Source organism: Neoarius graeffei, chromosome 13 (assembly GCF_027579695.1).
Source record: "Neoarius graeffei isolate fNeoGra1 chromosome 13, fNeoGra1.pri, whole genome shotgun sequence".
Lineage (NCBI taxonomy): Eukaryota > Metazoa > Chordata > Actinopteri > Siluriformes > Ariidae > Neoarius > Neoarius graeffei.
This window is the reverse complement of record NC_083581.1, coordinates 4,451,527-4,523,615: the sequence shown is the minus strand read 5'-3', so window position 1 is coordinate 4,523,615 and position 72,089 is coordinate 4,451,527. Positions and strand designations below refer to the sequence as shown.

Sequence of the window (72,089 nt, the reverse complement as noted above, 5' to 3'; positions counted from 1 at the left end):
AGAGAGAGAGGGGTACACAGAGAGAGAGGGGTACACAGAGAGAGAGGGGTACACAGAGAGAGAGGGGTACACAGAGAGAGAGGGGTACACACAGAGAGAGGGGTACACAGAGAGAGAGGGGTACACACAGAGAGGGGTACACACACAGAGAGGGGTACACACACAGAGAGAGAGAGAGAGAGAGAGAGAGAGAGAGAGAGGGGTACACAGAGAGAGAGAGGGGTACACAGAGAGAGAGAGGGGTACACAGAGAGAGAGAGAGGGGTACACAGAGAGAGGGGTACACAGAGAGAGAGAGAGGGGTACACAGAGAGAGAGAGAGGGGTACACACAGAGAGAGAGGGGTACACAGAGAGAGAGAGGGGTACACAGAGAGAGGGAGGGGTACACACAGAGAGAGAGAGGGGTACACACAGAGAGAGAGAGAGGGGTACACACAGAGAGAGAGAGAGGGGTACACACAGAGAGAGAGAGAGGGGTACACACAGAGAGAGAGAGGGGTACACAGAGAGAGAGAGAGGGGTACACAGAGAGAGAGGGGTACACACAGAGAGAGAGAGAGGGGTACACACAGAGAGAGAGAGGGGTACACAGAGAGAGAGGGGTACACAGAGAGAGAGGGGTACACAGAGAGAGAGGGGTACACAGAGAGAGAGGGGTACACACAGAGAGAGGGGTACACAGAGAGAGAGGGGTACACACAGAGAGGGGTACACACAGAGAGGGGTACACACACAGAGAGAGAGAGAGAGAGAGAGAGAGAGAGAGAGAAGGAATCAGGACAGACAGAAGGCCGTCTCGTGGCTGTTGAATGTTGTTTCTTTAATCGCTACCCAGAATGTTGGACTTGATCAGCTCGAGGGTGCCCTCCACAATTATTGGCACCCCTTGTAAATATTAGTTTAAAAAAGGGGGGGGGGGCCTTTAAAAAAAAATCACCTTTTGAAATCGCTTCATCTCTCACTGAAAAAATGATAAAAATCCAACCTTTAATTGAAATAAATTTGTTCAGAGAAAAACAAATCCCTCATCAAGGAATAATTATTTTCTATTAATTTAAATGATCTTCTCTGGGCTGCTCCTGTTCGTTCGGGGTCGCCACAGCGGATCTGTTCCACATCTTTGATTTGGTGTAGGTTTTACACCGGATGCCCTTCCTGACGCAGCCCTCCCTGATCTATCTGTGCTTGGGACTGGCACTCGGTATGCACTGTGTCCTGTCCAACCCCTCTGGCTGGGGGTTTATCATTCATTCATTTCAGCTATACTAATCTTTAAAAGGGGTGCCGATAATTATGGAGGGCACTGTAAAATAAACTTTACATCTGATGAAAGCACAAGTTTAAATTCCGAAGTTAAATCTGGTGTGTGTGATAAATCCTCATTGTTTAAAGGAAAGACGTTCCGTGAGTGTAAAGTGTGTGTGTGTGTGTGTGTGTGTGTGTGGTCTCTTCACTCAGCTGGAAGAAGGGAAGATAATGGAGAGGAGGAAGAAGATCGCGCTGGAGCTCTCGGACCTGGTGGTGTACTGCCGTCCCGTTCCGTTCGACGAGGACAGTAAGAGCTCCGACACACGCTCTTAAAGAAACTCTTCGCTTCTCAAGGAGGGGGTGTGGTCTGAAGCTTGGGAGGCGGGGTTAGAGGTTAAGTGATTTGGATTAGGGCTGGGCGGGATGACGATGTCATAAATGATGTCATAAATGTCACAACACACAGCTGAGAGCGCGCCAGTATCCTTTTGTTATTTTTACTTTAATCACAAATTCAGTCATCAGACTGGAAGCAGCTGATTTCATGGAAACAAAAAACATATTTTTAGTTGAAAAGTCTTTTTTACACGTTACTTACAAAACTCTTTTAGATGAAAAATAACACAGAGAAAAGTTTTAACTCTGACAGTGAGCAAGAGACAGGGACACAGAGAGAGAGAGAGACAGAGACATTGTGAGGGAGAGGGAGAGAGAGACAGACAGTGAGGGAGAGGGAGAGAGAGAGTGAGGGAGAGAGCAAGAAAGAGACAGTGAGGGAGGGAGAGAGAGACAGATAGACAGTGAGGGTGAGAGAGAGAGACAGGCAGACAGTGGGAGTGAGAGAGAGAGTGAACGAGAGACAGCAAGAGAGTGAGAGAGAGACAGATGGACAGTGGGAGTGAGAGAGACAGTGAGGGTGAAGGAGAGAGACAGTGTGAGAGAGAGAGATGGTGAGGGAGAGAGACAGTGAGACAGAAACAGTGTGAGAGAGGGAGTGAGAGAGAGAGACAGACAGTGAGAGAGAGAGAGTGGGAATGAGAGAGAGACAGACAGATGGTGGGAGAGAGAGACAGACAGGGAGTAAGAGAGAGGGAGAGAGACAGACAGAGAGAGAGAGGGAGTGTGAGAGACGGTGTTCCAGCTAGTTTATTTTACCAGGGTGCCACGCCCTTCCCTCCAGAATGTGTGCCACGCCCTACTAATAATTTTCCAGAGCTTTCCAGGCGCCTGGCTCATGCGCTCCGCCACAAAAAGAAAGGCGGCCCTAACGCGTGTCACCGACTCGGTGTTGACCAATCACAGCGTGATATTCGGGTGGGGTCATAGACCTGCTCTGTCCACCATTTTGTCTTCTTCCAATATGGAGTCAGTGCAGTAAGGTGTGACTGAAAAGCAGTGATGCGTACAAAGGCGTGAAAGAGAAAAGAATCGGTTAAAGCAGCAAGAACCGAGCGTCTGTCTGTTAGAACAGCAAGAACCGAGCGTCTGTCTGTTAGAACATCAGGAGATCTCGGAGCTGGAGACTAAATAAATTCAGTCTGAGGTTTGGACTGCTGGATAAAGACTCGAGATACAGATGTATCGAAAATTTAGTCATGAACATTAACGGATTAGACTTCATCTAATCTAACATCAATGTCCCGGAACAATCTTAATGATCAATTATCACTATTATTGTTGTTATTATTATTATTATTATTAGGGGCGGCACGGTGGTGTAGTGGTTAGTGCTGTCGCCTCACAGCAAGAAGGTCCGGGTTCGAGCCCCGTGGCCGGCGAGAGCCTTTCTGTGTGGAGTTTGCATGTTCTCCCCGTGTCCGCGTGGGTTTCCTCCGGGTGCTCCGGTTTCCCCCACAGTCCAAAGACATGCAGGTTAGGTTAACTGGTGACTCTAAATTGAGCGTAGGTGTGAATGTGAGTGTGAATGGTTGTCTGTGTCTATGTGTCAGCCCTGTGATGACCTGGCGACTTGTCCAGGGTGTACCCCGCCTTTCGCCCGTAGTCAGCTGGGATAGGCTCCAGCTCGCCTGCGACCCTGTAGAACAGGATAAAGCGGCTACAGATAATGAGATGAGATGAGATTATTATTGTTGTTATTATTATTAACTAGTGTTATACTGTCGTTAATGAGTGATAGAGGGATGTAAGTGCTGAAAGAGTTTAGTGAAAAGCATGCTGGGAAACGGATCCAGAACGTCCTCGCGGAGCGTGTGACAGCTCGAGGCGCTCCAAGTGTGAACGCACGTGAATGTGATCTTATAGATCCTTTGTCTATAGTGATGCAACAATCATTGGTGCCCCGTCCTCTTGGAAAGTGAGCGAGAGAGAGATATTTAAAAAAAAAAAGAATTAAAAAAAAAAAAAAAAATATATATATATATATATATATATATATATATATATAAATTTAAAAAATCTGATTGTAAGCGTCATTTGTTAAAAGGTGTTTTCCTTATTAATATTTTCCCTTTAATAAATTTAAATATTTAAAAATTGATATTAAACAATATAATCAAATCCAGCTTTTTTTTTCATTTTCCCCTCCCCTTTTTTTTTGGCAAGTAAACCTTTATGCGTTGAAACTTATCGTATCGTAGAAATGTCTATTAAAATGTAGCACCGTGATGCTTTTTGTCGTGTCGCTCTCTAACAAATAATTCCCGTTTGATTTAGGTTGGACGCCGCTCGCCGCGTCCCTGCAAGGTTCACTATCTTGTGAGCTCCGTTAGCTTTAAAAGATGACCCGGAAGATCGGGCTTCCTGTGTTTGTGAAGTATGCTGTTGGTGAGAACCGAGACTTGTTGAGTTCGCGGTTTAGTAAACAAACTAACATTGTGTCCCAGATGTCGTATATTTACTCGTGCATTGTTCGAGCAGGTTCCTGATTACAGTCGGTGTGCGAGTTTTATAAACCTCTCGTATCACTTTCTGAAAGCCGTGGACCACTTTTCTGGATTTCCTTCATTAATGAATATTCTCTTGAATGTAAGCGGAACGTTTTAAACAGAAGCATTGCCGTGTAGAAAATTGATGAAGACTGTGATTGATTTTCGCTCTCATGTGCCATCTAGTGGACGTTGTTTTTAATCCTCCAGATGGACTTTCCGGCGAGTGTGTGATCAGTGCACGTGCACACAGTGTCCAACGTCAAACCCTATTCGAGTGTTTTGGGCTTCCTGGAAACGCTTTATAACAGTTTATGGCTGTAAGACTCATTTCTCGCCAAAATATGAAGGTAAAAGAATGTCATGGGTCCGAGTCAAGTGCGCCGTTATCTTAATTATCTCACAATGAATCATGGGACATGCAGTCCGAGCTCATCAGGACGTCGGTAAGGAATACGCCGCTCTGTTGTTCAGGAGGATCAAGAACGCTTTCTGAATTTATTAATTTAAAAAAAAAACTTGTGTTCTTTCGTGTTGGAAAGCAATGTGAAAGATGATGTTAAAAGTGAGGACACAAACAAGTCCATGCATATTGAGAAAAAACTCCGAGAGTACATTTGGATGGATGTTACTGTGTATTTTTGGTGATGATGGTGTGTGTGTTGTACAGAAATCGGGACGGAGAGAGCGTGTTTCAGGGACATGTCCTCATTCCCGGAGACCAAAGCTGAGAAATATGTGAACCGGGTCAAAGGGAAGAAGTTCCTGCAGTACAATCGTCTTCAGCTGTCGCGTATCTATCCGCGCGGTCAGCGCCTGGACTCGTCCAACTACGACCCGTTACCCATGTGGCTTTGCGGCAGCCAGCTGGTGGCGCTCAACTTTCAGACAGCAGGCGAGTATCTCCAGGATTCTGATGCGAAATCGGAGACGGTCACAGAAAATAAGATTAATAATTAACGTTGTGCGTTGTGATTGGCCGGAAGGTGCTGATGAATTTCTCTGTGTAGATAAGCCCATGCAGATGAACCAGGCGCTGTTTATGCTGAACGGGAAGAGCGGCTACGTCCTGCAGCCGTCCATCATGAGAGACGACAACTTCGACCCTTTCGACAGACACACGCTGAGAGGAGTCGAGCTCGTCACACTCGTCATCGAGGTACATACTGAAATAACACGCCTCCTGAAGAGACCCAGTGGGCGTGGTCACGATGAACTCGTTTTTCATTGGATGATAAATTCTCAGGTCATTAGCCGGAAAAAGAAATGATTTCCGGAACGAACGAACATCAGGGTCTGCGATGTGCTGAAACTTTGTGTTGCGTCGTTTTAAAAATAAAACTTTTTTCCCCACCCATGTTTTCTCACCTGAAGTTAACAGAAGTCACTTTTTTTATTTAATTTTTCTTTGTTTTGCATTTTTTAAATTAATTTTGCATAATTAAATTCTTTTTGTGTATTTTTATCATCTTCCTGACCTACCTTTTCTATTTACACTCAATATCAGTTTTGCAATTTGTAATATCATTTAAATTAGAGCCCTGCACTCCCGCGGGAGTCCCGCGGGACCCGACGCAAAGCAGTGCGGCGCGGGACAAATTTTGAAAGCTCATTGCGGGTGGGAGGGGGAGTGCACAATGCGGGCGGGAGAGGTGATAAGCTGCAGTCCCGCTAACTAAAAACGTGTTTAAAATAAAATTTATAAATTATTAATTTATGTCTATCATATATAATTTGTGCTGGATATTTTATTTGGCATTAATAAAAACATTTTAAGATGCCTAAATTTGCGGATGTGGTCTAATCTCGCGTACGTTTCCGATTCCTTTCCGCTCTTCCGTGTTTGAGATCTCCGATCATGGCAGAAGAGCAGAGCTCCTCTAGTGAAGCTCACAGTGCTTCAGAAGTAAGTGCTGCTTTAAAAAGAGGTACATTTACCGTTAAGTCAAGAGTATTAGTCCTAAGTATTAAAAAGTATTTAAAAAAGTATTAACTAGTATTAAAAAGGACTGTGTATCGCACAGATTGTTCAATTTAAAGCTAGAAATAGACAGTGTATAATCTGAGGAGCTGGTTGTGGTTGCGCAGCACTTCATATGAGAGGAGAATGAAATCGCGGTTGGAATCATAACGCCACAGACTCGGAAGTGGGAGTGCGAGTGCGCAAAGCGAGAGTTGTCAATCAAAGCGAGAGCTGTCAATCATGAGCGCATGCAGCGCTCAACTTGGAATGTGTCAGCAGAATGTCAGAGTCTAAACAATAAACTTACAATAAATGAAGGATCGGTCAGTGGAGAGCTCAGCTAAGCTCAGCATGTTTAATTCCCCAAGCCAATGACAGGAACTTTCGTGAGAAACAATGCGAACGTCTGCATCATGCGGGATTTGCGGGCGGGAGCGGGACAAAATATGGCAGGCGTGGGTGGGAGCGGGACTGAAAATCATAATTCTTTGCGGGAGCGGGCGGGAGCGGGACTGCACAATGCGGGAGCGGGACTGAAAATTCTGTCCCGCGCAGACCTCTAATTTAAATCTTAGTCCTGAATCTTATACATTTTGCTCTGGTGTTTTTCAGTTTACGCTCAATATAAACTTCATAATAGAAAGACGTTTTAATATACAATTTCTTCCATATGTACGTAATAGTTAATCATCTCGCGTTCCGTTCGTGTTCTGTATCTACAGTATAAATCCGCTCTTTATTTGGAATGTTGTCTGTGTTTGGTGATAAAGTGCCGCGCGGTGAAATCAGATTAATGAGAGAAAAAATAACTGCAGCGCAATAAACACTCACTCGGAGAGACACAAAGACTTGAGAAGGAAATAAATGGGTTTAAGAATCAGTTGTGACGGAGAACGGGGTTAAAATATTGCGCGGATTGTTCCGTGGTTTCAGGAAAAACGAGAATAAAGCGCCTGAGTGCCTTAAAACTGCATCGGTGCAATTTAAATATGTAGATATTAATGATATTATTAAATATGTATGTTAATTTTCAGAGCCAGAGTCAAGTCTTGGGATTTTCGAAGGGAAGTTAAGTGTGTGTGTGTGTGTGTGTGTGTGTGTGTGTGGTAGGTGTTGGGTGCACGGCACTTACCGAAGCATGGGCGGGGCATCGTATGTCCGCTGATTGAGATCGAGGTTTGCGGAGCTGAATATGACTGCATCAAGCAGAAGACCGACTCTGAGGGTGAGGAGTTTAACTTCCTGTCGTGTGTGTGTTAGGTTATGAATTGTTCCTCATGAACATGTTCCTCTCTCTCTCTCTCTCTCTCTCTCTCTTTCTGTGTGCGCAGCGGATAACGGTCTGAACCCCACGTGGCCCCGAAAGCCGTTCCGCTTCACCGTGTGTAACCCCACGTTCTCCTTCCTGCGCTTCGTCGTGTACGAGATCGACATGTTCAACGACCAGAACTTTCTCGCTCAGGCCACCTTCCCCATCAACTGCCTCAAAACAGGTGGGAATCACTCACAACTTCCTGTGCGGCACGCCGCCAAAACGTCAGTCTGTCCATCTTGCTTTCGTTCTTTTTTATTTTTGTTGAAATAAAATATCCGTCGTCTTTTATCTCTCATTTTCTTCTTTATTTTATTTTACAGAGCACCAGTGAGCGAGAACAAACTCGTGTATTTAAGAATTTATATATATATATATATATATATATAAATTAAAAAAAAAACTTTTTTAATGTTATAAATTTTTTATAATGTGTAGCTTTTGATGGCAGCAGCGATATTTGTCTTTCTGAAAGTTTTTGTCTGTTTTCAGAATTTTGTAGAATTATGTAAAGCTTTATTATTTATTTATTTCATAGCCTCTTTTTTTATATTATTCGTCAAGCGCTTTAGAGTGCTACATATAAATGCGCTTTATAAATAATAAAGTTAAAACTCCAGGATTATTGTTAGTTATTACACGGCTTTGTTGATTCTGATTGGTCGATTATGACATTCTACGGTGCGTTATTTCTGAATAGTGGATGGTTGCTATGGATACGGTTCGGATCATATCAACCCAGAGACAGAAGTCCGGTAAATTTTGTTGCTTTAGTAGTCAAATGAATAACGTCAGCTCATTGGCGACACCCAGTGGTGAAAAATCGTTATTTCGTCATGATCGATGCTTCTAATAATAATAATTTTCATGTTCAGATTAACGTTTAACGTTAAACAGGCTGCAGAGTTTATGGTGATACGGATGCAGGTCCAACTGTAGAATTTTTTTTTTCCCCTGCAGAAGCTAAAAAATAAAATCCAATTTTAAATCAAAAATTTTTTTTGTCAGATTATTGATTTATTTTACAAGTAGCCGTTTAATAAGGGAGATGATGTACAGCGAGATGGTCATTATCGTGAAATATAAACCCCTTCAGGGTGATTCAAGACCTGTTGAGACTTTTCGAAGTCATAGTTTAAATTATAAATGTTTGTAGAGCACTTTAAAAAAAACTACAAAGTGTAATGAAATGAAATGAAATAAGAGGCTCAGTTAACAGAAAAAAAAAAGAAAAAGTGACCTCTATGTGGGACACTGAAGCCAATGGTACAACTAAAGGTCTGGATTTTCAGTCCATCTGTGAAGAATTAAAAAAAAAAATGTATTGAGTTTATCGAGAGCCTTTGTAACACTCAGGGTTGCAGCACACACACATTAAAGGAGAACTGAAGGCAAATTTTTTATGATCAAAATTCTATTTCTCATTTTATTAAATATCGGAATGCATGTTTGATCGCTATTTTGTCGCTGCTATAGCAAGTTCTGAGTGTTTGAAATATGCTCTGTAATATATCAGTCCATATGTCAAAGCAACGGGCGTAAACGAGATTCGTTGAGACCTGTGCGAGACATCGTAGGACGGAAGTAAAACGTACAGCGGAAATCAAAGTGACCGACGTCTGCCAATGTTGTCAAAAGACGCGCGCGCCCTCTTTCGAATGCTGATGTAATCAAGCCGGAAGTTTTGTTTGTTTTGATAGCAATCAGGAAAGTTTGAAAAAAGTAAGCAGTAATCGTCATTTAAACTCATTTTTGTGCAATACTTCGTTTGGAAAACAGTTTTCAAAATGGCGGCACTGACACCTGGCTGACGCTTCACGTTTCAAAGTCTCGCACAAGTCTCGTGAAGATTACGCGGATAAGCGACGCCTGCCGTGGACCAAACGAACCGAATTCAACACGGCTAAAAACCGAATAGGCCGATAAGTATCATATTTAATCGCCAATACGAGTCACGATATAAGGTTACTAAAACCCAAAACGTGATTGAATAACATGTTAATTAAGAAATAAAGCAAGTTTAAAAATGACCTCAGTTCTGCTTTAAAGAAAAGAAGAAAAAAAGTGTTCAAACTTCTCCAGAGCCCTCATCATACAACAGTGTTTTCATATTTATTTATTAATTAATTATAAGTTACAGGTCATTCTTAAATTAATGCAGCGTGTGTGTGTGCAGGTTACAGGGCCGTGCCACTGAAGAACAGCTATAATGAGGATCTGGAGTTGGCATCTCTGCTCGTCCACGTCGATATCAGCAGAGGCAGAGTGAGTGTGTGTACACACACACACACACACACACACACACGGGATGTATGCACAACACCTGTCTCTCATTGTGCATGTCTGTCTTGCTGTCTATGTCTCTGTCCATCTCTGTCTGGTGGTCTTTCTGTATGTTGATCTGTGTGTCATCGAGAGTGAGACAGATGTAGTGAGACCGACAAATGTGCTTTGAGAATAAGAAAGATGCATCGAGAGTGAGACAGGAAGATGCATAGAGAGAGAGAGATGTAGTGAGACAGGAAAATTCATAGAGAGTGAGACAGGAAGATGCATAGAAAATGAGACAGACATGTAGAGAGAGAGAGAGAGACAGATGTAGACAGTGAGGCAGACGGATACACGAGTATGACCGATTATATCCACAGGCAGTGAGACAGGTGGATATGTGGGGAGTGAGACCAGTCGAGATACAGAGAGACGTGTAAAGAGTGAGAGAGATGGATGTATAGCTAGACCGATACCTAGTGTGATTCACTGATGGATAAATACAGACATGTGGATAACGAGAGACAGACTGTCTATCAATCTGTCTATTCTTTCCATTCTATCATTTTTTCCCTCCTTTTCTTTCTCTGTTTCCTTCTGCCTCCATTTCTCTCACTCACTCTTTATAAACTTTTGTTCACGTTGATTCATTTTTGTCTAGGTGCTGTCTGTCTTTATTCATGTCTCCCCTCCTCTCCCTTTCCAGCATGAGAACGGCGAGATGACGAGTCCGTTCCTCGGAACGATGGGTGTGATGACGGCAGGGAGGGACCGTTTAGGGGACAGTGTGTCCTCTCTGTCCTCCATGTCCCCTCTCCCCTCGTCCCCGGCTCAGGCTCTCGGGTATCGGGGCCGTGAGGGATCGCTCGAGTCTCGATATCAGTCACCGCTGGACGACTTCAGAGTGTCACAGGAAGCTCTACTGGACCACATGGATCCACAGAACAGGTCCAGGTGTGTGTGTGTGTTCAGGTCACAGCCCGGTTCCTGTTCTCACTTACGTTACAGCAGCTATAAACGCTCGTCCCTTAGCAGACTCTCGAACTTAATCAGGGAGGATAAAAAAAAATCACAGCTTGCCGGGTAAACTCCTCCGTCCTGCTTTTCCAGAAAACGTTATGTGGTGCCTCCACCGTACGCGTCCCATACTATAGAAACGGAGGACAAGCGCGTTAATATAAACCCGCGCTACTGTTCCAGAAAATGAACCAACACCTTTTCACCTGACCGATCAGAATCCAGAACTCGGACTGCGTAACATAAGTGAGAACTTGATCCGTGGAAGTTCGGCAACGCTAAACAGATAAACAGTGTGATTTTTGTCGTTCTTGAATTAATTAAGAGGAATTGTTGGAGGAATGAAACACTTCAAGACATGCTGTTGTCGGAAAATAATCAACTTCAGGGTGAGAACAGGAGCTCCGCTTTCATCACACCGTCCTCATGTTGATTATTTTCCAATAACAGCATGACACGCAGCATGACAATGATGACGATGATTCTCTTTCCTACAGGTTGATGCGACGAGCCCGAGTAGGTGGAGACAATCGTGTGTAGCGCCTCCTCCACCCTACACACACACACACACACACACACACCCCTACACACACCCCTACACACACACACACTGCCACCCAGGGTCTGGCTCAAGTGCTGATGATGTCATGGACTGCTGTGAAACCTGTTTCTATGGAAACGTTGTCGCCAGTGCTTTTGGCCTACATTTCAGGCAGAACTCCCACCTCTTTATCTGTCTCACTCTCTATCTGTCTCTCTCTCCCTCTTTCTGGAGACGGTGTGAGATGAAGACGGTGGGAGGGACACGTCGGGGGTCATGCGGCGTAACGAGACGCCGTCTGAGCGACGTGTGCGTGCGCGGGACGTTCAGTAGCATGAAGGACTGAAGAAACGTCAACACCTGGGATGGGATTGGGTTTAAAACTACTTTTTTTTTTTTTCCTCTTCCGTTCTCTCTCTCTCTCTCTCTCTGGCATATAGAAATCTATAGGTCTATATATAAATATATAATATTTATTCCGGCTCTGCTGTGTACCAGAGAACAGCTGCAGCTGATCTGCTCTCAAAGAGCGTCCCTCTCTCCCCATGTTTGTATTATTTAAACACAAACTTTTAACTTCCATAATGTGATTTTCTTTCTCTCTTTTTTTTAATTAGTGTACGTGTCTAACACAAGGGCTTGGCTTTCTCCCCCTTTTTCGTGCTCTCTTCCTCCCACAGAATGAAGCGTCCACGTTTCCCCCAGCACGCCATCATCATGTTATTCTTTGTTTCTTTTTTTTTTCCCTTCTTCCCCCAGTCGAGCGGAAATCCATGCAGCCGTAAAACCGAGAGCTCAGGAAGAAGCCCCGGCCTGTTTTTGTTGGATTCTGGCAGGCTTCAGAAAAATGGGACCAGGCAGAGGCTTTGTGAAATATAAATATATATATATTTTTCTTGATTTCTCAAAGTATCATCCTTGTTTTTATTTTTATGTCACACTATTATTGTTGGATCATTTTTTTGTTCTTTTTAAACCAAGAAAGAGGGACCAGGACTCTAAACAGGAAAACGGTGCCATGTTGTTTGTTTGTTTTTTTTAAATGTAAACCTTGTTCACAATCCGCTCGCTGGTTTTGTTTCTTTGTTTGATGAAGAAAAAGTTGAATCATCTCAGCTTGCTGTTGTTTTACTTTTTAAAGACTCCATATGTATTTTTAATCGCTTTATTCTTCTCGTGAGTCCGTTTCTACTTTTGAATCGATCGCTCGCTTCTCGATGCGATAGAAATAGTCTGATACGGGGGTTAAAATCCGATTCGTTGACGTTTTATACCGCTTTGAGCTTTCTGGCCCATAAATTAGCCCCGCCCCGTTTTCTTTTCCTTTCCCGCCTTCCAAACCAGCTTACAAGGTATTTTCGTTTCTTTTCAAGGGATTTATTCATAATCAATCAATCATTTCAAGTGACTCGCAGGCACTAGAAGGCTGAAAAAAACCCCTTCCAAACCGCTTCTTTAAGCCACCAGCCTGTTAACATGTCCGCATAATTTATTGATGACAGTATTAGTGTTAAAATGTAAATACAGACTCGGGGCATCCTTCAGTTTTAGACAGCAATAGTTGAGCGGTTAAGGTTCTCGTGAAAGGTTACCTAGGGAAAAATGTACTCATCGCTGCTTTAAGCATTTTTTTTTTTAAACGCAAGGACCAAATCGTGTACACTGTAGAGCATCTGTGAGGTCGTTTAACAGAACACAAGCGTACAGATGTTTTTTCCAACAGTATGAGGAATGATGTGTCGTCCTAGATGTAACGTGGCACTATTCCTTTTTAATGAAAAAGGGGGCGGAGCTGTTGTTACGTAGGTTTACGTATTTCCGAGTGGTCAGGAATCAGGATGTGCAGAACGATGTAAAGCTTCACATTCTTTCCATCCATGTTTTGAGTTCTGGATTCTGTCTCACCGAGCTCTTGCGTAATCCCAAATTCCAGATGAAACAGGAACCAGAAACGTGCGCTTCCTGCCCCGAGTGCTTATTCCTCCTGAACGAGGGAGAAAAAGGCGACTCATCGATGCCGCTGTTGCCATGTTTTTGATGAAACTCTGCGCTGTGTAAATCTCTTTCTCTCTCTTTTTCCCCTGCCGTCTGCTTCAACGTGCCTCCGTGTGCGTTGTGCGAGAGCGTGTGTACATATACATATTTATACATTATTGACAGATGGACATGTATGTATGCTTCATTTTGTTACGATGCTCTTATTTACAAACCGAAGCCTTTTTTCTGTAATGTGCCTATGCTATATTGGGAAGGGAGGGGTATACATCTTAATTTTGCCTTTCATATGGAGCATATTCAAAGCCTGATGAAATAATTAAATAAAAGTATTCAACAAGACGAGCTTTTTAGATGTATTTATTCTGCAAATATCTGTAAAAATTATACAACAAACCTAAAGAGTATCCATAATGCTGAACCACTTTTTAAACAATTTTTTTCCTTTTCTTCTCCTCTCATTACTGCTGTCAGGAAAAATGTACACAAAGGAGGAAATGTGACGCCGAATACTTGCTTGAACTAAGGAATACGGGTAAACGTCTCCTGGGCATGGTGTCCTTCAGGATTTTTTCTCCTTCTTTTAAAAAGAGCTCACAGAGAGCTGTGCAGTATCAATCACTTTTTCTTTGCGCGTACCTCAAAACCTTCTGCGTATCGTTAGCGAACATCCAGACAATCCATCATGTGTACAGTGTGTGTGCGTGCGTGCATCCTTCTCACCCTAAAAAAAAAAAAGGGGGGGGGGGGGTGTAATAATAAAAAGAATGTCCCGTGATGCTTTTGTTGGGTTAAAAAACAAACAATGACGTCGAGTGCTGGATTCTTCACAAAACTCCAGTAAAAGGCCTCCTATGGTGGACATCCTACAGCGAGACGTGTGTGTTTTGCTCTCCTACACTGAAACACACTCGCTCGCCGTTCCACAAACGGCCGAGTCACTCGTCACACTGCAAAATGATCACACGAGAGTTTCAGTAAATGAGCTACATTTTTCTTCTTCTTACTAATTATTCCAGACATGACATTTAAAAAGTTAGTTTTTTTAAATCTTTGCTACTTGACCATATGCATTGTAAAATGTGCTCCATAAATAAACCATTATTATTAGAGGTAGAGCGATATGATACATTTCACATCACGATCCTTGAAAGGTATTTCTTTCTACGATACACGATAAGCAGCATAACGGACATTACTTTTACTCACAGACTGACAACAGTTGCATCCAAAACATTATTTATAAAAATGGCAGTTCATCAAGTTGCTGAATAAATTAAAAGTTATTCAACCCTGAAAAACATTTCTATTTGTAATTGTTTTGTCAGCCTGCACTGTTTGACATGAGCTGCTTTACTTTTGTCACATTTTTGCTGCAAAATTGAAATATAATTGGCACCCCTTTGGAAAAAAAAAAAAATAATAATCATCCACCTTTTCTTGAAGTTGTTTCATCTCACACTGAAAAAATTTGAAAAGTCCAATCTTTAATTGAAAAATTTATTCAGAGGAAAATAAATCCATCATTAGAAATTCTTTAACCCAAAAAAAAAAAAAAAAAGATTAGCACCCCTGGAAATGATGAACACGATGTACCTGAAGCATGTTTCCATTTAAATTGTACATGTGTGAGTTGATTGGAGTGTGGAGGAACTTTCAAACCAGAATCCATGACTTCCTGGGGAACAAATATGAGGCGACACAGAGACCAAATTCCCTCAACATGGGAAAGATAAGAGAGACGTGTGTTGACCTTCAAAAAAAGTCAAGGAACGGGTATATATTTAAAAAAAAAAAAAAGCTACTTGCCTGAAAATGTCCTGTTAGGACAATAATAAAAAGGTGGACACCAACGGGACCGGTTACACACTCGCCTGGAAGAGGAGTCATGTTTATTTTGCCCTCACATACAGTGAGGAGGGTAAGAGAGGGAAAAAAAATAGATATATGAGGTTTCCAAAACCACCATCAGACTCCACCTCCATGCCAACAGGTTATCTAGAAGGCTCGAGAAAAACCTTTTCGGTCACTTAACTACAAACGTAAGCGCCTGAAGTTTGTGAAACGCTCCAACAACTTTAACTGGAACCATGTTCTCTGGTCTGATGGAACAGAAATGGAGCTTTTCCCCCCCAAATAAACACTCGCAGTGGGTTTGGAGTAAAAAGAAGGATGGCTATACTGAAAAGAACCCGATCCCAACTGTAAAAAAAAATATTGTGGCGGTTCTGTGATGTTTTTCCTCCAAAAGGCCCTGGAAACCTTGTTAGGGTCCACGGCATCATGGGCTCCATGAAACACCCGGACATTTTTGATCAGAATCTGGAAACTAAAACCGGGTCGTCGTTGGATCTTCCAGCTGCCCTGGCCATCTCAGTCCCCTGGGCTGAAAACCTGTGGGCACAAGAGAGGGTCGAGGACCCTGGATGATCTGGAGAGATTGTGTAAAGACGAATGGGCTCAATGCCCTGCTCTGAATCCCCAACCTTTAGAAAATGTTACAAGAGAGACTCAGTGCAAAGGGGGTTGTATAAAAAGTATTAAATGCAGGGGTGCCAATAAATAGTGGCAGGTGTTTTTGATGAAAAATGTTTTTCTCTGAATGAATACATTTCAATTAAAGGTTGGATTCCTCTTACTTTTTCAGTGCGAGATGAAGCGACTTCACCAAAATGTGGATTTTTTTTTCCCTCACCTTTATAAAGGGTGCCAATAATTGTAGAGGGCACTGTAATTTAATTAAGTTCTAATTCTATTTAAAATGCACAGAAAAAGGTAAATAAATACATTAAACCTCAACAATAACCGATAGACGTTATCGCATCTGGATGCTTTGAGCATTTACACAAGACACTTCGTTTTTCATGAAAATCCCGTAAATTCAGGGAAAAAAGTGAATAAAAAAAAAATTTAAGTTTGTACTTGTGCTCCTGAGTGTCAAAATTTCTGCATAAGAAATCAATCTGTACGGATTGCTGCACTTGGATTTAACAGTTATTCCACAAAATCGAGTCGTACATGAGCCGATGAGGTGCGTAGCACCGAGGTTGAGTGGAATAACTTTCGTTCTATCTACAGTCACTGGATTTTGAGAAAAACAGAGCATTTTTATTTTTTCAAAATTCAATAAATAACTTTACACAAACATCCAACAAAATCATTTCTGCTTAGGATGTAAACAAACTGGCGAAATGACAGGAGCGATTTGTGAAAAATGCGATTTTTTTTTTTTTGGGGGGGGATGCGTTCTTACCATCAAATACTTTTATTCCATATTTTGTTCATTTTATTTTGTATTTCGTCCTCGGTTGGTTCAATAACACGCTCCGCCATTTTGTTTTTCTCTATTCATGGTATACGAGCTGATATCCTCGTAGTAGAGTAGCCAATCAGAGCGCACGATTGCTCATATCCAGTGAATGTGGATAGAATTAATCTGGAATATACCATGTGGTTTAAACTGTTTACTTTTTATTACGTTTATCCAGACACCATTTATCCAGACGCCTTATTGAAGAGCTTTGGAATCTCGATCAGGCCATTATTAAAAAACGTTCTGTTTCTGGTCCACCGGCCGGGTGAGTGCCGTTTGTGCGGTTGAATTTTTTTTTTTAATACCAGTTTTTTGACATTTTTTTTCGGGTTCATAAATCTAAAATCGAACTTGACATTTCCGCATTCCCAGGGCTTTCCACCAAGGCTCATACTAGCCAGCCATGACAAATAAGTAGCCAGCCGGGGGGGTAAACACAAAATAAACTCCTGTGCACGCAGTTCCCAGGATTAAATGTATTTTCCACAGACCATTTATTTATTCACTTTACTCAAATACAAAGTAAAATGGCAGGAAATCTTCTTTCTTTTCTTGCGTATTGCATCATGAGGCGTTCCTGGCTTGTAAATCTCTTATTTTCGGTGCATGACACATTCACGCAGCTGAGCATGCTATGAATTAACAGCGACAACGGTCTGCAGTGGGGCGACACAATTACACACTCAGCCAACATTTCTCCATTTGTGTATGAAAATACACTCCAACCACTCAGTTTGGCTTCATTTACAACCAACGGTGTCTTTTGATGCCAGCACGTAATTGAACGAGAGAAGACTGGTTTACCGGAGACAAAATAAGCGTCATCTCTGCTTCTGTTCCCTCCGACACACTACTGCCTCCGCCGAGTGCGCGCGCACTCTGAACTGAATCGGCTCTGCGCATGCGCCGTGCGGCACAAAAAAATGGCAGCCACCATGAAGGCAGGAGATCCGGAGTTTTAAATTTTGCTTAAGTGTGAAATCGCAAAATGGTATTCTAGCGAACAACAAAATAGTAAAGATTCAGAAAAACAAATCATTCAGTGATCATTTTAATAGTGTAATTTCATCCGAACTCGGCCTAACGCTCGATTTAGAACTACAAAAAGTCCGTGTGTTGGACATTTTAAGCACCTTTGTAAAAGTTTTGCAAATGTTGCAGTCAGCATTTAAAATGCTAAAAGTTTTTGTACAAGTTTCAGTTGATTAAACTGTCATATTTTATTAAATGTGTCTGCTTTTGTAATAAAAAAGTACTGAAAGAAAAAGCAAAACACAGCATTGCGATTTCTTATCCATCCATATATATATTTAAAAAAAAAAAAATCCCTCCCGACTGAAAATTTTTTTGCTCACCCAGTGGACAGGAAACAGATTTTTTTTTTAAGGATGACCTCACGAACACATCTTCATGCTCGTCCACTACGTCAGGCACTAAGAGTACCATCCAGAACATTTTAGGCTATCCAGTCTTTTTTTTTTTTTTTAATCAGTAGCATTAATTAAATAATGCCCAAAACTTAAGAAAGTGAACCAGCACTAACTCATAAGCCAAGACAAATAAAATTAAATCATTCAATTATGACAAAAACGTGATCCCATTTTAATCGGGATCTTGATTTTAGGAATCCACAATTCCCCTGAATCAAGACCGTTTGACGGATATTTGTGACCTTGGCTGAAGTTAGGTCAATATTAAATTGATTATACATTCATATTTAGCACTTTTGAAGAAACCAATTATGACTAAGGAGAAAAAACAATTCCATCATCTTAGCCATTCCTGAATAGTCCAATCAAGACTGAAATCTTAAAATAATAATTCACCTGGCTCATCGCTGGTAGACTTGTCTTCTCCAGTTGTCTTGTTCGTGGTCGGAGCTGTACTAAGGTCTGTGACTGTCAGCTCCATCGGTTCTCCTTTCACGTCACCTTCATCCTGTTGAAGCGATTTTAAGGCAGCTTTGCCTTTGGTTGTGCAAGGTGAAGATTCCACATCCTCAGACTTCCTGTCCTCGGGCAGCGGGTGTGCTTTTGTTTGTTTTGCAAACCACTTCCTGACCAGTTCCTCGCTCAACCCACTGGACCTGGCCAGCTCCTCCAGCTGCATCTCCACCAGATTTCCATAGGTACTGAAATGCTCCTGAAGGACAGAGATATTGCCTTTCTGGAAGTCCTCCTCTTCTACGATTGCCTGATAGCTCTCGAGCCATTTGAGCTGTCCGTTCTTGAGGACGTAGCGACAGTCCCCGAACCAGCGCACCACCTCTGGGCGTGGCAGTCCAGTTTTGGCAATTAACTCGTTGTACTGAGGGCTGCTGGGCCTGTGGGTGCGAGCAAAGGCTTGTTTAAGTAAATGGAGCTGCTCTGGGGTCTTCTTTCCTCGATTTGGTGTTTGGGATGACTGTGGTGGCGGAGGAGGGGTGGATGTCTGAGAGACAGGAGAAGGCACTTTAGTCATCTCTGGTTGTGGACTTCCTTCCATTTCACCTTTTCCATTCGCTTCGGTGACTTTCAGCATTTTGAGATTAATCTTTATCGGGTTAACCTTTGGGGCAGTTCCAGACGCATCCTCCTTGACCTGCTGGCTTGTTTCTGATGATTCCTCATTGTCTTGTTTTTCTTCTGCAGTCTCATTTTTATCCTTTTCACCCACCGCTTCTTCCTCCTCCTCCTCTTCCTCCCTCTCTGCACGTTCTAACTCCTCCTTTTTCTTTTCAGCTGCCACTCTCCTCCGCCGCTCAGCAAACCAGCCATGGATCTCACGTCGAGTCATTTTAGTTTCTGCCCGTAACCTGTCCACCTCTTCCTCGGGCGGATCGGAATCCTGGGCAAAGCTTGCCTCGAGGGCGCGGACCTGGTGGGGCTCCCTTTCTTTGTATCGTATTGCTGTGAAGTCTGGGGACGGGGGTCGAGGTTGACGTCGGGTAGGCGTCGGGGGCGTCGTCTGCTGTTGCCGTGAAGGACTCAGAGGTACCTGTTGAGGGGTTCTGGGCCTTTCCAACAAAGCAGCATTGTCTGCACTGTCGCCAGAGGCACTGGAGGCAAAACTAGTGGCTGTTGAAGTTTGACCACCAGTGCTTGATTTTGAGCCCTTGTGATTGCGAAAGTGGTAGCGACGATCACTGAACCACTTCCGTACCTCACGAACCGTCAGACCAGTCAGACTTATCAGTCTATCTACCTCCTCTTGACTGGGGAACTGGCTAATGAGGAAGCTTTCCTTTAAGGCAGATAGCTGTTCCTGGGATTTTTTGGCTTTATAAAAGCTGGGATCCAGGAAGCTAGCAGAGGGCAGAGTGCGAGAGTTGGCAGATGCTGGTGATGGGGATTCAGACTTGCTTGGGGTGCCGTCATTGGTGGTTGCTGGAGTCGGACTGGAGCTGGCTGTAACATTGGGACTATTGCTTCGGCTGCTCTTGCTTTCATTAGTGTTTCCTTTCGCATCAGTGCAGTCTTTAATATCAGCGCTACATTTTGCTACAGTATTCTTAACATTAGTGCCGTTTTTGTTCTCAACCGTTTTGCCAGGTGTACTGCTTCTGCCATTCGTGCTAGATGTGCTGACCTTACTATTGCTTTTCATTTTACCGTTGCCACCCATGTTAATCACACTGGTGTGATTACTTGCACTACTGCTGTTTGTGCTAACACTACTTATAATACTGCTTGTGCTGCTGCTACTACTGATGGTATTGTTTCCACTATTGCTGCTTCCAACACTGCCCACCACCATGCTCAGCCCCTTATCAGCCACCAGGGCGGCAGCAGGCTTTGCTTGCATCATGGGCTTGGCCGCTGCCTGGGGCTTGGGTGTTACAGCCAGGGCAACAGGGGCACTGCTGACCTGTATCCCATTAGAGATCATGGGCTGTGTGACGATCACGCCTCCTTGGCCAACCAGGCTGCCTTGTAAGATGTGAGGGATGCTGGATGTACCAAGGGACGCTGGTAGGACTGTAATGGTTTGCTGGGAGGTGCTATGCTGAGTCTGACGCTGAGTCTGGGCAGCAGGGGGTGCCGTTTGTATGATCGTGTTAAACATCTTCCGGCGGGCGTCTTCTATCTCCTCTGGTGACCAGCTAATTCCTTGCTTAAGCCTTTGTGCTGTAAACCAGATTTTGATCTGCTCCTCTGGGTACTTGGTAACTACGGTGAGATAGCACAACTCGGCCTTGGTTGGGTACGGGAACTTGCTGAAGGACGTTTTCAGGAAGCTGCTGTTATCCATGGATGCATTGTAGGTGGGAATGCTGCTCAGAGGAATCATTACCTTTGGTAGGTTTTTGGAGCTTGACGAAGAAGTTGTTGAAGTGGACGAAGAAGTGGATAAAGAAGCCGAAGACGACTGCTGGTTGACACTTCTGTTCTGTACTACAGACACAACTTGGGTGATGGCTGTCTTCAGCATAGGAAGAGCTCCGGAACCATTGACTATCTGTATTGCAGATGGCAAAGTGACTTTGCTTGCTGCACCATTGTGTACGATTGTAGGAACGTGGGTGACCGAAACTGCTGGAGAATCTGCCGTCTCCGCTTGCTTCACAGTTGCGGATTCGTCTGCGGCAGGATGAGAAACCACAATCCTCTTGGGCTCCGTTTTCCCCTTCAGCATTTTCATAATGGGCGTCTTTGTGATGGAGATCTCCGATTCCTTGAAGCTAGTGCTTTCACCAGGACCGGCGATGATGCTCTGTTCCACGGTGACCTTCCTATCCTTCCTCTTTAGCTGTAGCGTCATGGTTACAGTACTGGGGTGCACTCGGGCATTATGCAAGGCAAGACCTTCAAATTTTGCCGCACTCACCCCACAGTCTACACAGAGGAAGCAAGGATCAGTACGGAACTCTGGATGCCCACTGTAGACGTGATCAAGGAAGAGGTTCAGGTCATGGGTTTCAAAATTGCACAGCCTGCAGGTGTAAGTGCCATTATCTTTTTGGGCATTACTAGCATCCTGCCCTGACGAGTCACACAAACTATGGAAGGCTTTTTCGCTTGCCTCTCCCTTGTGGGAGAAACTGCTTTCCTTGACAGAGGGAGAGAGCCTACCCTGCTCAAGATCGTCCTGTAGATGCATGGTTTTTACAGGAATCATGCAGGGAATTGTAGACTTCCTCTTGCTAGCCATGGCTTTTGATATGGTAGCTCCACCAAAATGCCTCAGTCACCAAGAGTCCGCTTTTTATAAACTGTCCATGGAGAGGAAGATGGTGTGCAACATGACCATCAGTCCACAATGAGTACTCCTCCTCTTTTATGGGCACGTCGGTGTTGTATTTAAGGCATCACAAAACTGGCCTGTAAAGAAGAAAAGCAACTATAAGTAAAGATCCCAGTCAGAGGTTTTTCTCATCAAATATCATCAAAAGAGGTGCCATGAACACAACTGCCAATCAATTCCAATCCCCCCCCGGTGACTTCCAAAACAAACCAGATATTGTTTGCAACCGGGTAAAGGACTCCCCCCACCCCTACATTCAAATGAGGTTCTAGAACTAAAACACGTCGAAGACCTGGTTATTTTCTTATTTATTCTGAAGTCTGGGGAAACCAACTTTAAAAAATTGCAGGGTAGCTACCAAAACCAGGCTGTCTGCAAGAATTTCTCAGACCATGACAGAACAAGGATACAGTTGGTCATGGCTCCAAAAATTAAAAGGCTTTAAGCCTGGAAACACCAGAATCACTGCCTTTCTATAACCACAGTGACGTTTCTGCTGGAGGAAACCTATAAACACAGGAATCGGAGATACATCAGGCTTTACATCTAACGTGTTCCAATATTGGTATTGGACATCACAATGGCCCCAATGTAAATGCAGACTTGGAGACAAGTCTCAAGAGATGCACAGACTGCAGATCACAAGGTCATGCTATTCAAGGCCAGAAAGCAATCAAGGGTTACTTTTACGTCTGCCCGAGTTTCAAAGAACCTTTTATGGCCTCTTGTTGTTGTTTTTTTTAGTGCTTTCAACCAGCCAGTTCCCTCCTCCTCCTCATTGTTAGCACATTCCCAATACAAAACAAGGACCTAAAAAGGGACTGAATCTCGCTAATCACTCCAACACAACGTCTGAACAGCTTGTACTTGACTAATTCGAGTTTTAAAATAAGCAAAGTCCACTGATTCATTTTTTGTCTCTTTCAGCCAGCCAATAAAAAGCAATTCAAACAAAGCGTGCTCCTGTTTAATGCAGCACACGTTCTTTAATCTTGATTAGCCTTGACATTTCCAATTAATTTAGATATTTGGTCGAGTGAAGCAAGTTACAAAAAGTGCAAACAAACGAAGGACTTAAATAACCTGTATGGGTTCTGAAAGATTAAGAGGTTAACGGAAGGCGGCACGGTGGTGTAGTGGTTAGCGCTGTCGCCTCACAGCAAGAAGGTTCTAGGTTCGAGCCCAGCGGCCGACGGGGTCCTTTCTGTGCGGAGTTTGGTTTCCGTGGGTTTCCTCCGGGTGCTCCGGTTTCCTCCACAGTCCAAAGACATGCAGGTTAGGATAATTGGCGGCTCTAAATTGACCGTAGGTGTGAATGCGAGTGTGAATGGTTGGTTGTCTCTCTGTGTGTGTCAGCCCTGTGATGATCTGGGGGACTTGTCCAGGGTGTACCCCGCCTCTCAGCCATAGTCAGCTGGGATAGGCTCCAGCTTGCCCGCGACCCTGTACAGGATAAGCGGTTACAGATAATGGATGGATGGAAGGAATAGTGCATAAACAAGTTCAGATAACAGTGGCTGCGTTTATTTACATCCAGATAAAGTAACCCGATTAAGGTCAAGTTTCTCTGACTGAATGAGGCGGATTACCCTTTTAATAATCCGTTAAGTAAAGGTATAATAGCCACGTAAACCTTTGTTTGTGTTCACTTTTGGAATCTGTGTGTGAGGTCTGTGTGAGAGAGACACAATGTACTCCTTGTGCATTAAAATAAAACATTCGTGCAAGAAAACAGTCGGTTTTAATCTGAAATAATCGTGAGGTGAGGTGGGCACCTCACGACAGAATGAACGTTCGGAGGCTGACGCGTGGCACTCGAAGACATTCCTACGATACATAATATGTTTCACGATATACTGTGTTTTATATACACTCACCGCCGGCCACTTTATTAAGAACGCCCATTAGATACACCTACTGTTCGATGCAGTTCTCTAATCAGCCGATCCCTCCACAGAGGCAAAATCAAGGAGCTTCAGTTAAATGTTCACAAGCTTCAAAACATCAGAACAGGAAAAAAATTGTGATCTCAATTTTTGTCTGACTTTCTTTCACTGGGGCATGGGTGTTGGTTTGAGTATTTCAGAAACTGCTGATTTTTTTTTCCTGGGGTTTTCACACACAGCAGTCTCTAGAGTTTACACAGAATGGTGCCCAAAAAAAAAAAAATCAAGTGAGTGAGTGGCGGTTCTGTGGGTGGAAACAAACACCTTGTTGATGAGAGGGTCAGAGATCAGAAAATGGACAGATTTGAGGTGGTTCAAGCTTCCCCCCCTCTCCAGGAAGGACATAGTAACTCGTATAATCACTCTTTACAACCGTGTTGAGCAGAAAAGCATCTCAGCATGCAACAGCAGAAAGAACACCACACTGGGTTCCACTCCTGCAGCCAAGAACAGGGATCTTACAATCAACAACAATAAGTTCCTATTAAAGTAGCTGGCGAGCAGGGCTCGAAATTAACTTTTTTTCTTTGTGTCCCCCAGTGGTCCCGAATTCTGTGCTGTATTGTCCCGAATGGAAGCAATAGTGTCCCCATTTTTTTCCTCTCTGAAATAACCAGTGGTTAATATTATCATATGAAGTTACTATTATATTTGTAACTATGCGATTTTGAACCCTTTATATCATTTTTACAATAAGTCACAAGACACAAGCGACACATGTCCTATACATCATCTACTTCAAAATTACAGTTATTGCATTTTCAGTTTATTAAACTTTGGCGATCTCACTGTATGAATAGATACCCGTTTATTTAAAGGGGCCAACTAGCTCATTCAGAAAATGTTTCAACTCCCTACATCTGCAGTACACTTTAGTTGAAAATAAGACCCCTTTTATGTTCATTTCATCTACTTATACCTTGAATATCTGTTGGCACTTATAAGGCCAACTTATCATTTTCACCATTACCGTTATCCATTTTTATGAACTTTCCGTTATCCATTTTATGAACTTTCGCTGCTGGGTGCAAATGTTAGCAACATCAGCATAGTGGCAGGTCCGAGCCTAGTTGTGCTGCTGACTGACTAAACTTTCTGAACTAGAAAGACACCAAGAAAACTCACTTATTCTGTTGAACGGTATCTTCCGTCAAGATCATCCACATCATTCCTGTTGTATTTTATAACGTGTCTAACAGTGTTCATTAAGTTCATTCAGTTGCTAGCGTTGCCTGCAGACCAGGCGATGACGCTTTGGATCCTGAAGGTCCCGGAGACGTTGTGTCTGGGCTTTCAGTTTCTTCCCCGCGGTCGGTCAGCTTCAACCACTTAAGCGTTTTTGTTCTGGCAAGAGTCGGCGCAGCGTGTGCGGTAGCAATTCCATTCCAAGTCCATATAATGCGGACACCGGCCGAAGATTCTAGAACAGAATGCGCTGCTCTGTAGCCTACGGATGCAGGTACATCGAAAGTGTAGCTACTATGTATTTTTCGCTGTTAACGTTTTAAAATTAAAATTGACAAATTAGGTGAATGTCTACGTATGTGTTACGGCTTTGTAAATAATATTAATGTAGAACTTTTTTTCTAGATCTATTTTTTTCCATTGTCCCGGGATTGTCCCAGATATGATAATTTTGTGTCCCGATGACATTTTTTATGGTCCCCGGGACACCGTTAGTTTCGAGCGCTGCTGGCGAGTGTGGATGTATATATAAATAACATGTATGAATAACCAAGAAGAATGATAGATTTTTTTTTTAATCGTTACAAACTGATCAGAAGCAGCAGAGTTCTTTAAAAGCTACTCCACTAATATATTTTTTTTAAAACTTAAGCACTTCACAATTTAAACTGCTCCAAAAAATAAATGTCTTTTCCAAATCCAATCCAATACCAAACTTGACCATTTGTTACAGAACCCATTACGTTTTCTCCAAAAGCCGAGCCACCTTTTTAAATTTTTTATTTTTTTTTTTGGGCTGGTATCAGTCTGATATCAATACTGGCTATAGGATTGGTTCGATTTCTCATGCTCTCCAGATATTATCCTAGATATTCCAAGTGTTTGTGATGTACATTAATAACCTCAAGGAAACCGTTCACGCCATTTAGGAAAACTGATTTAAAAACCTCAGAATTTATAAGGTGCTCCAGGTACAAAAGAACCTGCGAACGCTTGAACTGCGTACATCCCAACGCATCAGATTACAACCGTCTATAACGCAATGTGAGCCTGTTCAGATAAAAACCGTAGCTAATTCATGCAATCAGAACCTGGCCGAGTCATTGGACGTGCTCCATGTCCTTAAGACACCTGAAGAAAAAGAGCGAGAGGGGAAAAAAACCCCAAAAAAACAGAATTGTACCACAAAATATAGCTGCAAGCAGCAATCAGGGGGCCAAACAGCAACAGGGCACAGTTGCCACGGAAACTTTGTGTCATTTTATCAACAGCATGGCTGTGTGCAACTTTCGTGTCAACTGACCAAAAATATAAGCTCACTTCCTGTTTGGTAGCCTAGTCCTCAAACAGGAAATAGCAACGTTTAATGACTTCAAATAAGAATCATTAATTTAGATCAAAGATATGAATAGTAGTAACAACAACAAAAATTCTTAATTAGAGTACCCTCGAGTGGTAAAATGAGGCAAATTTTTCTGGGCTCCCTTTGGGTGGGGTGTTGAGTCAGTTCACCAAGTTTGGCGTAGATACATAAAAGTGTTGCGGAGATATGGGCTCACTTCCTGTTTGGCGGCTTTGCCATAGAAATTCATTGGACAACCTCGGGCGTATCGTACACCTGAGCCCAATTCTTTGAATAATTTTGTTTCAGAACCCTCTTTAGATGTTAGATGCCACGTTTGGTGGTGCTACAACGATGGATGGATGGACCCTATATTTGACACCTGGATGCTTTGGACTGTCCTCCAAATCAATCAGTGTTTCATCAAATTTCATCAAAATTCACCAAGGGCTTCTCAGGGCTTGGAAATGGAAAAGGCTAACTATTTCATAATTTAAAAAATAAAATTTATAACAATTTAGTGTTGACTTGTGCAGATCTGAGCATTGGGACAGTAATAAAATAAAACAAAATCAGCTTGACCAAACAGGAACGCAAAACACTCCGTACGTTTTGGAGCTCAATTATGATTCGCCCGAAATGTAAAAACAGTGACACACGGCACAGCCGACCCTGCGCTCTTCTCCGACTGCGAACACAAATGCAAAACACTCGTTTTTCATAAAAACAAAAAAGCACGTTACTCATTTTTGCATACAGTTAACTGATTTCAATTTCACGCACAGCTAGACTTTTGTTTTTAGCAACATGTGGACTAACGGATCACGTCACCACATCCAACACTACTAACACTATATATTTAAAAAAAAAAACCACAAGGGTCTGTGTGACACCTACTTCTTTTCTATTGGCTCACAAGAATGAGGTCACAAATTCACAGGTCAAAGTTCAGGTTGATGAAGTCAGCGCAAATCAAAAAGCAAAACCCAGATTTATTTCTGCTGTCTTTCCTCCATTAATCTTCTGATCGTCCAATTAAACGCTCTTCAGAACATAAACACATCTGTCCCACCCCTGGGGGCGTGTCCTGCTTTCCAATAGTTGCTCCTTGGAAGCAAACATGGTTCGTTAGCGCCTCATGTTTCGAACGCTAATGGCTGTTGAGTAAATCAATCACACACGAACACGCCATCATTCTGACTTCCTGCTTCTACAGGAAATACAACATATGGAATTAAATTAGGACTCATGCTTCCTTTAAAAATCAACTTTTTTTTTTTTTTTTAAAGTCAGGTGAAATTTATAAGGTGTTAATCAAACACTGAAGAAGTAGGCTGGTGATGTTCCTGGTTACCTGAACATACAGTACAGTTAAGGCCAATTTATGCTGACAACCCAGTCCTCGCAGATAGCGTCGCAGACAGTGTCTGCGTAGCCCCCCCCACCTTCGCAGACGCTCTGCGCGCACCTCCCAAAAATTGTGACCACCGCAGAAGCCTCGCAGACAAGAGGGCTCTGATTGGTCCACTCTACATCCGCTGTACACGCACTTCCGCTTCCCTACTTTCCCGGTTTGTTTTGTTTTCACGACCGCCATTTTTAAAAACACGAGCGAAGATGGAGCAGCATGAAGAGCGGTTGATCGAGGAAGTACGGACATCTATACGACTCCAGTTCTAGTCATTATAAAAAAAAAAAAAGGTTCTAGTCATTATAAGTAACCGGAGGATAAACACTCCACTAACCACACCCACCAACTACTCCTAGCGACTTCGCGCCCCCTTGCGTTGTGCCGGTGAATAACATCGCGCACGCCTATTACTCCCCGCTCAACGATAAATTACAACTGTCTGCGAAAAGCTATCTGCGAAAGCCTTGTCGCAAGAGCATGCAGAGGCCTTTAGTGGTGATGTGAAGAACTGAGAAGAGAGGAAATAATTTTTTAAAAAATATTAGCTCATTAGCAATGTTAACGTTGAGAACGGACAAGAAAAATAAATCCAGGAACTCGATCAAAATCACCAGCACTGACATTGAGAGAGCATTTATACTAATCATTATTTATCGCAACAGTTTTACAAATTATTCATTCGTTTGTTTCCTGTCGAAATTATGGCGCCATTTTTCTTTCCCAGAGGAAACATTACCAGTGCAGTTGTGCGGCTCGGATGGCGCAGGAAAGCGCAAAGGAACCAGAGCTACTTTTCTCCAGCATCGCTCAGGACAGATTTAATATGAACTGGTCACGTTTGTATCGCAGTAACGTGTTAAACGGTTATCTGCGCAGCTCGACATCTGCCCCTTCGACTTTCATTCCAGCGAGTTATCGGGTTTTTCCTTCGTTCAGTCTGGACGCGATTCCTTCTCCGAAACAGGAAGTCTCTCCGACGTCTTGAACATATTCGCTACGCATGCTGTAGATAGCGACGATGGCGAATGACGCCGGAGTATTCCTTTAACGCGAGGTCATGATGACGACGTGACATTTTTCATCAGGAATGGATCTCATGGTCCACGTGACCACGCCGGAGATATTTCAAGGCCTCGGGAACAACACTTTTTGTTGTTCGCTCATTCGCGAGTTCTTTGATCCTCTCGGTTGGGTTACAATCCCAGCTGCTGAGAGAACAAACGGAGCCAGGATCCGTTACGACAGAACCAGGAGACGAGTGCTTTTTCTTTCTCTCCTCTCTCGAACCTAGGAGATGGAAATGCCCTCTGGTTTGGGCCTTGCTGCCACTCTGAGCTGCATGACGGGGCTCAGCCTCGCCGAGCCTGCAGGGTCACATGACTGACACAAAAGGGGGTTGCGGAGTGGGCAGAGCCTACCATCGGTCACATGGGTTGAGCCCTGAGGGAGGAGGAGGCATGAAGGAGTGAGAAGTGGGGGGTTGGGCGGATCAGCTTGGGCTGGGGTGAACCGGAGAGTGTGTGTGTGTGTGTGTGTATATTGGGGGGGGGTTATCTGTCACCAGGCAGAGGAAGCGCTGAGGTGTTTCTGTAAGGAATTCTCAGCCCTGATCCCCCCCGCCCCCCCCAGTCAAACAATCTCACGGTCGTTCTCTCTCCCTTTTCTGTCTCCGTCCGTCCGTCACTCCCTCCCTCCTCCTCCTCCCTGGCACAGTGTGAAGACTCTGGAATGTTCCGCCTCGGTCCGTTCAGCCAGCAGCCAACCTGAGAGCCACGCTGCTTGTTGAGACACACTCGCAGGTACAAATACCGAATGTTGGTTGTGGAAATTCCGGATGTGTATCAGCTCGGAAACCTGATGTCTGCGTGTCTCGTTTTAAATGCGGCGTGAAACCAACAGGAAGCCAACACATGCTTCCTTCACGGCGTGTGGCTCTGCCACGAAAACATTCATCCCTCATCAAAAAGCAACAAGAGATTTCACTAAAAATCACGTCATGAACGTTTCTGTTCGGGGACAGACTCGCGTCAAAACCGACCCGTTGACGTCTGCGTGGTTACACATCAACTCGATTTTTTTTAATGCAATTTTTAATCTACACGACGTCACCATGCATACGAACCAATCAAGTCATATGTTGTATTGCATCACGTCTCATCTCGGCGCGAAACCTCCACGTTACGATTTCTCTCCGACCTTCTTTTGAACTGTAAGCAAAACCACAAAGCTGACAGATACGAGTCTGAATTCCTCTCTGGCTGTAGCTACGCCGTCTCTTTCGTGTCCCCAAATAGTCACGTCTCGCACATCTCTCTGAAGTGGCGTGCTGACCCGAGTCACGTGACTCTGAGCCCTCTGTAACCCTGCTGATCTATTTTAGAAAGCGTTCGTCGGGGCTCTATGGTCCAGATGGACGGGTTTGATGTTGTCCAACGGTGTGTGTGTCCATTCTACCGAGTGTGTGAAGACGCACCCCCTTTAAAAAAAAGAAAAAAGAAAAGGGAAGCCTGACTCGTTCCCTTCCCCCACATTTGCTCTCTCTTCAACAAGTTCGGCCCAGTCTACAGGGAGACAGGTCGACTACACCACTGGTGTGTTACTGTCCCTATGGCAACGGGCCACCCTCAACCCCCCAGACTCTCCCTCTCCCGTTTCTCTTCGTGTGTGTGTCTCTCTCTTTCTCACACAACGTTCCTGGCTCCCTCTGGCTTGTTTTTAACTCATGCTCCTGTGACCGCAGAATCCCGTCCCTCCGTCCCCGCTCCTATTTCAGCGCGGTGTCCATGTCTCTGAGGTGGGGCTGTGTTTCGTGGTCGTGCTTGCCTGAGAACGGATTGTCGATGGCCGTGCTGATTTAGCGCCTCAGTTTTTGTACGCCAGCCTGAACTGGGTTCCTGTGTGTGTGTGTATGAGAGAGAGAGAGAGAGAGAGAGAGCGCACGAATGTGTTGCTTCATTCCATGATTTCACCTCATTTCATCTCCGAGGTCAAATCGGGTAAAAACTAAACATCATTTTTATTTATATATATATATATATATATATATATATATATATATAAATAAAAGTCACCTCTTCCTGAGACTAAAACAGGGGAAAGAAAAAAAACAACACACCCGGCCCTCTTTCAGTGTGAAGCCTTTCCTTTCACTGATGGCTTCATTTGCTTTTCAATGAGCGAGCGCAGTGGCGTAAAAGCTCCCAGAAGAGCGTCAGCAGCGTCACACCGGCCGGTTCAAAGGTCCTGATTAACGTCAGGATGCCATTTTCACGACACAGCCCGGGCTGAGAATCAGCTCTTCCCAGCACCTATGGTGTTAAACCTCAGATTTGGGAGGGAAAAAAAGACAGACATAAAGAGAGAAAGCGAGAGAGGAGGGGAAAAATGGCGGCACACCACGCGCTGTTCTGTCCAACCTAAAATGGCTGACATCACAGGCTCGTACCCAGCGAGGCAGTGCAAACATAATGCCAGCGCTGGCGCACAGGGGCCCGTCCTGATTTTAGCGCCGCTGAGACCTACTCGCTCTCTCGCTCATTCGTTGTTCGCTCAAAGGAAGCCTTGCCAGGTTCTTGTTTGGGGATTGTTTGTGGATTTGCACTCACCTACTCTGAAATGTGGAAAGAAAAACGAGTCCAACAAAAACAACCAAACACACACACACACACAGTGAAGAAATTAAAAAAAAAAAAAAGTGTCAACACCAAACTCGTCCTGCGATCAGATTCCTAACATCAGCGTCACCTTTATATCAGACCCAGGGTTATGCAATCGAGCAGCCTCAAACATGTCCTCGTTCACCTGCTACCTGGGGACAGAACGATATTTCTAGATCACTCAAAAAAAAAAAAAAAAAGTCACTTGTTTCTCACAAGTAGGATTCAGCAATTCATCATAAATTTATTCAATCAGTGACGCTCAATTCTCAAATCTGATTGGTCAGAAGGAAAAGGCATCGATTCATTTTCTAGAACAGAGACTCGGAGACTAGCGCAGGTTTACATCAGGGTGTTTGTTCTGATCCTACGTACGGTTTCCATAGTAGCAACTCATTCACGGGTGGGGGGGGACCCCTTGCACATGTAGTCACTGACCAGGTGAATTTTTTCATCGTTCTCTATGGAGAGCTTTAGTGTTTAATATTGAAGGAAGGAGTCTCCAGTGCGAGCACCAAGTAACACAGATGAAGCTGAGAGTCTTCTGAGAGAGAGAGAGAACAGGACCTAACTCGTTTCACAGACGTTCAAGAACATTATTAAAATGGATTTAAAAAAAAAAAAAAAGGTAATGATTGCAAATCGCCGTAGTATAAAAGGAACAAAACGCATCAGAGGCGCCGTTATGGTGTATGGCTGATATCACACACCACCCTGATGCTGATCGTTTTCCTTTTACGGCATGCCATGCGTTTGAGGTTTTAGTCCTGATTTAGTGCATCTAGAACATGAAAAGGTGTTTTATACAGTAATGTACAGTACGTGAACTTATTTGTATCAAAACAGACTTAGTCAAGTGTGTGTGTGCAAGAGAGAGAGAGAACTGGCCTTATTCCCAGTGCTCTCTCTCTCACACACGCACACACGATATCATGGCCTACAGTTCTTGTAACGCTTTGCATATTAGCGAGGTCACGCACACACGGGGTTTAATTGTTCGGATGAACTCAAAGCCTTGTCCCAGTGCTCACACTTTATTAAAGGATGTGTGTGAGAACTTCCTCAGCGCTCAGCTCCTGGCCAGGTGAGTGAGACAGGAATGATCACCTGATTAATAATAATCAATCAATCAATCAATGTCTAGTTATTTCTTTATTCTCATCACCACGATCAAAGAAGGAGTGCAGGTCAGAAATGGAGTTGTTACAGCAAGAAGGATCAGTCTGATCATCACTAATGAGCCATGCATTAATCTCTCTCTCTCTCACACACACACACACACACACACACACATACATATATATATATATATATATATATATATATATATATATATATATATATATATTACAGACACATCATATGGATCAGGTATGAGACAGGTATTGGGGTGTGTGTGTAATATATATACAGACAGACACAAACAAACCAAGACCCCAAAAATATGGCTTATACCCCCCCATACACACACACACACCTCCTGTCGCCATTTTCCACTACACACACACACTGCACTGAACCACACCACAGCCAAAACCAGACACACACACACACACTGCTCCCTTACATACACACGCACACACACTTAAACATATACTTACCTACCGCGCGCGCGCTCGCTTGGTTGCTTTCAAATGCAGGTCACCCCTTCAAAGCTGAACACAACAGTAAAGGTAAATAAGCGCGGGGTGTGTGTGTGTGTGCCGGAGACTCGGGTGGGACAGCTCCACAGCTCTACAGGACTGGAGATGTTGAAGCGGCGCAGAGAGAGAGAGAGAAAAACACCCCCTTTTCGCTTTCGCGTTTATTCCAATCGCTGGCGCCTGAAAGAAGGGAAAAGAAACTACGTGCGTGCGGACATACGTAGATACGTACGGACGTAAGCCGGTCACGTGGTCCTAATGCGTCACTGTCTCGCTCGCGCGCGGTCTCTGCCAAAGCCCCCCCTCCGATCAGCAGTGAGCTCATGGAAACATCAGCAAATCACCGGCGGCTGAAGGCGCTCGCGCGGGCCCACTGCACTGCACTGCACTACACTACACTACACTACAGGAGAAGAGAAGGCACCCGGAAGTGACGTTCTTGTTTTCCGTACCAGTTAGTATGAAACTGTGGAAGCTTCGCATTAAACAGCGTTTGTTTGTTTTTTCGAGCATCTCATTTAAATTTAATTTCACTGCATTTCATTTTAAATGTATTTTGCACACTGTTTAAGTGACTAATATCGGCGATTTAAATTTGTTTAGTATAAATGGCTGTTGAAAGTTAATTAACTTGGAGCAAACCATTTTAGTAAGATTTATGAAAAGATCTTATTTATGATTCATTTTGATCAGATTATGTCGTGGTCATAATGTCAAGTAGATTGTCATAATTCTGTATACTATTTAGTAGGCTAGTACGCGTGGCTGTTTAAACCGATGGCATGTGTTTAGCACACTGTTTAGTAGGGTAGTACGCGTGTCTGTTTAAACCGGTGGCATGTGTTTAGCACACTGTTTAGTAGGGTAGTACGCGTGGCTGTTTAAACAGATAGCATGTGTTTGACACACTGTTTAGTAGGCTAGTACGCGTGGCTGTTTAAACCGATGGCATGTGTTTGGCACACTGTTTAGTAGGGTAGTACGCGTGGCTGTTTAAACAGATAGCATGTGTTTGGCACACTGTTTAGTATGGTAGTACGCGTGGCTGTTTAAACAGATAGCATGTGTTTGGCACACTGTTTAGTAGGCTAGTACGCGTGGCTGTTTAAACCGATGGCATGTGTTTAGCACACTGTCTAGTAGGCTAGTACGCGTGGCTGTTTAAACCGATGGCATGTGTTTAGCACACTGTCTAGTAGGCTAGTACGCGTGTCTGTTTAAACCGATGGCATGTGTTTAGCACACTGTCTAGTAGGCTAGTACGCGTGTCTGTTTAAACCGATGGCATGTGTTTAGCACACTGTTTAGTAGGTTAGTACGCGTGGCTGTTTAAACAGATGGCATGTGTTTGGCACACTGTTTAGTAGGCTAGTACGCATGTCTATTTAAACCGATGGCATGTGTTTAGCACACTGTCTAGTAGGCTAGTACGCGCGGCTGTTTAAACCGATGGCATGTGTTTAGCACACTGTTTAGTAGGGTAGTACGCGCGGATGTTTAAACCATTGGCATGTGTTTAGCACACTGTTTAGTAGGCTAGTACGCGTGGCTGTTGAACAGATAGCATGTGTTCAGCACACTGTGTAGTACGGTAGTACGCGTGGCTGTTTAAACCATTGGCATGTGTTTAGCACACTGTTTAGTAGGGTAGTACGCGTGGCTGTTAAACAGATAGCATGTGTTCAGCACACTGTTTAGTAGGCTAGTACGCGTGGCTGTTTAAACCGATGGCATGTGTTTGGCACACTGTGTAGTACGGTAGTACGCGTGGCTGTTTAAACCGATGGCATGTGTTTAGCACACTGTTTAGTAGGTTAGTACGCGTGGCTGTTTAAACAGATGGCATGTGTTTGGCACACTGTTTAGTAGGCTAGTACGCGTGGCTGTTTAAACAGATAGCATGTGTTCAGCACACTGTTTAGTAGGCTAGTACGCGTGGCTGTTGAACAGATAGCATGTGTTTAGCACACTGTTTAGTAGGGTAGTATGCGTGGCTGTTTAAAGCATTGGCATGTGTTTAGCACACTGTTTAGTAGGGTAGTACGCGTGGCTGTTAAACAGATAGCATGTGTTCAGCACACTGTTTAAACCGATGGCATGTGTTTGGCACACTGTGTAGTACGGTAGTACGCGTGGCTGTTTAAACCGATGGCATGTGTTTGGCACACTGTGTAGTACGGTAGTACGCGTGGCTGTTTAAACCGATGGCATGTGTTTAGCACACTGTTTAGTAGGTTAGTACGCGTGGCTGTTTAAACCATTGGCATGTGTTTAGCACACTGTTTAGTAGGGTAGTACGCGTGGCTGTTTAAACAGATGGCATGTGTTTAGCACACTGTTTAGTAGGCTAGTACGCGTGGCTGTTTAAACAGATGGCATGTGTTCAGCACACTGTTTAGTAGGCTAGTACGCGTGGCTGTTGAACAGATAGCATGTGTTTAGCACACTGTTTAGCAGGGTAGTATGCGTGGCTGTTTAAACCATTGGCATGTGTTTAGCACACTGTTTAGTAGGGTAGTACGCGTGGCTGTTAAGCAGATAGCATGTGTTCAGCACACTGTTTAGTAGGCTAGTACGCGTGGCTGTTTAAACCGATGGCATGTGTTTGGCACACTGTGTAGTACGGTAGTACGCGTGGCTGTTTAAACCGATGGCATGTGTTTGACACACTGTTTAGTAGGCTAGTACGCGTGGCTGTTTAAACCGATGGCATGTGTTTAGCACACTGTTTAGTAGGCTACTACGCGTGTCTAAACCGATGGCATGTGTTTAGCACACTGTTTAGTAGGTTAGTACGCGTGACTGTTTAAACCATTGGCATGTGTTTAGCACACTGTCTAGTAGGGTAGTACGCGTGGCTGTTTAAACAGATGGCATGTGTTTAGCACACTGTTTAGTAGGCTAGTACGCGTGGCTGTTTAAACCATTGGCATGTGTTTAGCACACTGTTTAGTAGGCTAGTACGCGTGGCTGTTTAAACCATTGGCATGTGTTTAGCACACTGTTTAGTAGGGTAGTACGCGCGGCTGTTTAAACCGATGGCATGTGTTTAGCACACTGTTTAGTAGGCTAGTACGCGTGGCTGTTTAAACAGATGGCATGTGTTTAGCACACTGTTTAGTAGGCTAGTACGCGTGGCTGTTTAAACAGATAGCATGTGTTCAGCACACTGTTTAGTAGGCTAGTACGCGTGGCTGTTGAACAGATAGCATGTGTTTAGCACACTGTTTAGTAGGGTAGTACGCGTGGCTGTTAAGCAGATAGCATGTGTTCAGCACACTGTTTAGTAGGCTAGTACGCGTGGCTGTTTAAACCGATGGCATGTGTTTGGCACACTGTGTAGTACGGTAGTACGCGTGGCTGTTTAAACCGATGGCATGTGTTTGGCACACTGTGTAGTACGGTAGTACGCGTGGCTGTTTAAACCGATGGCATGTGTTTAGCACACTGTTTAGTAGGTTAGTACGCGTGGCTGTTTAAACCATTGGCATGTGTTTAGCACACTGTTTAGTAGGGTAGTACGCGTGGCTGTTTAAACAGATGGCATGTGTTTAGCACACTGTTTAGTAGGCTAGTACGCGTGGCTGTTTAAACAGATGGCATGTGTTCAGCACACTGTTTAGTAGGCTAGTACGCGTGGCTGTTGAACAGATAGCATGTGTTTAGCACACTGTTTAGCAGGGTAGTATGCGTGGCTGTTTAAACCATTGGCATGTGTTTAGCACACTGTTTAGTAGGGTAGTACGCGTGGCTGTTAAGCAGATAGCATGTGTTCAGCACACTGTTTAGTAGGCTAGTACGCGTGGCTGTTTAAACCGATGGCATGTGTTTGGCACACTGTGTAGTACGGTAGTACGCGTGGCTGTTTAAACCGATGGCATGTGTTTGACACACTGTTTAGTAGGCTAGTACACGTTTCTGTTTAAACCGATGGCATGTGTTTAGCACACTGTTTAGTAGGCTACTACGCGTGTCTAAACCGATGGCATGTGTTTAGCACACTGTTTAGTAGGCTAGTATGCGTGGCTGTTAAACAGATAGCATGTGTTTGGCACACTGTTTAGTAGGCTAGTACGCGTGGCTGTTTAAACCAATGGCATGTGTTTAGCACACTGTTTAGTAGGCTACTACGCGTGTCCAATCTGATGGCATGTGTTTAGCACACTATTTAGTAGGCTAGTATGTGTGGCTGTTAAACAGATAGCATGTTTGGCACACTGTTTAGTAGGCTAGTACGTGTGGCTGTTTAAACCGATGGCATGTGTTTAGCACACTGTTCAGTAGGCTAGTACGCGTGGCTGTTTAAACCGATGGCATGTGTTTAGCACACTGTAGTACGGTAGTGTTTGACACACTGTTTAGTAGGCTACTACACGTGGCTGTTTAAACTTCATTTTGAAAGTATTTTCAGTACACTGTTGTGTTTTTAATGCACTATTTATTATTCATCTCATCTCATTATCTCTAGCTGCTTTATCCTGTTCTACAGGGTCGCAGGCGAGCTGGATCCTATCCCAGCTGACTACGGGCGAAAGGCGGGGTACACCCTGGACAAGTCGCCAGGTCATCACAGGGCTGACACATAGACACAGACAACCATTCACACTCACATTCACACCTACGGTCAATTTAGAGTCACCAGTTAACCTAACCTGCATGTCTTTGGACTGTGGGGGAAACCGGAGCACCCGGAGGAAACCCACGCGGACACGGGGAGAACATGCAAACTCCACACAGAAAGGCCCTCGCCGGCCACGGGGCTCAAACCCGGACCTTCTTGTTGTGAGGCGACAGCGCTAACCACTACACCACCGTGCCGCCTTATTTATTATTCTTATTACAATATTATTGTTTAAACTTTAAAATGAAAAACGACTGTTTCTACTTAGTTGAGATACTATTTAGTAGGGTAGTATGAGTCGCCATTGAAACGCCATTTTAAATATTTGTTTTTTGCACACTATCTAGTATAATAGTATGGGTCACTAAAATTGGCTTTTTAAACTTGTTTTGATCAGATTACGTACCAGTTTCATGCTATTTAGTAGAGTAGCCTAGTATGCATAGCTGTTGAAACAGTTTTAAATAAATTGAGGGTTTTTTCCATACTAGTGTACACTATTTAGTAGGGTAGTGCGCGTAGTTATTGAAACTCCATTTTAAACAGCTGGCATGTGCTTTGCACACTATTTATAGCACAATAGTATGGATTAAATATCTCATTTAAACGTTGATTGGATTATATCATGTCATAATGTTAGGTAGATTGTCATAGTATGGTATAATTCTGCATACTATTTAGTAGGCTAGTGTACATAGCTGTTTAAACAGAAGGCCTATTTGACACCATTTAGTACAGTAGCTAGTATGGGTTACCAAAGTTGACCGGTTAAACTTTGTGATAAGATTAATGACTTTGTTTTTCCATACTACTGTATTTAGTAGGGTAGTATGCATGGCTGATGAAACCAAATTGGAAATAGATGGCGTGTTTTTAGCCCACTAGTATTTCTACACACTAATTAGTATGAATATCTCGTAAATATAATTTATAAGCTTTTTTTTTAAATAAAGTTGACTGCCTTTCTCTTTAGTCGGAATACTTGTTAGTATGCAGGGTTTCCTATACATAGACCATTGTGTTGCGCAGCGCCATACAATCAGACTCACGATTTTGAAAAAAAAAAATTCCGTTGCGTATCATTCTGTTCATTCATAGTGCTCGCTCTTCTCTTTCACGCGTGTGCACACAGACAGACGGAGAGGCGTGCTAATTAAAAATAACCAGGGATGAGAATTTTCTGCTGATCGGCGGATTTCCAACTTTTTCAGACCAAAATGATCGTTTTTGAGATTGATGTAAACCCATTGAGAAATTCTCGGGGGGTGTGTGTGTGGTTAACGATCTGTGGTCACCTTATAACGCAGACTAGAGGTCTGCGCGGGTCGGATTTTTCAGTCCCGCCCGCGCCCGCAAAGAATTATGATTTTCAGTCCCGCTCCCGCCCGCGCCTGCAAATCCCGCATGATGCAGACGTTCGCGTTATTTCTCAGGAAAGTTCTTGTCTTGACACAGCGTGATGGTGCCCCGCCCCCTACTTTGAGTGGATTTGAGCATAAATATCTACAGCTCACGTTCACGTTTATTATTTACCTTGTTTCTGAATTCGGAATGTTGAAATGGCAGCATGTAGACCTAATAATAATAATAATTATTTAAGTAGGCTAATCATTTAAGTATGCGCTCTCCCGTGGTGCGTCTCCTATGAATAATTAGTGTGAAAGGAGAGATGGATCGCACTCTTGAACTTATTCTTTTAGTTACATTTCTTTTCAGTTGTTTTTAGCAGCAGAAGGAGACAAATGTTTCGGCTGTTGCCTTCGTCAGTGTCTATAATAATAATAATAATAATAATAATAATAAACAATACAAAAAAGACAGGCGAGCACGTAATTCCAAGTGGAAATTTGGTATATTTATTGTTCAGCCATACAAAACATTAGGCTAACCCAGTTTACATTTGTAAAGCATTTCTAACTAAAATGTCCGATTTCAGGACTCTTGACTTTTTAACGGTAAATGTACCTCTTTTTAAAGCAGCACTTACTTTTGAAGCACTGTGAGCTTCAGTAAAGGAGCTCTGCTCTTCTGCCATGATCGGAGATCTCAAACACGGAAGAGGAAAGGAATCGGAAACGTACGAGGGATATTTATCCTCTCCTGGATCAGAATCAGAATTCTGATGACCAGCTCATCTAAGGTGTCATTGAGGCATCATGTTACTGTGGGTCACTGGAGACTGGGTGTGAACGGCGAGTCATTAGAGTGATCAAAGGATTGCCCGTTAGGGTGATCAATGGCAAATTTAAGATGCCATTCCTCACTCAATCTGGCAATCTGACTCTCTCTGCAAATTTAGGCATCTTAAAATGTTTTTATTAATGCCAAATAAAATATCCAGCACAAATTATATATGATAGACATAAATTAATAATTTATAAATTTTATTTTAAACACGTTTTTAGTTAGCGGGACTGCAGCTCATCATCGCCCCCGCCCGCGCCCGCATATGTGCACTCCCGCTCCCGCCCGCGCCCACATATGTGCACTCCTGCTCCCGCCTGCACCCGCAATGAGCTTTCAAAATTTGTCCCGCGCCGCACTGCTTTGCGGCGGGTCCCACGGGACTCCCGCGGGAGTGCAGGGCTCTAACGCAGACATCCCAAGTGTCCCGGAAGTTCCGGGAGTCTCCCGCATATTGATGGCGGCTTCCTGATGCCCGCACATTGGAGAATATCTCCCTGGAGATCACAATGGGGTAACTCAATATGGCTCTCTCATGGCACAGAACGGTCGGCTGGGGGAGCCACTTTGAAAAACTGTTTTAGCGGGGAAGTTTTGAGAACAGAATGCGATCCTGTGGGTCATTTTATTTGTCATGCCATTAAGTGCGATGACAAAATAATATTAATTGGCAACATATATGGGTATAACAACAGAACAGAAAATGTAAACCTACTATTATCTATAGAAAACATACTGGTAAGCTGGCTTAACTCTTTCCCTAAAGCCATATTGTTGTTAGGGGGAGACTTTAATATGGTGTTGATTAGCGAGCTGGATAAATGGCCTTCTGGGCACCGTAACAGATCTAACACATTTCTCCAATGTTTTATGGATAAATTTAATTTAGTAGATATTTGGAGAGAAAAACACCCATCTGATAAGATATACACGTGGAGTAACAAAACTGGTTCTTGTAAGTCTAGAGTAGATTTCTGGTTAATTTCTAAGAACTTAAATAAGGAAGTGGTAGAGGTTGAAGTATGCCCTACCCCTCTTACAGACCATAAAGCAATACACATTAAATTAAATCTCTGCCCTTCTAAACTAACCACACACTCTATATACTGGAAGCTTAATAACTCCTTACTGAAAGATGAAGGGGCGGCACGGTGGTGTAGTGGTTAGCGCTGTCGCCTCACAGCAAGAAGGTCCTGGGTTCGAGCCCCGGGGCCGGCGAGGGCCTTTCTGTGTGGAGTTTGCATGTTCTCCCCGTGTCCGCGTGGGTTTCCTCCGGGTGCTCCGGTTTCCCCCACAGTCCAAAGACATGCAGGTTAGGTTAACTGGTGACTCTAAATTGAGCGTAGGTGTGAATGTGAGTGTGAATGGTTGTCTGTGTCTATGTGTCAGCCCTGTGATGACCTGGTGACTTGTCCAGGGTGTACCCCGCCTTTCGCCCGTAGTCAGCTGGGATAGGCTCCAGCTTGCCTGCGACCCTGTAGAAGGATAAAGCGGCTAGAGATAATGAGATGAGCTGAAAGATCAAGTCAAAAAAGAGGCTGATAGACTTATTTCCCTCTACTGGTTCAAAGCAAATGAAGAAAACTGTTTTGGTAGGAACTGGGAACTTTTAAAATTTGAATTGGGTCAGTTTTTCAGAAAAACTGGCAGTATTAAAGCAAAGTTGAAAAGGGAAGAGGAAGTGAAGTTGGTATCTAGAATCTCATCACTCTCTTATCAGTTACCTAACACTTTGTCACATGATGAAAAACTGGAATTGGCTAATTTACAGGTCAAGTTAGATAAAACGCAGTGGATGGTCTTAAAAAGAACAAAGCTCCAGGTACTGATGGCCTAACAGCAGAATTTTACAAGTTATTTAATGAAAAACTTGCCCCCTTTCTCGTTAAAGTTTTTTCTGAAAGCATGATGAACGAGCAACTTCCACCTACACTGACTCAGGGTCTTGCTACCTTAATCCCCAAACCCAACAAGGACAAGTTATTTATAGATAACTGGCGTCTGATATGTTTGCTTAATAACGACTATAAAATATTTGCGCTCTTATTAGCAAGAAGACTAAAATCAGTCCTCAATTCTGTGATTGCAGAAACACAGTCTGGCTTTATGCCTAAAAGACACATCACTAATAACATCAGGCTTGTCCTGGATCTTCTAGACTACTCAGAACTGATTGAGAGTAATGGTTTTATTTTATTTTTAGACTTCTATAAAGCGTTTGATACCATAGAGCATGCATTTATTCTACAGTCGCTTGAGAAATTCGGATTTGGGGCTTACTTCTATACAGCCATCAAAACTCTGTATAAGAACGGTAGCAGTTGTATTAAACTAAAAGGTGGTACGTCCCCGAGGTTTAGTCTGTCTAGAGGGATCAGGCAGGGTTGTCCTGCCTCCCCCTACCTCTTCCTCCTGGTAGCTCAGCTTTTAACGGACCATATAAAAGCTAGTACAGTAGAAGGTGTCTCTATAGTGGGCAAAGAAATAACCATAACCCAACTGGCAGATGACACCACTCTTTTCTTAAAAGATGAGAAACAAATACCAGTTGCAATAGAAGCCATCACAGAATTCTCTAAGGCCTCAGGCTTGTGTCTGAATATAAACAAGTGTGAACTTATGGCTATCAAGGAGTGTGCTGTCTCCTCACTCTACAACAGGGGTCATCAAACTATGGCCCGCGGGCCGACTCCGGCCCGCCACCCCCCTTTGACCGGCCCCCCACTACTTGAACCGGCCTTATGAGGCAATCCCCAAAAGTGGTCATGGACTATTTTTTTAAAATTTCTTTTTGGCAAATAATAACGTCTGCATCTTGTATTTTGTTGATTTTATCAATTAAAATTGATATTTAGTTATAAAATGAACTATTCATATTTTCCTAATTTTCGTCATATGCTCACGATCAAGCAGTGACACAGTGGCGGTTCTAGACCAAAATTACTAGGGGGGGCCGAGGTGGGGCCAGTGTTTTTTCAGGGGGGCACATATGGACAAAACATGGCAATATTTAAGCGTTCAAAATGTTTTGTTTAGTTTATTTAAAACCAAAACAACTTACATTGAGGATAAATACAATGAGATAAACATTCTGTCTCAATAGCCTAAACATAAAAAATTGTGCTCAATAAATCTTAAAACCATGTTTCTCTTTTTTGTAAAATAAAATTTCTATTTTTGCATACAATGAACCTTTTCTTCAGATGTGGCTGCACTGGAGTGTCGTCCAAGCACTTGCTGATATCTGGAGAAAGATGAATACAGTAAATATGAGAGTGCTACTGAGAACAACATTTATCATTATTCATTTATTAATTTATTATATCTATTATTTTTATTTTATATTTATTAATTATTATTCAGACTTCACACTTTCGGGGTAGGCTATATGAATTGTAGGTCGACACTGCTCACACACACGCATTTGTTCAACATCACAAACCTGATGGTGCTGTACTTGATATGCATGGTGAATCTGGTTGTCCCAATGACTCGTTGGGTTGTCCCTCATTCTGTCCCTCAATCTGATCCTGAATGTCTTCATCCTCACTCTCAGATTGCCTTTCAGATGCCTCACTTTCCACCTCTCCAACCACCACCTCTGGCTCTCTCTCCACCTCTGGCTCGCTCTCCTCTTTCATAATCTTCATCTTCCTTACTCTCTCTATGTTGCTTTTTGCCAACAGGGGCAAAAAAGGACATAATGTCCTTCTTGCTCCTTTTCATGATAGCCTACAGTAGGCCTATACTAAAAAGTAAACGGAGAGGAATGTAGCCTCTACATATCACAAGGCCATTCGAGTTTTACAAGAAGGTTAAACACTGTTGGTTATTTTACCCATTTCCCAAAAATATTAAGTTAGGCTACTTATTGCTGTGCAACGCACTTTTAAGAAAGCGCAATAAAACGGATTTATTATTGTAGTGAACAACAACAGTAAAACACGGATATGTGCAAACACTGATGTTACAAAATTGAATAACTTTTCCTTACCTTCGCTTCTTTGCAGTAGCCTAGTTCTTGCAGGGCTGCAGCTGTTATCTCTCACGTCCGAAGTTTACAATTCGCGCTGCTGCTGATCTTTCTCCTGCAGGTAACAGTGTGCATGTAGCGCTTTAAGGAGTCCGTGTAGAACACTCCGTCATGTCAGTTCCGATCTTTGAGCCAGCACACGTCGAAATTAATAAAGCTTATTATCTGTTCAGCACAGGGGCCAGGAGCAATTTTACAGGGGCACTGGCCCCCCCCGGCCCCTGTTTAAAACCGCCTATGCAGTGACAGGCAGCGCACGCGCAGAGAACTGTCAGTGTTCAGGACAGTAAAATGGCTAGCGGTAAGCGAAAAGCTGACAGAGAGTGCAGAGTTTTTAAACAACATTGGACCACCGATTATTTTTTCGTTCAGTGTAAGGACCGTGCAGTTTGTCTTGTATGTAAAGAAAGTGTGTCGGTTTAAAAAGAATACAATCTGCGTCGTCACTACGAAACCTGCCACAAAGAGTATGCTAGTTTGCGAGGGCAAACAAGAGAAGACAGGATTCGGAGGATGAAATGCGGACTGGCTGCACAACAGAATGTATTCCTTCGCCAAACCCAGATCAACCAGGCTGCTGTCCGAGCTAGCTATAAGGTAGCTCACCTACTCGCCACCCATGGAAAGCCGTTTACTGATGGGGACTTTGTTAAAGTATGCATGCTTGCTGTGGCCGAGGAGGTGTGTCCCGACAAGAAGGATGCGCTCAACGCGGTGAGTCTCTCCGCACCTACTATGACCAGGCGAACCGAAGATTTGGGGGACAACGTGTATGACCAGCTGAATGAGAGAGCGTCAGAATTCGAGTTTTTTGCTTTGGCCATGGATGAGAGCAATGACGTGCAGGACACAGCACAACTGCTGTGATCTATTGATCTATTGCTCATATTATTATAATTTCACTGTTTTTTTAATGTATTTTATAGGCCTATTTATTTGACCTTTATTAAGTGCTGCACACATTATTATTATTATTATTATTATTATTATTATTATTATCAATAATAATATCAACAGGCCTACCTACAATTTATAATTTTCCACTCACCTTTGCCAGTGTCAATCACCTCAACTCAGCAGATGTTTCTTACCTTGACAGCTTTGATGTTGTTTTTATTAGAAAATAAATAAATGGAATATCTGTGGTATTTCAGATTAAAACAAAGCGTGAAGACTTGATTACTACTTTTGCAAACCACTAGTAAAGATAAACAAATATGTGCCAGGAATCAAGTGTTGATATAGTAGCGGGGATATAGTAGTGGGGATGGCTGTGCCAGGCTAGTAATCTCTACTACACAATGAGGCCTGCTGGTGGTCATATTTGTCTGGGTTATACAATTCTATGTTATATAGCTGACCCGACCCCGGCCCCCCATCACGGTCAGGAACGACAATGTGGCCCCCAGAGAAAAAAGTTTGGTGACCCCTGCTCTACAACATCCCGGTAAAAAATGAAATTGTATATCTAGGTATGGGGCGGCACGGTGGTGTAGTGGTTAGCGCTGTCGCCTCACAGCAAGAAGGTCCTGGGTTCGAACCCCGGGTCCGGCGAGGGCCTTTCTGTGTGGAGTTTGCATGTTCTCCCCGTGTCCGCGTGGGTTTCCTCCGGGTGCTCCGGTTTCCCCCACAGTCCAAAGACATGCAGGTTAGGTTAACTGGTGACTCTAAATTGACCGTAGGTGTGAATGTGAGTGTGAATGGTTGTCTGTGTCTATGTGTCAGCCCTGTGATGACCTGGCGACTTGTCCAGGGTGTACCCCGCCTTTCGCCCGTAGTCAGCTGGGATAGGCTCCAGCTTGCCTGCGACCCTGTAGAAGGATAAAGCGGCTAGAGATAATGAGATGAGATGAGATATCTAGGTATTATCATCAGTAAAGATGAAAACAGAAGAGTAACTTCAAACTTTAACCCTATTATTGATAAAACGCGTAGAAAACTTAATCAATGGCTCTTGAGAGACTTGTCACTAAGAGGCAGAATTCTAATCACCAAAGCGGAGGGCATTTCTAGACTGACGTATGCAGCGCTCGCTTTGCACCTGGATGACAGACTGCTCAGAGAAATTGATAGGCTTCTCATCAACTTCATATGGAAAAATAGAATACATCATTTAAAGAAAACAACTCTTATGAACACATACGAAAAGGGAGGAATGAACTTTATAGACTTCACAACTTTAAATAACACCTTCAAGTTGAACTGGGTAAGATATCTGTTTTGCAATCCTTCATCTGTTTGGAATGTTATTCCGCTCCATGTTATCTCAAAATTGGGTGGCTTAAACTTCCTTCTCACGTGTAACTTTGACGTACATAAAATTCCTATAAAAATGTCGTCTTTCCACTGACAGGCCTTCCTCACTTGGTGTCTCATTTACAAACATAACTTCTCTCCTCATAAATATTACATATGGAACAATAAGGATATTTTGTACAGACGTAAATCTATGTTTTTGGAACAATGGTTTAACAACAATATTTTTCTGGTTGACCAATTATTTAACAGGGATGGCTTGCTCTTTTCCTATGAAGAATTTTTGGCAGAATACAAAATCCCAGTAACACCTGGGGATTATGCAAAGGTCTTTGGTGTGATCTCATCTCCCATATGTGTGTTATACAGGGGTCAAGCAAGAATACACCTCACACTCACTCCAACACACTCACCAACTTCTACCCCCATAGGAGAAAGCTTGCTCTCAATATCATGCAGTAATAAGCTTGTGAGAACACTGCTCCAAAAAGAGACATCTGGTACACCACACTCAGTAGTTTACTGGAATCAACTTGTGAAGGATATAAAGTGGAGGAAGGTCTGGCTTCTGCCAAACCGTTTTCTTATCTCCAATAAAGTAAAAGAAGTCACTTTTAAGTTATTACATAGAATATATCCAGCTAAATCCTACATTAAATCCAAATTCAAACTTGACAGTGAAGAGAATTGTACGTTTTGTCAGTCATACCCTGAGTCTGTTATTCACTTGTTTTGGTATTGCCCTTTTGTGTATGATTTTTGGTACGATCTTTGTGGTTTTATTTCAAAGGTAACAGGGGAGAAATTTGTACTATACTGGAAGGATGTTCTTTTTGGTCTCCCAGATTGTGAAAAACGCAGCAGCACACACACACATCATTAACCTTATCATTTTAATGGCTAAATATCACATACACAGAGGTAAATTCCTGGGCAGCAAGCCATCATTCTGTGCCTTTCAGAATGAAATGAGTTAATATGTGTATTCTATACTGTGTTCCCCCAATTTGAAAGCTAATAGGACTATCAGTGCTTGTGCTGAACTCTGTATATATTTTTAACTTGCCTGTAAATCTGTAACCCCCTGATAGCAATAGCAATTACAATTTTATTAATGTGCTTATTTGTAATGACATTGACATTGATCTTTTTTGTTACTGTGTAATGTACTGCCAATTGATTTTTCTTTAATAAAAAAAATAAATAAATAAAAAAAGAGAATATCTCCCGGAATCTAGAGCAAGCAAGCAAGAGTGCGCACGCGCAACATTAATGTCTGCATCGCGCATATGACGGAGTACGCGAGGGAGCGCGAGAGAGAGCGCATGCTAGCAGGGGTGGTCCTGGGGGTGGTCTGACCGGGCAGCCGCCCGGGGCGGCATCGCGGGGGTGGCATGAGCATGGGCGCGAAAAAAAAAAAGGTTCCCCCCCCCCAAAAAAAAAGGTCCCCCCAAAAACCCCCCCAAAAAAACAAGACGGGCTGGGGGGGGTGAACATTTTGGATGGGGAAGCCCAATACCAAAGTTGCGCAGGTGATGTCATCATAACAAGAGGCGTCAATACCTGAAGTTGGTCAGTTCTTGTAGCTCAATTGTAATTAAGGGTTTGCAGCAGTGTTACACACACACACACACACACACACACACACAAGTGTAACATGCAGCAAAAGCCATCATGCGTCACGTTTGCTGTGGGCACAAAACCCCGTATAATTTAAATAACAAACCAAATATGGTGCCGCAATGCATAGGACACAAACTCAAGACGCCTCGCAAATGTGCAGACCACATTAGAGTAGAGTGGGGGAAAAAGCCCCCGTGGGGTAATACGCCCCCGGCCTGTTTTACCCAAAATAACCACCAGACGGCGCAAAGTTACATTTCTATTGTTGCTATGGACTGGCTTGACAACGGGGATATACAAATATCCACTGTGGATCGCATATCAGCAACGCAGCGGAGAGAAATCAAATTTCATGGTAAGTGATATAATTTTCAGATATCAGTAAAACTGTATTTAGATAGCTGCTATTTCGTCAGATATCACAGCTGTGTATGTGGTATGAGTAGACAAGTCAGTACGTTAAAAAAATACATTAGGTATAAAAAGTTGAATCACATTTTGAAAGTAAGACCCTTTTTTGTAAAAGTGTAGTCTGTGGGGTAAAACGCCCCCTTAATGGCGGGGTAAATGGCCCCCAGGGGGCATCGTTTCCTTTTATCATAATTACTGTATTTCATACATTTCTGAATAGCAGATACATAGTTTTTAATAACATCTTGCTTGCCTGGTTGAGTAAAGCAAGTAATTTGAACTTAATATTAAAAAAAAATTGAAATTAAAATGCGAAATATAATAAAATAATGCATCTATTCATTAATTCAGGGATATTTTCTTGTTTCTTTCACATTATAGGCTTAAGTAAACACTTTTGCTATCCAAACAGCTTTTTTTGAGTGAAGGGGCCTATTGCCCCACCTCAGGGGGCCTTTTACCCCACTGGGGGGGGGTAAAAGGCCCCCTTGGCACAATGTTTGTTTTTGTTAAAAAAAAAAATTAAGTATTAACTTTAGGCAAACTTTAGGTGGCATTATTGTTCATGTCACTGTTGTCAAAACTATTATTAAAACTAAACACATGGTTCATTTCAACTTGGAGAAAAACTGAATTTTCCTTAAGGGGGGCTTTTCCCCCCACTCTACCATACATTACATTGAGCAAATGCTTTTGTGTGTGCGCGTGAGAAAGAGGAGAGAACAGAAAAGCAGAACAATCCAAACAACTTCAAAACGGCTGTACGTTTGATTGTGTGTATGAACCGAATGAATTCCCAAGATTATTGTGGTCATGGTGGTCAATTGGTCAAGTTGAAATGGTTCAGTCTCACCTCTCGCATTAGGTGATCACCACTACACACTGACGGTGAGTTTGTGTTGGGGGAAGGCAGGGGGAATCATTCAGGAGGAGGTCGAATGACAAATAAATGGAGTCGTACTCGGAGATAGATCTAATGGATAGGAAAAGGTCAAAGCCATCAGGTGCCCAATTCCGGAAGAAAAGGAAAGAAGAGGGGGAGAAACGAGCAAAAGAAAAAGGTATGCTTTATGAATCAATTTCAGTGAGTGACATGAATTAGTGCCCTAATTAGCCTTATATTATTGATGCTTGCTAAGTCGGACGACCTGACCTGGCCTGCCCCCCAACACGAAATTAATTTCAGCATAACGATTAGGCTTTGCAACAAAACGTTTAAAGTTATTGCTGTCATTGCCTTGGGTTAACGTTGGGCTCTGTATTAGCCAACAGAATGTTAAAAGCTTTACATGGTCGTTTAAACATTTCTCGTCGTGTGTTGTAGCTACGTCACGGACACGGCCTGTTATAAATTTGCTGTTACCAGAATGGCAATGATCAAGTCATCTCATCTCATCTCATTATCTCTAGCCGCTTTATCCTTCTACAGGGTCACAGGCACGCTGGAGCCTATCCCAGCTGACCACGGGCGAAAGGCGGGGTACACCCTGGACAAGTCGCCAGGTCATCACAGGGCTGACACATAGACACAGACAACCATTCACACTCACATTCACACCTACGCTCAATTTAGAGTCACCAGTTAACCTAACCTGCATGTCTTTGGACTGTGGGGGAAACCGGAGCACCCGGAGGAAACCCACGCGGACACGGGGAGAACATGCAAACTCCACACAGAAAGGCCCTCGCCGGCCACGGGGCTCGAACCCAGGACCTTCTTGCTGTGAGGCGACAGCGCTAACCACTACGCCACCGTGCCGCCCCCATGATCAAGTCATAGTGTTTGTTATTTCTTCTTATGTGTACAGTAATATGTATAGGATTTACCTCTTCTCTGTCGTTAGTTCATTTATTTATGATACATGATTGCGTTTTACCATTTTTGCCACTTTAATGTATAGTATTTTTAGATCTTTTGTCACTTCATGTTATTCTGTAATTGTGATTGTTTAACAGTTTAGCTTCTTTTGTTATTTATATGGTGCGACTTTAATGGAGGTTTAAGTCTTCTTGTTAATATTAATGGTGAATGGTACTCTATGATAATTCATTGTGCACTCTGTTGGTAAAACTGACTGACTTGTGCAATATTTTTGACCATCGGGTGGTGCTGTAGTGCAGTTGTGCTTTCTTAAATAGCTGTGGATAGCTGTAATGCGAAGTCATTGAGTCTTTTTGTTTATTGTTTATCTTTTATTGTTTATCTTTGTATTTTTTATTGCACTAGTCATTAAAACTGGAAATTTGTTCTTGAAAATAGCTGTTGTGAGTTTGTGTATGGGGTCGTGTGTGTTCTGGACGAAGTTAGTGTTTTCTTAGGTGGTGGGTGGGAGGTGGTTGTCGGGTTGGGCCGGGGGGGGGGCACCAGCAGGGGGTTTCGCCCGGGGAGTAAATCACTCTAGGATCGCCACTGCATGCTAGACAAAGAGCATCCTGATTGGGTTACTCAGCAAAATAAGCCAATCAGCTTTCAGTGTGGGTGGGCTTCTCTTTTCTCGAGGACCGAAGTTTTCAGTTGAGTCAGTGCGGCCTACAGGATCGGCATGACAGAGAGCGCGTGCGCGCCCCAGAAAACGAAAATACAAAACCCACTTCAGCTCAGATTACACAAAAGAATCTCCCTGTCTAATAATCTCCCTGTCTAATAAGGGTCAACAATAATGACAGTTTTGCGCGATGTACTGTTTGCAGCAGTGGTTTCAGCATTGCCCATGGTGGCTGAAATGATTGTAAAGGACATGTTGAGGTGAGGAGTGTCAGTTCATGTGCATTATATTTAGGTCTACAACAGGCTGGCATGAAAAGACCAAACTTACTGAAGATTTCCGTAAAGTAACAATGTATGAATATACATCGTATATATATATATATATATATATATATATATATATATATATATATATATATATATATATATATCAAATACACGTCATATACAAGTGTGTATTTTTTATAAATGGGGTTAGCTTATCTAATGTAGCATGTTGGGGAGAATCATAGTATCATATCTATATTTCTGATAAAATTTTAGGTATGATACCGTGTAGAACTCTCCTACTTATTGCTCATTTCATAGGGGGAATTGCTGGCATGTGCCGCGCGGGAGCGTCTGCCCAAACTTTAGGCTGAGATGAACTTATAGTTTTTGATTTAAAAAAAAAAATTCCGATATGTAATGCCAGTTGTGCATGCCTGTTCTTTAATTCAAACTCGCCATCTTGGTCTTCAAATTGACCGTATGGTATCTGTATTACATCACACAACATCCTGTCCAGATAAATCCTAGTTAGTACACACAGCAGTTGAAAGGGAAGTGATGAGTGATGTTGAATGTTGCCTGCTTAATATGCAAGACCTCCTGCTACCATGATAACATCAGAAGAAAGCTTAAGAGAATTATATGATTGAGCTTTTTTCTGGTTTGCACTTCATTTTAAAGGATTAGAGTATTCAAAGACATGAATAGCAAAAATGCAGAAATATAATACTGTACAGCTCGTTTATATTAAAAGGTGCATTGATTTTTTTTTAAATCATCAAATGTGAATTGATTAAAAACAAGTCTCTTGTACCATGTTAATCATTTTCACCTGGTAGTCCACCAAGAAGGGGAATTTATTTCCAAATACATTGCAACTTTTTGCTGATAAAATTAATGGTTTTGGGGTAAAAAAAAAAAAGCCAAAAATCATTAGCGCCCTGCTGGGTGCCTGCAGCCCCCAAACCCCTGGCTTTTTTCAGACTTTAATATTTTTCATTCTCATCCCTGAATAACGCAGCCTTCCCGATTCGCCTTCCGACCCCTTATTTTAAAAGGTAGCCTACGTCGTGCTCGTGATGAGCTTTATCATAGCCTTCTTGGCTTACAGGAAACGGACGTCCCTGAGTCAGGCTATAAACCAATTTTGATGCAGACAGTAGCAGCTTGACGCGAGGAACCGGCCTTATTGCATTATCCCGTTTATTCATGCAAGTTTATTAATAATGGCTTGACATTCACAATAAATAAGGATTTCCCACTAGCCTAAATAAAATGCTATACTCGCAGGGATGCCTAGTTGATGCTATCTGAAGCATAAAATCTGAATATTTTAAGAAACATCTTTATTAGCTTTATTGGCGAAGTAGCTAAACCATCACTGCACTGGATTTCTCAGCTATGAATAGGGTAAGCACATAGAAATTCAGTATTCCTTTATTTTTTTGATGTAATGGAAATGTAGTGCTTTGATAAAGAAAATGTACTTTATCCATAGATTAAAACAGACCTCAGGAATAGGCTCCTGTCAGGATAAACAGACGAGGACCCAAGAGCGCAAGTTAAATATTGAGTTTTATTGATAGTAGGGGAAAGGGAGTTGGGAGGATGTGTGTGTGAAGTTCAGTGGCCGGAGGACTGAGAGGCAGGGATGGCTGGTGGGAGCATGGTGGTGATGTCTGCGGTCTCCCATCCAAGTACTAACCGGGCTCAACTTCTGAGATCAGACGGGATCAGGCGTTGTCAGAGTAGCGTGGCTGTAAGCTGACAGCACTTGGGTTTCAGGCAGTCTCCCAGCAAGCAGTCCCTCAGCAGACAGACAGGACAGCGCAACAGGCAAGAGTTAGGGAACAGGCTGGAACATAGAGTCACAGATCAGGTAGCAAGATTAGGGACAGAAATGCAGGGTCAGGTTACCAGGACTGAAGAGTTGACGGAGTCGATGCCTTGAAGACGATCTGACGCTGAAGCTTGGGAGGACTGCAGTTTAAATACCCACAGAGGAGGAGCAGGTGATGGGCAACAGCCAATGACAGCTACTGAAAGTTAATAAGAGGAGGAGTATGCGGGCGTGGCAGGTAATACTGAGTGGAGAGGAGTGGAATTGTTACCTGAAGAGAGGAAAACCACAGGTAGGACCATGACAGGCTCCAAGGGGAACACCTGGCAGCCTGCTTACGAATCTTCATAAATGGTCCCGAACCCAGTGACTTCCCTTACGATAGGGCATTTGAGTTTTTTTTCAGGAAGCCACGCAGAATTAAATGTTCTGATAGGGCATGCAGGCTTTGCACCAATTAGGGTAATGCTTTTTCATTATTGTTAGTTGCCTTGGTGTTACCTTAAGTGGTTTCTTACATCGAATTATGATATTTTACTTTATTATTATTTTGTTACATTATACTATTTATTTCATTTTAGTATTGGTTGAGGTAAGTGTTGAGTTCAATATTTAAAATAAAAACCTCCAGCTTGTTTTTTGCAATTTATTCCTTGAATGTCAACAAAAGAATGATTGAAAGATTGCCACCAAAAAGGCAAAAAACTAAACTTTAACTTCAATTTTGGTGAGTAATTTTCATAAATTTAAAAGACATGTTTTCCACCAACATCAAGCCCAGCAAACTAATGGCCTGCCCTGTAATGTAAAGTTGGGTCGAGGAATGAAACCAGGCAGGGTTCTGGTAAAAATTGTTTTAGCTGTCTTCTCTTAAAGAACTTAAAAGAATTTAGATTGAACTGAATAATCTCAAATGCTTCTTGTAGCTTTAAAATAGTCCCAGCAGGTGACTCTGAAGAAAAATACTGTGTGTTTGAACACCGCCCGCTGTAAACACTTTGCATACACCCCAATGACCGACTCCACCGACCGCCACGACACCACCGCGCACGATTCCCTCATCGGCACAGTGGAGCATCACAAATTGCTACCTGGTCTGTAGGAAACACTGTATACATACTATTTAGTAGTGTAGTACACATGGTTGCTGTATCATATAGCCATTGATTCTTTACTATTATTGAAACATTAGTATGGATTAGTTATAAATGGCATACTGAGTATGTTATGTGAAGAAAATATGCAAAAAGAGGGACATTTTTAAACTGATAAAATGATCAGTGGTCCTTTTTCATATGGATACTATTTTTACACACCCTTTGACCAATTGAACTTTCATTTTAGTCACATAATTAAACGTTGTTCATGCATGGAGTAGTATTGCACACTATATATAGAATAATTTAGCGAAGACAAAGAGTAGCTTTATAAAGTACATAGAATAAGAAATAGAAGCATCTGAGATATACAAATATGAAAAGTGGACATGTGCATGAGTTGTTGAAGCCCAAGCTGTAAATTATGTTCGGAATGTGCAAAAATAGGTCACATGATGAAGATGGAGAAGAGATATGATGAGTGTGTGAGAGAGGAAAAGAGTATGTGTAATGGGCGAAGTCAGTAACCAAGGTGCACACTGTGCGCCGGAATGTACAATAAAGGTTCACAGAATGAAGATGTATGATATGACCTTGAAATGTGCAAAATGGCAGTTCAAAGCGCATTAATGTCACAGATTAGAAGTGTGAGGTTGGAGTTTAGAGTCAGTGGGGTCTCTGACTTTATTGATGATGCAGCTGCAGGAGGGAAAAAGCTGGCCTTATGGCGTGAGGTTCTGGTTCTAATGGACCACAACCTCCTACCAGAAGGGAGTGATCAAAAACGTTTGTGAGAGGGGTCAGCCACGATCCTTTCTGCTCTCCTCAGGGTCCTGGAGTCATACAGGTCCTGAAGAGATGGAAGGTTGCAGCCATTTGTCCTCTCAGCAGAGCAAATGATGCGCTGCAGTCTGCCCTTGTACCAGATGGTGATGGAGGTGGTGAGGATGGACTCAATGATGGTGCACCATCATTGTCTTTGGCAGATCAAACTTCAACTGCTGCAGGAAGTACATCCTCTGCTGTGCTTTCTTGGTGAGAGAGCAGGTATACATCTCCCACTTAAGGTCCTGAGTGATTATAGCGCCCAGGAAACGGAAATACTGTAACCACAGAGATTACTGGGAAGTTAAACAGGGTGATGTGGCAGAGCTGCTCCTGAAGTCTAGAATCATCTCCATTCTCTTTAGAGCATTGAGCTCAAAGTTGTTCTGCCTGCACCAGGACACCAGATGGTCAATCTCCCACCTGCAGGCAAACTCGTCCTCATCAGAGATGAGTCCAATGAGGGCGGTGCCGTCTGAGAACTTCAGGAGCTTGATAGACTGATGACTGGAGATGCGGCTGTTGGTGTCCAGGGAGAAGAGCAGAGGAGAGAGGACGCAGCCTTGGGGGGATCCGGTGCTGATGGTTTGGGAGTCGGAGACATGTTTCCCCAGCTTCACGTGCTGCTTCCTGTCAGACAGGAAGTCAGTGATCCACCTGCAAGTGGAGTCAGGCATGTTCAGCTGGGAAAGCTTGTCCTCCAGAAGAGCCGGGATGATGGTTATGATGAGCTGGGATCGGATGCAGTTTTATCACGGAAAAGTCTTAGTGTAAATAAAAAAAGTGTACTAATTTCTGTTTAGTATGGTAAACGTCTTGGTATTGCAAAACACAGGCTTATAAGAAATAATTTAAAATTAATAATAATAATAATAATAATAATAATAATAATTTAAAAATGTATCTGGGTAATATAATGGAAATAAAAATAAACATTTTAAACCTAAAAATTGCATTAAAGAACCTTATATTGCAACATAGTCATAATTTTATGAACAATTTCACAGATTAAAGTGAAATTTCTGGTTAAAGTTTATTTAATGAAAATAATCCGGTGTGTTGCAGTAGCACCGCCTCACCTGTAGAGGCGCCGCTCACTCTTTTCCCATAGACTCATGCCGAAATCTGATTGGCTGACAGCGCAGACGTCGCACTCGCTGATTGGACGTGACCTCAGAGGGTCAAGTCGAGTGTGCGCACGCGCAGTGTCCTCTTCTCAACCCGTCAATTTGAAGCGTCAGCAGTGTGAAAGCTCCTGAAGCGCTGAGGGAGAGAGAGAGAGAGAGAGAGAGGGGATTAAAGTTGTGTCGGGACTCGGTGTTTGTTTGTGAGAGCCGCAGAGAGACGGAGGCCGGCGCTGCAGGATGACCAGCGGCTCGGGGAAGCGGAGAGAGGAGGCTCCGGTAGCCAACGGAGGGCTCAAACACAAACAGTCCACATGGAGCAAAGCGCTGAGCGGCAGAGCGGTGTGGGAGGACAAGGTGACACACACACACACACACACATTATATATATATATATATATATATATATATATATATATATATATATATATATATATAAATAATATACACATGCACACTACACACACTGTATATACACACGCGCGCGCACACACACACACACACACACTCTGTGTGTGTTATATATATATATATATATATATATATATAATATAAATTTTTTTGTGTGTGTGTACGTACATACATACTGTATACACACACACTGTGTATATATACAACCCCGATTCCAAAAAAGTTGGGACAAATTGTAAATAAAAACGGAATGCAATGATGTGGAAGTTTCAAAATTCCATATTTTATTCAGAATAGAACATAGATGACATATCGAATGTTTAAACTGAGAAAATGTATCATTTAAAGAGAAAAATTAGGTGATTTTAAATTTCATGACAACAACACATCTCAAAAAAGTTGGGACAAGGCCATGTTTCCCACTGTGAGACATCCCCTTTCTCTTTACAACAGTCTGTAAACGTCTGGGGACTGAGGAGACAAGTTGCTCAAGTTTAGGGATAGGAATGTTAACCCATTCTTGTCTAATGTAGGATTCTAGTTGCTCAACTGTCTTAGGTCTTTTTTGTCGTATCTTCCGTTTTATGATGCGCCAAATGTTTTCTATGGGTGAAAGATCTGGACTGCAGGCTGGCCAGTTCAGTACCCGGACCCTTCTTCTACGCAGCCATGATCCTGTAATTGATGCAGTATGTAGTTTGGCATTGTCATGTTGGAAAATGCAAGGTCTTCCCTGAAAGAGACGTCGTCTGGATGGGAGCATATGTTGCTCTAGAACCTGGATATACCTTTCAGCATTGATGGTGTCTTTCCAGATGTGTAAGCTGCCCATGCCACACGCACTAATGCAACCCTATGGAGCACTTGCATGTGACGTCACAGCCGATCCAGATTGTGACAGACGCCATCTTGTCGGTCAAACGCCATATTCCGCCTTCTACTTCTGGTTCTACTTCTGCTTTTACTTCTACCTTTTCTTCTGGAAAACCCTACTATATACAATTCTACTACAACGGCAGCGGCTACAAGCTCTCCCTATCTGTGCACGTTTTTTGTGTGTGTTTTTGCGTGTTGTTCGTCTGTACCGGACTTCAATATCCACTACAACCGTATGGACTTACTGGACATTGGTTTCCAGCAGAAAATGACGGTTTGTAGCAATTTCCATCACATGCACAACATTCCGGACGAGAAAAAAAAAAAAACATTCCGGACGAGATAGCGAGACCAGCGGGGTCTCCGTGGATTGTTATCGGAAGCAAAGCGAAGGAGGCGGCGCCAGGAGCGGAAGCAAAAGCGAGGCTGCAGAGCCGGCCTGTTGACTAAGCTCAGAAAACAGCCACTCAAACCTCCACTGCTAAGCCTCTACCTCTCCAACGCCAGATCCATGTAAACAAGACGGACGATTTGGAATTACAGCTGGAATTACCTTATTCTATTCTATAATCGGCTGGTCAGTGCTATACTCAATACTTAAGTGACTTACCCATCCAATGAGGATTCTTGTTTACAAGATGCCACATCTGAGTCGCTGACAAATCCTGAATTTCTGTAGAGATAACTGTCCAGAGATTTATAAGCACGCAGTGCTTCACCACTGAACAGCGACGGAAAGTTAATGAGGTAATTATACACGTCCGGGTATTCCGCTGGCAGTTCAAAATCCGGTCGTGAAAACTCCGTCCGGTAAGCCATAAGGGTCACTAATCTGTAGATCGTTTATTTTAGACATATATCTAGTTATCTGTTCATTAGAAAAATGAGCCGTGTAGTCCGTCGGTTGAAATTGATCCATTCTGTACACGAGTGCAGCAGTATTCAGCGGTGTTTTTGACCGACAAGATGGCGGTTGTGTACTTTCCGGTCACGTGACTGCAAGATCTCTATACCATCAGAGATGCAGGCTTCTGAACTGAGCGCTGATAACAACTCGGGTCGTCCTTCTCCTCTTTAGTCCGAATGACACGGCGTCCCTGATTTCCATAAAGAACTTCAAATTTTGATTCGTCTGCCCACAGAACAGTTTTCCACTTTGCCACAGTCCATTTTAAATGAGCCTTGGCCCAGAGAAGACGTCTGCGCTTCTGGATCATGTTTAGATACGGCTTCTTCTTTGAACTATAGAGTTTTAGCTGGCAACGGCGGATGGCACGGTGAATTGTGTTCACAGACAATGTTCTCTGGAAATATTCCTGAGCCCATTTTGTGATTTCCAATACAGAAGCATGCCTGTGTGCATGTAGTACAGTGCCCGCGCTCGTTCTCTCTCTCTCTCTCGCTCACGTGCTCACTGTACACAAACACTGGAGTTTAATATTTATTAATTTCTCTGGTTGGTGAAATGAGCATGTTTAGCTTTAAACCTTTATTGCTAACACTGCTCACTGGCTGATTCGATTAAACTGCTACAGTTAGCATTTTATCGACAGACAGTTTTTATTATTATTATTTATTATTAATGTGAAAATTAAGAAATTTCATGTAATGAAGATGGATAACAACAAATTCTGAATTATAAGGTTAAGGTTCTTTTATTTGTAACTTCACCCAGATACGGCTAAAATGAAATGACGCTTCTCCAGGACCGCGGGGCTCTGTTAAACATCACAGGACAAAACACACACACACACACACACACACACAGTGCAGCGAGTGCAATGCTGCAGACAATAAACTACAGCAGTCTCAAAGTTCAGGGGAATAAAAGAGTCCGAGGCAGACAGTAGGAGGGTCCAGTTAAAAAGGCTGAAGCCCTTCACCGTCAGCCATAGGCGAGAAAACTGGGTTCATCTGAGACGCTGTTTCAAGGCGTTTGGGGAGGAATTTCCAATTTATTGTAAACAGCAAAATAGAGTCTGAAGTGATGGTAATCAATATATGAGAAATTTTAACAGAACTGCCATATAGTAATGAATCAAAAAGAAATTTGGCAATACAGAACTTTTATATAATTTTGATGTTTACAAAATCAAGTAATAGTTACAATAACTGGATTTTGTGAACATCAAAAATGTAAGTTTTGTGCAGTCAAATTTCTTTTTGATTCATTAATTTCTGAGCAGTCGGAGTATTGATCTAACCCTAAAGCTTCTGTAACAGTGTGAGAGAGAGATCAGGTCCTGAACCTGATTCAGGTTGATTAACTGAATGACAGATGTTGAGTCTCGATATGTGACTCCTCTACAAGGACGCACTGCATTCCATCACGAGTCAAAATGTAAACAACGTGAGCGTGCCGAGTGGGCGGGTTTGATCCAAAACAGGCCGTATACAACTATGGAATACCGATCAATATTTATAATTTAATATTTAGCTGACCAGCATTTATACACGGCCCCATACACAGACGTATTTCACTCAGTAATCAGAGCGACGGCTAAAATTACAGACTTGCCCGTGGTTTGAGGCCTTTTTGAAAACCAGGCATCTAACGCGCCGCTCCGCTTCTTAGTCGCCATGTGGTAGTGCAGCTCAATCACAGTGCACGAAACATTGTCAACACCTCGTCAGCCAATCAGATTGCAGCTTAGTTATAGCACACGGCAGTGTAACAGCTGCCTCTGTTTCCTTCGGATGTGTTAGTATCTGGCCATTATTTAGTTGAATAAAACTTAGTTTCACATCACACGCTGTTCAGTTTTGGACAGATATGTAAACACAAATATTTTTTGTTACTCTGTGAAAAACAGACGGCGATTTGTCGCTGCCGACCGGCTACTTTTGAGACATCTGGGTTACAGTGATGCGTGAACTGCAGGGGGTCCAGTGAGGGAGGCAGCAGGGCGTTTATGTGCCTCATGAAGAATGATGGGTGTGAGTGCAACAGGACGGTCCTCATTGAGGCAGGACACTTAGGACTTCTTCAGCACGGGGACGATGGGAGTGGTCTCGAAGCACTTTAGAATGATGGCGTTGCTCAGGGAGATGTTGATGTCCATGAGAACATCTGCCAGCTGGTCCACACATCCTCTGAGCACTTTACCGGGATGTTGTCTGGTCCAGCAGCCTTCCGTGCGTAGAGTTTTCCTCACGTCGGCCGTGGTCAGACGCAGCACCCGGTGGTTGGGAGGAGGGATGGTCTTCCTCGCTGCCACACCGTTCTGCGCCTCAAATAATAATCAGGAATATAAAATTTTACATTTTATTTTTAAAAAATAATTTTTTAATAATACTTTCTTTTGCTCCTTTCAAAAAATTGATTAGATTTTTTTTTTAAATTTACTTTTGTGAAGCACCAAGCTGCATGTTCCAGAATTATTTCCCATAAATTGTTTTATTAAAATAAAATGGCAATAAAGAGATCAGGAATAAAAAAATTATTTCAATAATTAAAGATGAATATTGCTTATTATTATTCTTATTCTTCTTCTTCTTCTTATTATTATTATTACAACTGTTGTACAGATTATGTAGAAAAATCCAGAGGTTTATGAAATGAAGAAATAAACATGTAATTAAAAAACAAGGTGTGTATATAATTGTTATTGCTCATTGTGTCAAATAACACAACAAAAAAAAATGAGAGAAGCTAAAATAAAATTAATTTGAAGTGTGGATTTTTTTTTTCCTTTAATGTAAAATTATAGGTGCGTTAAGGTAAGATTAATTTTCTAGCTTAAACACTTATTTTTTTTAAACTCCTTGAACCCTGCCCATGTGTTCAGGAAGCTCCGCCCCTAGGCTCTACAGTGACCTGTAGAATACAGTGTGTATAAAATGATTGACAGGAGGACACACACACACACAGCCAGCCCGCCCAGCTTTCCAAATGGATTTTCTCAGCCATTTAATACACTTGTGCTGAGGCCACAACTTTATCCACCTTTAGATTTGGTCATGTTTTACATAACGTCCATGTTTTAATGTACACGAAGTTTTATTAACAAAAAAAATGCAGTTACACAATCAATGATTGCAGTTTTAGGTGCTGTTTCGTCTGAAGTAGTAAATAAATAAATTTCTGTAATGAGACTCGTCTTATTTCCCACTAAACTATAATTTATTTTTCTCCTTCCTGCAGGATGAGTTTTTAGACGTGGTGTACTGGTTCAGACAGATCATCGCCATCATCCTGGGAGTCATCTGGGGCGTCGTTCCACTGAAGGGCTTCCTGGGAATCGCCATGTAGGTCCTTATTCCGGATGGTTTGACAGAAATCACTTCCGGGTTCTCCGAGAGATTTTATTTCTGTGATTTCATGAGACTCTCAGTAATACAGAAGTGTTTCATTTATTAAAAAACACCCGATTTATTTATTAAAGGCATATTTATTATAGAGGTTTGTTTTAAAAAGTATCATTATTTTTAATAAATATACTTTAAAACTTCTTAACACCGAAAAGGTAAGCTATGAATGCTAACATTTTACAGTTTAACATGACTGATATAAATAAATAACCGATTTTTCTTGCTATATCTCCATTTAATATTGCTAATAACTCAGACAAATTATTAATAAACTAATAAATAATGTACGTGATAAGTTATACAGAACCGCATGATGATCAGGATCACAGCGAATACCTGTCACTTACAGTGGTGCTTGAAAGTTTGTGAACACTTGAGAATTTTCTATATTTCTGCATAAATATGACCTAAAACAACATCAGATTTTCACACAAGTCCTAAAAGTAGATAAAGAGAACCCAGTTAAACAAATGAGACAAAAATAATATACTTGGTCATTTATTTATTGAGGAAAATTATCCAATATTACACATCTGTGAGTGGCAAAAGTATGTGAACCTCTAGGATTGGCAGTTAATTTGAAGGTGAAATTAGAGTCAGGTGTTTTCAATCAATGGGATGACAATCAGGTGCGAGTGGGCACCCTGTTTTATTTAAAGAACAGGGATCTATCAAAGTCTGATCTTCACAACATGTTTGTGGAAGTGTATCATGGCACGAACAAAGGAGATTTCTGAGGACCTCAGAAAAGTGTTGATGCTCATCAGGCTGGAAAAGGTCACAAAACCATCTCTAAAGAGTTTGGACTCCACCAATCCACAGTCAGACAGATTGTGTACAAATGGAGTAAATTCAAGACCATTGTTACCCTCCCCAGGAGTGGTTGACCAACAAAGATCACTCCAAGAGCAAGGCGTGTAATAGTTGGTGAGGTCACAAAGGACCCCAGGGTAACTTCTAAGCAACTGAAGGCCTCTCTCACATTGGCTAATGTTAATGTTCATGAGTCCACCATCAGGAGAACACTGAACAACAATGGTGTGCATGGCAGGGTTGCAAGGAGAAAGCCACTCCTCTCCAAAAAGAACATTGCTGCTCATCTGCAGTTTGCTAAAGATCACGTGGACAAGCCAGAAGGCTATTGGAAAAATGTTTTGTGGACAGATGAGACCAAAATAGAACTTTTTGGTTTAAATGAGAAGCGTTATGTTTGGAGAAAGGAAAACACTGCATTCCAGCATAAGAACCTTCTCCCATCTGTGAAACATGGTGGTGGTAGTATCATGGTTTGGGCCTGTTTTGCTGCATCTGGGCCAGGACAGCTTGCCATCATTGATGGAACAATGAATTCTGAATTATACCAGCGAATTCTAAAGGAAAATGTCAGGACATCTGTCCATGAACTGAATCTCAAGAGAAGGTGGGTCATGCAGCAAGACAACGACCCTAAGCACACAAGTCGTTCTACCAAAGAATGGTTAAAGAAGAATAAAGTTAATGTTTTGGAATGGCCAAGTCAAAGTCCTGACCTTAATCCAATGGAAATGTTGTGGAAGGACCTGAAGCGAGCAGTTCATGTGAGGAAACCCACCAACATCCCAGAGTTGAAGCTGTTCTGTACGGAGGAACGGGCTAAAATTCCTCCAAGCCGGTGTGCAGGACTGATCAACAGTTACCGCAAACGTTTAGTTGCAGTTATTGCTGCACAAGGGGATCACACCAGATACTGAAAGCAAAGGTTCACATACTTTTGCCACTCACAGATATGTAATATTGGATAATTTTCCTCAATAAATAAATGACCAAGTATAATATTTTTGTCTCATTTGTTTAACTGGGTTCTCTTTATCTACTTTTAGGACTTGTGAAAATCTGATGATGTTTTTGATCATATTTATGCAGAAATGTAGAAAATTCTAAAGGGTTCACAAACTTTCAAGTACCACTGTTGTTGTTGTTGTTATTATAGTAGTAGTAGTAGTAGTAGTCAGATGGGTGTTGTTTCTCATTGTTGTTTGGTGTGTGATAAACGTGATGTTCTTGTGTTGTGCAGCTTCTGCATGGTGAACGCCGGCGTCCTGTACGTTTACTTCAGCAGCTTCCAGCAGGTGGATGAGGAGGAGTACGGAGGAACGTGGGAGCTCACCAAGGAAGGCTTCATGACCTCTTTTGCTTTATTCCTGGTAAAGACACTCGCACATCCTGCGACGGCGTCCTCTGTTTCAGATCGTCCCTTTAATACCGCTCATTCGTCTTGCATATGAATATTTTAGGGTTGGCTTTTTAAAATTTAAGATTTTTAATTTTTCTGTACCCACAGTGTTGCTTGAATGTTTGTGACCCCTTTGAGTTTTCTATATTTATGAATAAATGTGACCTAAAGCATCAGATTTTCATGAGATAAAGAACCCAGTTAAAGAAAGGAGTCTGTTTGTGAAGTTTCGATAAACTTCCATGGACAGGTTGTATTGATCAAACGTTGATGGAGCTGTTCTTTACATGAAACGGAGCGAACACGCATCTGATCGCCCCACTGACTGAAAACATCTGACTCTAATCTCACCTTCAAATGAACTGCTAATCCTTGAGGTGCACATACTTTCAAGCACCACTACACAGTGAGATTTTATATTTATAGAGTGCGAAGGAGTATTTTTCAAAATTTTTATACAAACAACATGCAGTATAATCGGATGAGTTTTGGCTGCAAGCAGATGTGTATAATTAAGAAAAATTATTCGGGACTTTAATTTTACAACTGTTTAACAAGCATCTTTTTATTAATGTGTATTTTTACCAGGGCTTTGAACCAGAATTTTTTTCCTATTGGTTCGTTCCGAACAGAAACGGAATTTTAACGTTTCCGGTTTTGGGTTCCACCATTAAATAGATGTTCCCGAACCGGTTAGAACAAAAAAATTTCGTTCCCGGAACGGTTAATTACGTTCCCTGTCAGCTGTTTAACAAATGGCTATAAAATTATGTCTCTGTCTCATCCAGCTTAAGCCAAATGTAGGCTAATTCTATTACAACCTTCATTAAATAAGACAAGAAATAATTCAAAACAATTATTATTTCAAATGTTGGCGATTTGGATTCTCAGTATGTCTTCCCATCTACACAAACAGAAAAAGTGCCAAAAATGAAAGAGAATTCGTTTAGTGTGTTACCAAAGGCTAGTCAGGCCCTATAGAGGGCTACCGCATGACGTCACCGCGCTGCGAGATTTTGTTAGGCGCCAAATTGGAAGACCAAGTACACATCTATGCAAATACATGCATACATACATAAAACAAACTACACCTGAAATGTAGCCAGGGCCGGTTCTGCCCTAATCTGGACCCGGGTGCAACATCGCGCAACCCCCCCCCAAAAAAAACCAGTCTAAATCAGGACAACCATCACATAACTATAAACATTTTATATCAACTATTTTAACTAAATGGGCTATAATAAATAAGCCTGCAGGCAGCCACGGCGGGCTGCCTCAGAAAACTAACCATTTGTCCTACCTTAAAACTCGTTTTGCATTTTCTGCCTCCTTTTTTGTATTTTCAACCCTCCGTTTATTTTCTTTCCTTTTCTGAAAACCCGATTTGTGTCCAGACATTTTGTTCTGCTACCAACGAACTAACTCGTCAGGTCTCGTCTCTCGAGCCCGCGATGATTCCCGTGGGAAGGGCAACAACTGATACATTTTTACAAACAGCCAATAGGGAGGTTGCATCGTTCAGGCTCTTCTTTGCTCAGACACTCAGTAATGCACTTATTATCACATGGAGACGTGATAGCAGTCCACCTTCCCGCTCTCTCCATTCAGTCAGCGAACGTCACACAGGAAGTGAACCCCAGCGGGTCATAGAAACTTGCGCAGGAGAAGAATGGCTTTTTAATTTGTAGGCTATGGAAACTCTGAGGAACGAAATAAAAACCGGTATTAACCGGTTACCATTATTTTTAATAAGTGTTTCTGTTCCGGAACATAAAAAATAATAAAGTTTCTGGTTTCGTTTCTGTTCCATGTGAAATAGAAAAAGTTCCCGGTTTTCGTTTTCGTTCCTTGAACCGGTTCAAAGCCCTGATTTTTACAGACGCCCTTTTTTTATGTCAAATGGGGTTTTCTTTCACAAACAGCTGTCTAAATCCAACAACCGCGGGGAGGTCACTACCTGAGCAATAATATGTCCCGTCCCGGGTTTTAGCAACAGCCCTCGGCTCACGCTGCGGGAGAACTGGTGCAACTGAACTTGCTTTCCTTTTTCTTGTGGTTTTCTTTTTCTTTAATTGTTGATACTGCACCCTCTTTCAATCTGGGCTTATAGCCAACGCTCCTCAGCAGATCAGAGGTCTCGTACGAGTCTTCAGTAAAATGTGCAGAGCAGAAGAGAGACCACTTCGTAGCCACCCAATGTGCCCGTGGACTTCTCGCAAAACTCGTCCAAATCTTTGCAGTTTGAACATTCTTAGGCCATGAATGCAACGTAAATCCACCTTCTGTCGTGTTGCTGCACCGGCCAGCAACACATCTACGTGGCATGGCGATAAATTAGCTCAAAATGGAGGATCGGAGTTGCAGTCAGCTCTGTGTTTTAGTATAGCGGAAATGGCGATGAGACCGATAGACTTCCTGCTGTGACGTTACGGACGTCAAGGTCATTCACTCAGACCGCTACCTATATAAATGACTAATCGTACAACCCCGATTCCAAAAAAGTTGGGATAAGGTATAAATTGTAAATAAAAACGGAATGCAATGATGTGGAAGTTTCAAAATTCCATATTTTATTCAGAATAGAACATAGATGACATATCAAATGTTTAAACTGAGAAAATGTATCATTTAAAGAGAAAAATTAGGTGATTTTTAAATTTCATGACAACAACACATCTCAAAAAAGTTGGGACAAGGCCATGTTTCCCACTGTGAGACATCCCCTTTTCTCTTTACAACAGTCTGTAAACGTCTGGGGACTGAGGAGACAAGTTGCTCAAGTTTAGGGATAGGAATGTTAACCCATTCTTGTCTAATGTAGGATTCTAGTTGCTCAACTGTCTTAGGTCTTTTTTGTCGTATCTTCCGTTTTATGATGCGCCAAATGTTTTCTATGGGTGAAAGATCTGGACTGCAGGCTGGCCAGTTCAGTACCCGGACCCTTCTTCTACGCAGCCATGATGCTGTAATTGATGCAGTATGCGGTTTGGCATTGTCATGTTGGAAAATGCAAGGTCTTCCCTGAAAGAGACGTCGTCTGGATGGGAGCATATGTTGCTCTAGAACCTGGATATACCTTTCAGCATTGATGGTGTCTTTCCAGATGTGTAAGCTGCCCATGCCACACGCACTAATGCAACTCCATACCATCAGAGATGCAGGCTTCTGAACTGAGCGCTGATAACAACTCGGGTCGTCCTTCTCCTCTTTAGTCTGAATGACACGGCGTCCCTGATTTCCATAAAGAACTTCAAATTTTGATTCGTCTGACCACAGAACAGTTGTCCACTTTGCCACAGTCCATTTTAAATGAGCCTTGGCCCAGAGAAGACGTCTGCGCTTCTGGATCATGTTTAGATACGGCTTCTTCTTTGAACTATAGAGTTTTAGCTGGCAACGGCGGATGGCACGGTGAATTGTGTTCACAGATAATGTTCTCTGGAAATATTCCTGAGCCCATTTTGTGATTTCCAATACAGAAGCATGCCTGTATGCGATGCAGTGCCGTCTAAGGGCCCGAAGATCACGGGCACCCAGTATGGTTTTCCGGCCTTGAGCCTTACGCACAGAGATTCTTCCAGATTCTCTGAATCTTTTGATGATATTATGCACTGTAGATGATGATATGTTCAAACTCTTTGCAATTTTACACTGTCGAACTCCTTTCTGATATTGCTCCACTATTTGTCGGCGCAGAATTAGGGGGATTGGTGATCCTCTTCCCATCTTTACTTCTGAGAGCCGCTGCCACTCCAAGATGCTCTTTTTATACCCAGTCATGTTAATGACCTATTGCCAATTGACCTAATGAGTTGCAATTTGGTCCTCCAGCTATTCCTTTTTTGTACCTTTAACTTTTCCAGCCTCTTATTGCCCCTGTCCCAACTTTTTTGAGATGTGTTGCTGTCATGAAATTTCAAATGAGCCAATATTTGGCATGAAATTTCAAACTGTCTCACTTTTGACATTTGATATGTTGTCTATGTTCTATTCTGAATACAATATCAGTTTTTGAGATTTGTAAATTATTGCATTATTGGTCCTCATACAGTATATAGGTACTGTAATAACACTCATGGAACCTTGTCAACAATGACTATTTTATACTTTCCCTGTGTCTGAAATCGCTCCCTATTCGCTCCCTATTCGCTGTATAGTGAGGACGCCATTTTGTAGTGCTGTCCGAAATGGTGAGGATTATTTACACCCTATATAGTGCACTCAGTGTCCCACAATGCATTGCGAAAAGTAGTGTACAACGATGGTCACTAACCAAAGCAATATATCCCATCATGGATTGCGGTCGCGCTGAAAGAAATCAATCTAAAAGTCTCAGATTTGATTTAATAAAATGCAGCGGCAAAGAAGAAAGAAAGTATTCCAGCTTGGTTTAAAAGAACTGAAAGCTGCAGGTACTTTGTATTGATTAATGTGTGAAATGCGCTCAGTATAATATGGATTTATCACAAAAACACACGCATGTGTTTTATTATTTTGAAACCCACCAGCCGACTGATCGGCACGTTTTAATCGTGCGACAGTAATGACGTAAATAATGGTGCGGCGGCGTAGTGTCCGAAAGCGTTTTTCAGTTTTATCGATGAGCTCACTATATAGTCCTCTATATAGTAATTCACTAGATAGTGAGTAGGGGAGGAGTGAACGAGTGAGCAATTTTGGACACAGGGTATGCTTATAAGAAGTCTGTAAGAAATTTAGTAATTAACAATACAACTATTCTTACATAAGAGTTAAAACTTTGAGGATGAGATTCCAAGTAACTTTGGAACAAAATGCCTTTTTTTATAAAAATGACTCTGAACTAAACAGGGTCATATCATTTGGCATTCGGACTAAAATCTACCTGGACTAGAACTTAGAAAATAGGAAGAAAATTCTATTAAAAACTCTATTAAAATATAAATCTACATCCTACAAAGCATAGGACTGACTGTCATTCTTATGATGAATAAAAAAAAAAATTGCACATAACAGCCACTGATTGGCAGTTTGTCACTGAACCTAATACTGTACCGGAGAGTTTAATGTAAGCTGAGCTCTTAATCAACCAACTGGATGAGTCAGATCCTGTCAACTCTAAAACACTCGTTCAGCTGCATCGTGCAATAAAAACAGAATACTGGGTCGATTATTGTTGTCTTATTTAGTGTGCCACTCAGAGAGGGAGGGGCCTGTGGAGTTTGGGCGTGGTGAGGACTTTGGGTGGACGAGTTATGAATTTTTAAAGGCTGGCTCGAGTCGGGGCTCATGTGGAAGTTTTTGGCGAGCAGCACTCACGCGGGGGTTTCAGGGCGAGTAGCGGGCTGTGCTGGGGCTGAGTTGAAAGGGCTCGGGGGGAGGGGCCTGTAAATTTGGGTGGCGGAGTTATGAATTTTTAAAGTCGCACCCACGGAGGACCCTGTTTCACAGTACACGATGTATTCGCCCAGTGTAACATTTGGAAGAAAATTAGAAGTAGATTAGAGCCATATCTTTACGTTTGTTTATTTATTTATGGGTCATCCTGTTTAATGCTTTTGAAATACAGACGGACAAATGCAAAAATTTACCGGTAAATGTCCGCCGCTCCGGCCTTATTACCCACACTGTAAATGTGTTGGTTTTACTTTTTGATTTTTGGAACATTTTGTGTACAAGCAGATTTTTTTTTTTTACACGTTTTTTTTAAATGAACAGCCATCCATGTTTATATCCATCTGTATATTGTGTATGTATATACACACATTTTAGTTATTCCACGAAATCGAGTCATACATGAGCCGATAGCAGACAAGGCGCGTAGCACCGAGTTGTCTATAATCCATGTACGACGAGATTGAGTGGAATAACTGTTTTATTCTCTCCACATTCACTGGATTTTGAGAGAAACAGCATTTTTATTTGTTTTTTCGCAAATTTGATCAAATAAGAGTGTCAGACAAAATAATTTCCTGCTTAGAATGTAAACAAACCGGCGAAATGACAGGAGCAATTTGTGAAAAATGCGATGATAAAAAAAAAATTATTCTTACCGTCAAATACTTTATTCCTTTTTTGTTTTTTGAGTAGTGTTTTTTTTTTTTTTCTTTTCATCCTCAGTTGGTTCAGCAACACGCGCCGCCATTTTGTTTTTCTCTACTCACAGTATAGGAGCTGATATCCTAGTAGTAGAGTAGCCAATCAGAGTGCACAATTGCTCTTATGCAGTAAATGTAGATAAGGGAAAAAAAATGTATATGAAAGATGCATGCACTAACTGTGTGTGTGTGTGTGTGTGTGTGTGTGTAGGTGGTGTGGATAATCTTCTACACGGCGCTGCACTATGACTGAGCTCCAGTGGAGAACCTGCTCTCCAGCAGCGTAGTTCACTCGGCTGTACAGTGGGGTTCGGGGACGGGCTGCACACGGCCGGCACTGGGCTTTACACACGTCACCAGCAGCACACCGGAGCCTCCCGACCCAGGTGCATCATGGGTACTCTGCTCTGAACCACTTCCTGAATCGGCGGCTCATCGAGTTTTCAGCTAAAACCCCGTCCAGTGCACTGCCATGTGTTCTGATTCATCACTTCTCTCTCTCTCTCTCTCTCTCTCTCTCTCTCTCTCTCTCTCTCAATGACCTGACTGCGTGTTTAGTTTATTTAAATTTATTTCCCGTTACTCTAGTCTTACCCGAGAGGCGTAGCTAATTTAAAGACTCGTGTAAATGATGTATAGTTTCATTTTAAAACTTGGAGATCATGTATTTTTCACGGATGAGATTTCCCGAGCGTCTCAGTATTTTAGAGAGGAGTTTATACAAACGCGGACGAAGCCGTCGAGGTTTTAGTGCCGACGTGCACAAGGTATTATGTTCAAGTCACGTGTTTCTCTGACAAGTCACATTAAAAACCGCTGAATTTGATTCAACCCAAACTCGTAGGGCATTAAGACGTGGAGTGCATGAAACAATTAGACACTTTTTAGAAAAAAAAATATATTAGGCGTGGAACATTTTTCCTTAAGTTAAAAACACTGTTTTCCAGGTGCACGCTTTTTTCCCTTGTTTCGTTTTACATTGTTTCTGCCGTTCAGCCGGGAAAACCGAAGAGTTTCCACTTTTTTTTTGTCTTAAACGTCGGAGTTCTTAAATTTCTTTGAGTTTGTTCTGATGTAATAATAAAACTGTAATTCACCTGTACGATGGCTTCCATTTCATTTATTTAAATAAAATTCTGTATATCGCTGATCACCTTCATGAGCAATTCAACTTTTTTTTTTAAAATAAATTAAATATTCTACATTACCACTGATGAGAGACCAGAACATTGACTGTTATAAAGATGGATTTTAGAGAATCGCGGCTGTATGTTTGGGCTCGTTGTCTTGTTCTTGGCTGATGAAATGAAATTGTTCTGTAATGATGCCTTCAATGGTGTGGAACGTTCCGGTATTGTTTGCAGAGAAGCAGCTCTGTATGACGATGCTCCCACCACCGCACTTCACTGTGTGGACATGGTGTTTATGGGCTCCTTCTTTCTCCAAACATGACGAGCTGATTTACTGCCAAAACTTTTTATTTCCTTTTATCAGATTGTTGTTCAAAAAGATTTGATTTGTCCGTCTGGACAGAGGCCTGAGCTTCCTGGTGAAAAAGGATCATGTTCTGGTTGAAAACGGCTTGGCTGGTTTAAAGGTTTCCCGAAGGGACAAAGCAAAGAACCTTCAGGGTGTCAGATCGAAGAAATAAATCAGTTCATTTTAGCGCAACGTTTTTCTGTCGGCTACTTTACTTGTGTTGTAGTGATGTGAAGCGAATGTTATATGTAGTGTGGGGTTTTTGAAGAGAGGAGGGTAAAAGAGGAAGAAATAGAAATAAAGAAGAAAAAAAAAAGTAGAAGTAAAATAGTACAATTGACAAATACGACTACTATTCATTCACTCACTCACCCTGACGCCAATTGGCCTGTCAGTTGCTGCTCCTTACTGGGCTGGCTGTGTCTATCTTGAGCACAATTCATCCATCACCGGTTTCCCCACACAAGCACCCGTTCACACTCACGGGGGATTTAGAGCAGCCAGTTAGCCTCATCTGCATGTCTTTGGACTGTCGGAGGAAACCTACACAGAAAGACCCCAGCTGACCATGAGGTTCGAACCCAGAACCTTCTTGCTGTGAGGTAACAGTGATAAGCAGTACTACTCTCCTCCTCTTCCTTGCCATGGCTTAAAGGTTACAGAAGAACCTTTGGGACCAGCAGGACTGGCAGATATGCTCTTGAGCAAGGAGCATGTCTACTGCTGCCCCCTGCTGTCAGGGTCTTGTACATCGCTCTGGATAAGAGTGTCTGCTCAATGCATGTAATGTAATGTACTAGTACTAATAATGTGGTGAATTCACACAGAGGTTCTTCTGGTAGTAATAAGTGCTTTGTGAACAGTTCCAAGAAGGTTGGAGAGCAACTTTCAGTGCAGTGGTGTGAACACCCCATTGATCTTCAAAAAACTGCCCTCCATGGAACAGCCAAAGTGCCGGAACGACGAAAGATATAATGGTGGAACTGTGGATTACCTGAAGC

The 72,089-nt window shown here is 42.5% G+C and overlaps 3 protein-coding genes across 9 annotated transcripts in view; 2 read left to right on the top strand and 1 right to left on the bottom strand.

Moving 5' to 3' along the window:
* Positions 1-13,573, top strand: part of plcg1 (phospholipase C, gamma 1) — a 100,067-nt gene extending 86,494 nt beyond the window's left edge. For 3 of the 4 annotated variants that reach the window (XM_060937156.1, XM_060937154.1, XM_060937155.1), the window contains exons 26-33: positions 1,461-1,557; positions 4,806-5,030; positions 5,146-5,294; positions 7,209-7,323; positions 7,430-7,591; positions 9,587-9,681; positions 10,385-10,632; positions 11,193-13,573. In XM_060937156.1, coding sequence (XP_060793139.1) covers positions 1,461-1,557; positions 4,806-5,030; positions 5,146-5,294; positions 7,209-7,323; positions 7,430-7,591; positions 9,587-9,681; positions 10,385-10,632; positions 11,193-11,235 — 1,134 coding nt within the window. In that variant the 3' untranslated portion in view covers positions 11,236-13,573. The remainder of the gene's footprint in view (positions 1-1,460; positions 1,558-4,805; positions 5,031-5,145; positions 5,295-7,208; positions 7,324-7,429; positions 7,592-9,586; positions 9,682-10,384; positions 10,633-11,192) is intronic. The other variant, XM_060937157.1, reaches the window with a different exon arrangement.
* A 2-nt stretch (positions 13,574-13,575) lies between these two features.
* Positions 13,576-33,312, bottom strand: zhx3b (zinc fingers and homeoboxes 3b). Of its 4 annotated transcripts, none has more exons than XR_009656014.1 (4): positions 32,909-33,312; positions 18,371-21,844; positions 14,828-15,625; positions 13,576-14,181 (listed from the first exon to the last, which is right to left on the bottom strand). XR_009656014.1 is itself a non-coding variant. In XM_060937158.1 (3 exons), exons 2-3 carry the CDS (start codon positions 21,672-21,674, stop codon positions 14,177-14,179), a joined length of 3,309 nt encoding a protein of 1,102 aa, XP_060793141.1. In that variant the 5' UTR covers positions 21,675-21,844; positions 32,909-33,310; the 3' UTR covers positions 13,576-14,176. The 4 variants fall into 4 exon arrangements, 1 of the variants encoding a protein (XP_060793141.1); XR_009656015.1 differs by having other exon boundaries at positions 32,913-33,312; XR_009656016.1 differs by lacking the exon at positions 32,909-33,312 and adding an exon at positions 30,767-31,865.
* Positions 33,313-55,788: 22,476 nt separating this feature from the next.
* On the top strand, positions 55,789-70,711 carry rab5if (RAB5 interacting factor). Its single transcript, XM_060936708.1, has 4 exons — positions 55,789-56,079; positions 61,154-61,257; positions 63,374-63,503; positions 69,821-70,711. Exons 1-4 carry the CDS (start codon positions 55,963-55,965, stop codon positions 69,860-69,862), a joined length of 393 nt encoding a protein of 130 aa, XP_060792691.1. The 5' UTR covers positions 55,789-55,962; the 3' UTR covers positions 69,863-70,711.
* Positions 70,712-72,089: the final 1,378 nt, after the last annotated feature.

Excerpts from the sequence above, each read along its gene's own strand:
- zhx3b (XM_060937158.1), bottom strand. The coding sequence starts at position 21,674 with ATGGCTAGCAAGAGGAAGTCTACAATTCCCTGCATGATTCCTGTAAAA.
- rab5if (XM_060936708.1), top strand. The coding sequence starts at position 55,963 with ATGACCAGCGGCTCGGGGAAGCGGAGAGAGGAGGCTCCGGTAGCCAAC. Across the intron at positions 56,080-61,153 it reads GAGCGGTGTGGGAGGACAAG|GATGAGTTTTTAGACGTGGT; the intron begins GTGACACACACA and ends TCCTTCCTGCAG. Across the intron at positions 63,504-69,820 it reads CCTCTTTTGCTTTATTCCTG|GTGGTGTGGATAATCTTCTA; the intron begins GTAAAGACACTC and ends GTGTGTGTGTAG.